Source organism: Synchiropus splendidus, chromosome 19 (genome assembly GCF_027744825.2).
Source record: "Synchiropus splendidus isolate RoL2022-P1 chromosome 19, RoL_Sspl_1.0, whole genome shotgun sequence".
Lineage (NCBI taxonomy): Eukaryota > Metazoa > Chordata > Actinopteri > Syngnathiformes > Callionymidae > Synchiropus > Synchiropus splendidus.
The window spans coordinates 7,097,082-7,169,170 of record NC_071352.1 but is presented as its reverse complement, the minus strand read 5'-3'; the positions used below and the strand labels follow the sequence as shown (position 1 = coordinate 7,169,170).

General features: G+C 43.0%; 1 long non-coding RNA gene across 1 annotated transcript; it reads right to left on the bottom strand.

Annotated features, from left to right (window-relative positions):
- Window positions 1-15,419: 15,419 nt before the first annotated feature.
- On the bottom strand, window positions 15,420-59,202 carry LOC128751536 (uncharacterized). The gene is made up of 4 exons (XR_008413263.1): window positions 58,726-59,202; window positions 29,114-29,168; window positions 17,131-17,188; window positions 15,420-16,021 (listed from the first exon to the last, which is right to left on the bottom strand). It is a non-coding gene; the product is annotated as an uncharacterized LOC128751536 (long non-coding RNA).
- Between the last annotated feature and the right edge of the window lie 12,887 nt (window positions 59,203-72,089).

The window sequence follows — 72,089 nt, the reverse complement described above, 5'->3', positions numbered from 1 at the left end:
AACTGTAAATCATAATGTATAAAGTGCATCAAGGTGGTTGGTATGTTTTTAGCAAAGGTCTTTTCTAAAATACACTGAGTTTTTCAGGTCTGTCCAGTTGACAGAAGAGTTATCTTGTCAATAGAGTACGTAAGAGAGTCTCAAAACATTTATGGAAGGAGCAGCCCAAAATTCATGCTGTGCTGAATAGAGCTGTTGTGGGATATGACGATGAGAATGTGAAGATGTATGACCATGATATAAACACCATATGTTCTAGCCAAAAGGAGGAGACATGCACAAACTTGTTGGATCCTCAACACTCAGACATATGGGTGATAGAGGACAATATAAAGAAGGAGAATGGCTGTACAGAAGGGTGCAGTGAGCGAGTCAAAGACAGTTCCCATGCACCATGCCAAGACTCAGGCTGGGCTATATAGTCAATGACCTCATAGCTATGTGGCTCGGCAGTGCTGCTTCGACAACCTCATCGCAGCCACCCCTCCAGTTTTGTGGTTTTTCTCGTGACGGATCAAGAAAGCCCAAATGGAGCACAGAACATAGAGGTGGGCTGGCAGCGCTGAAACAAGCTGGAGCCGGCCAAGTGCTTGTGGTCGTCTAGTCAGGTCACCCCTGGTCAGGGTGTAACATCACCCTATCCATCCAGCAAGGCGGGCTTACTCACTGGCATCTGCAGCGGCTGCATCATAGCAGAGAAACCCCTCTCTCTGACCCAAGACCACACCAGCCCGAAGTGAGGACGAGGCTGTACTGATGCAAACGTTGGAGCCCGAACAAAAATAACAGCCAATTGTGAGTGGATGTGTAATTACCACTGCAGTCCTGGGCTTTGTAAGAAAGAGGGAGGAAATGAAAAGTTACTCTATGAAAGTGCTTCTATTTTAGATGAGAATAATGTTTAAGCTGTTGCAGGCTTGTGCTGTTTGCCAAAAGTATAAGCCGTGTTTGATGTGATGCAAAGCAACCTAGCTCCTTACCAGTGTATACTCAGTGTATTAAGTTCAACGGCCATCCACTGTTTATTTTTAAAATGAGGCGAGTGCAGAAACCTGTTTCGTTCTGGACAGGAAGGTTACTAGCTCGTGGCACACACAAAATACAAGGAGCATGACCTGTTGTCAGACTAAAATCTACCCCAAACCATAATAACTCAAAAAGAAATCAGCTTTGCTTTAATAGTGGACAACAGATGTTACATTTGTAGCGCTGTTTGTAAGAACACGGCACAATTATTTACTCGATTTGGAGGTTAGAAAGATGAGTACGCTGTGCCGAGTTGTGCTCTTTTAGAACATTAAGACAGACACTGCCTCCCAGTTTAGTCTATTACACAGTTGATCTTCATTATTTGTGGCCGACACTCTTGACTGCTGTCAAGCGGGTGATGTAAACTCCCTACGTTATCTATTAGGCATGTGTGCAACTGACATCTTGTGAGTTTTCGAAGGGCGTGTGGCAGCATTTATGTCATGCTTACATTCGAAAGCTCTGTCTTTCTTTGTAACATTTCTTCCTCTCCCACTGCGCTGAACCCTGTCCAGCAGCTTTATCTAACTCCAGCCAGGATGCTAACCAGTCCCAGCTGCTCGCTCAGTGAGGCTAGCGCAGTAGGCCCACCTAGACACCCAGGCTTTGGGTTACACCTCAGACCACAACCCTCACCAAAGACTCCAAACTATACCATAAAAGTGTTGCGGTTAAATCTCGGTAACCCTTGTGTAAGCAGGTCCTGTCATGCATTCTGAATCTGTGGACGTTTCCATCGTGCGCGGTGAATCTCAGTCACAAGTTGAATGGACTGAGATTGTTTGCTCTAGTTAAGTCCTGAGTAAGCTTTGAACAAAAGGGATTGCTCAACATTCCATGCCAGCCAGCGGGGCAGTAAATACCAGATTAACATGACGAAGGGATGCCAAGCCAGAAACCCAACAGACACTTGCTAATCTAGATGTATATGCCAGCTTGTGAGAAACATGCTCTCACTGAACCAGTTCGAAAGGTTGAACTTTGCCTTATAAAAAGGCTGAGAGCGATACGTCCCACAGGTATCATGCGATCTGCACAAGCGCACCTCGTAATTGGCCTATTCAGTTCCAATGTGGGGAGCTCAAAACCTGACCAGGTAAGATACAACGCCGCCAGCCCGTTCTTCCTAGACTCCATCTCAAGCATGTGTTTAACTAAAGGCCTGTCTGTCCCGCCAAGTCATTTTATGCGGCCCATGAGCGCTTTATAAACACATTGTTGGATCAAAATTCAACTCAATATTGAAGTAAATCTCACCAAAAACAGGCTTACTGCTGATATATTGAACCAACAGGATTACAGGTCCCATGCTTCGCCGCGTTTTTCACAAGCAGAGCTCTTAAATTGATCTGCAAACCGGCACAAAAATGGTGTGGATGAAAGGGAGTGATATGGATGTTTGAGTGGTGAAGAAGCAGGATCTTTTTATATATGCTTCCAACTGGCTGCTATAGAATTACAATGCAACTTTGATTTCAAGGAACTTGGCTTCTTTATATGCCATGAAAAAGCGTCTTTTTCACAAACTTTTCTCTGTTGCTTCCCTCATCTTCATGAACAACACATTTTCTCAAGGGCCACTTATCCTTCTCGACTAGCCTAGGATAAGGGCTGTGGTCAGTTTCGTACAGTCCAGCCATATTCGCAGAGTCATGTTCTATGTAGGCAAAATCAAATGTGCATTTCAGAGTGAGACTAAAAAGCAGCTATAGTCGGCGAGTGATGCAAACTGAAGACAAGATACCGCTTCAACATATGGACACGCCTCGCAAAAGCCCTGGGCAAGAACAACACGTAATCCCTCAGTATCACTTTCATCGCGGCGCGTCCTGTCTGCTTCACTTTTATAAACTCCTTACAGCATCTTCATTCAAGCCCTTATCTCTTCCCCCATTTCTGTCTTGAAAATGCCGAGGTGACATCATTGTTTACAAAGCTATTATCGCTCCCGTTCTTCTTCAATTCTGCTCTGCTCCGTCGCTATCTTACCTGGCAACGGGCCGCAGATTCGCAGCCTTCTAGCCCCTCGCCCCGCCTCCTTTAAAAACCATCCAAGCGTCTTTAAGTGAACATGTCATACAGTGTCGCACATCTAACCTGGACCGTGAGCCAAAGCCTTTGAAGGCATTGGACCTGGTTTGCCTTTGCATGACGCCACATCAGCGACTGCATGCAAACCTATTGCACATGGAATGGTACGCATCCCCTCGCCTTTGGCGTTCAGACAGAAATCAAGTCACTGTGCCAAATGGATCCACCCTGCAGCTGCTCTGCCTCTAGCAGAGACGGCCGACGAATCTCTCCAAAAACATCGCTAAATAATAAGAGACATCCACTAGTTGCCACCACGCGCCCCCAAACTAACTCTTTGTCACCTTGTTCTATTGGATGAGCTCAGACGTGTGAGCGCAGCCACTAGATGACTGATCGGAAGCGGCACGTTTTCTCATAGTGTTTCCATCATTTTATTCAGCTACTGTTTGTTTTCACTCAGAGGCAAGATTCTTGTCAGCAGGCGTGAGATCATCGCTCGGGCATCTCTGAGCACCAGTAGGCAGCTTGTCGACGCAGGAGGAAGTAGAAAAGGAAGAAAACAGATCAGCAGGTGAAGGTGACAGTCACTGTCAGCAGCTTCATTGTCTGAAAGACATCGACTTTGTTGCTCAAAGCTACGAGCCAAACTCTTAAGGATAGAGGTCTGATCAGTCACATCTATTGCCACTTTATACCTGGCTCATATTCTGTTGCTTATTTCCATGGCGGAGGCTGACGCCTCTGTTGGAGGTGAGAAAGAAAAAATGAAATAAGGTAACAGGATTAAAGTACAGGACAGTTAAGCATTAAGAATCCCGGGGAATTTGAACAGCAAGTTCACTGCTGGGTTATATTTATATTGCGGGCATGAAGGAGTGAAAAAACAAGCCAAATAAATGACAAAATCTTCTGATTTACGAGGGCCGACGTGGCTGCAAGCAGACGGTTATCTGGACGTGTCAGTCTAACTTTACGTCTCATTGTGAAGGCTGTCGTTGATTAGCGGGTGATGAGTGACTGCGAGTGTGAGCAAGCTCCGAAGAATTAGACCCAACGTGAAAAACAGGTCAGGCTCCTTCGCCGTCACTGCCACTCACGCATTCAATACATGGACTGGAAGGTACTTCCATTCATGCTCCTTCAGCAAACACACAGGAAACGCACAAAAGCTTTGCGTCTACACGAGTTGCATTAGATGTGGCTCTATTTAAAAGGACACACTGAACTTCATCTTGTATTTTGTGGCTTGTTTGAGAAGTATTTGTCCCTACCTCTTTCCTCCTTGTGCCCTCTGTACATATTTTTTTTAAAGTTTTGAGTTATTATTTGAGGTTTGACATTATCAACTATAATATTGGAGGCAACAAAAAAAGCGCTCAAGTCTGACAAGAAATGTTATTAAGGACACAAGTTGGTGAACAGGGGTGAAATAAAATAATCATTCAAAAAACATTTAATAAACAAAAAAATAATACAGATACAGTACATTATTATAAGAAAATATTTCGTAAACGTATTGCAATGCAAAGAGGTGGTAATATATTAACTGATGGAGTGCAAAAAAAAACAAAAAAAGAAAAATTAAAGATTTTTGCATTATTATTTGTAATTTAGGTTATGTTTTTTTTAACAGTTTTTCAAAATAAAATGCAAAAGACTAGCGAAGTTCTAGCATGCATATCAGCTAAGCTCTCCAGTTGTGATCAGTGGTGTATTTTTGGGCACTTGTCCAACGTAAAATATCACTAGATGAAAGGTTTTGTGCCGATTGGAACCAAGAAATGCAACTTGCAAGGAAACCCGTGAATGACTTGCGCAGATGTAACCTGATGTGTTGCAGGTGCAGGGAATGAGAGAAGGAGGCGCAGCATTATGGAGTCTAACACGGCGGACGTGGGTGGTAGGGGTGGAAGTGCAGCAGAGATAATCCCCAGCTTTTGCGCTAAGTCCTGTGCACGCCGGGCAGATCAGGGACCGAGGGCGGAGTGGTGCTACCCCGTGGCAGTCACTGGGCCCACAACCTGATCCACCTGACCAGCCTGGTAGCCCGGCAGCGTGCGGGCCGGGAGACTCAGCTTTCAACTTCGATCAGCAGCTGCCAAATAGCTGCGGCTAAGTCTGCATGAGTGGACCTTAAGCCGGCCCTTGGCGTGACTGTGTCCTGAACTGCCCTTCGCATCTTCTTAAATTTTCAGAGCCTATTAAGGCGTCAGGAAGGTTTTACTGAAAATTATGTGAACATTAGTGGATGTTTTTCATAAAGAAGGATGGAGGAACTGGAGGTGTTCCCAAGTCAGATGGGAACTGATGACAACTTTATCAGGCAGGAGAAACAGAATTTATTTCAGGGGGAAACAAGATAAGAAAGTTGCGAACATTGACTGCAGACTTTGATGGTTACAACAGTGGGGTCAATGGGTTAATGTCTTCAACATGATGGGTAGTCACAGGAGACTGAGACGTTCGGCTCACCCTGAGGTGAAAAGGCCAAATAACCTCGGGACACTGTTACTGCCAGAACCCAACCGCGGCCGTGGACCTCAAAGAATGATCTTTAAACAACATGGAATGCTGTCGGAAGACCCAGCTGTGAAGATGAGCACCAGAGGGAGCGTGGGCGGACCGAACACCAGACATGTTCTCACTCCGCTTCTCCTTTCAGGGGTGGCCACAGTGGATCATCCTCCTCCATCTCACCCTGTCCTCTGCTTCCTCTTCTCTCAAACCTACAAACCTCATGTCCTCCTTCACCATCTCCATCAATCTCCTCTTTGGCCTTCCTCTCCACCTTCTGCCTGGCAGTTCCAACCTCAACATCTTCTTCTTCTTCTTCTTCTTCTTCTTCTTCTTCTTCTTCTCCTTCTTCTCCTCCTCCTTCTTCTTCTTCTCCTTCTTCTTCTTCTCCTCCTCCTCCTTTTTCTCCTCGTCCTTCTTCTTGGCCACAGTGGATCATCTTCCTCCATCTCACCCTGTCCTCTGCTTCCTCTGCTCTCAAACCTACACACCTCATGTCCTCCTTCACCACCTCCATCAATCTCCTCTTTGGCCTTCCTCTCCACCTTCTGCCTGGCAGTTCCAACCTCAACATCTTCCTACCCATGTAATGGCTCTCTCTCCTCTGTACATGTCCAAACCATCTCCATCTAGCCCCTCTGACTTTGTCTCCTGAACACCTGACATCTGCTGTCCCTCTGATCTACTGCTTCCTGATCCTATCCATCCTGATCACTCCCAGAGAGAACCTCAGCATCTTCATCTCTGCTACCTCCAGCTCTGCCTCCTGTCTTTTCCTCAGTGCCACTGTTTCCAAACCATACAACATTGCTGGCCTCACCACCCTTTTGGACACTTTCCCTTTCATCCTTTCCGACACCCTTTAGTCACACATCACACCTGACACTTTCCTCCAATGATTCCATCCTGCCTGCACCCGCTTCTTCACCTCTTTCTCACACTCTCCATCTTCTCACACATCTTTACATCCTCTAACTTCACCTGTCCACTTGGCTCCCTCTCATTCACACACATGTATTCCGTCTTACTGCGGCTAACCTTCATTCCTCTCCTTTCTAAGGCAAACCTCCACCTCTCTCGCTTATGTTCCACTTGCTCCCCGCTATCACCACAGATCACAACGTCATCTGCAAACATCATCATCCAAGAGGCTTCTTGTCTAACCTCATCTGTCAACCTGTCCATCACCATAGCAAACAAGACAGGGCTCAGAGCCGAGCCTTGGTGCAGTCCCACCTCCACCTTGTTACACTGTTACACTGACATGTTCTCACTCCTCCTTTACCAATTATATAGAAGTTTATATGAGAAAAAAAAACTTGGCCCCAAAGAAATAATAAAACCAATGTCTATCAAATGAAGAAGAGTCATTGGGAGCCAAGTTGCTAATATTTCGGCAGACGATGCAGCCTTCCAATGAACTCGTCTTCACTGTGTCAGAACAAGTGACGTAGAAGTTGGAGGCCAGAGACAGTTCAGTTTGACGCAGCACTTAACCATCCTGACACAGGCAAAAGTGCCTCAAATGAGCGTGAACTGTGAAACGCGAGACGCTTCTAAGAAAGCTCGCCCGAGTCAAAGGTTCATTTGTGGTTTGATTATCTCGCACGGTGCCAAAGGCGCGGTGATGTGATCAGATCAGCTCTGATTAAGGTGTCTCAGGGTGTGGCCGGGGGAAGGGGGGGGGGAGGTTTGATACAACTGTGGGAGGAGAGGTTGGTTCTCATGGCATGGGAAACCAGAAACATACGCCAATTGTCACTGGAAATTAGGTCTGAAATCATTGTCAAATGACACCTGCGAAAGTTGTGGAGTCATCGGGATGGGAGCGCTGAGCTGCGACAACTCTCAGGACGGTGCGGAAGGGAAAGGTGTGTAATCCACTCAGCTGGCTGAAACGTTAGACGTCTGCAATCAAGAGTTGAGTTATGGATTACAGAAACACACCCACGGACTCTGGCGTGCTCTCGGGCTGAGGAGAAATCCTCATCAGCTCCGCTCTTGGAAACCCACTCGGCAAACACACCCTTTCTGGGGTTGACGGACACCGTTTGTTGGCAGGGAAAAGGACATGACAAAAGCTAGTGTGCGTCTTAAACAAATGAATAAGGCAAGTTATTGTTCTCCGCGCTGAAGAAAATTAGCCGGCAATAAAGGACTTGAGTGTTTGGAGTCACCAGGCATGTTTTTGGACGGTGGGAGGAAACCGGAGCGCCACACCGGTTAGCTGCAAAACAGGAGTCGCCTCAAGCTGGATAGCTGACGCATTCTTGCTGTGAAGCAGCGCTAACCGCGACGCCACCGTGGTGTGATGCCAACTACAGAAAGATTTTTGATTGATGGATCACACGTTGATATTTTTTTTCTCCGCTGCAGCCATAACAATAAATGTTCACATAGAATGAGGAAGTGAGTTCAGTCACTGCTCCCTAAAACAGAAACAAAAAGTTACCTACCAAGTCTCCTCGTGGGCAAACTTTTGTTGGTTCAACGTCTATTTTAAGGATCAACAACAAGCACGTGCTGACCACATACTCACTTCTCCAAATATGTGTGGAGTATTGCGCACACACTTCTCTAACGCAAGAGACAAACTAGATTCAAACAGGAGTCAACTGCGGATTGAAGAGTTGTGTAACATTTCCAGTGATTTATAATCACAAACGACGGCGGCCTTAGTGGTCGCCGAGCAGACATTTTTGGCACTGGCAAGTTCCTGGGCTCAATTTCAAATGAAGAGGAAGACAAAGCCGCCTTTGAAATACAATTACCAGAACTGAGTGAGCAGGATTTGATCGTCCTCTGTTTCAAGATGAGGAGCAATTTTGGTCTTGTGTTTCTCAGTTTTCCACCTCCAGGTTGGATGCATGTTGCGACATCGACGCTCAAATGAAAACATTTATATATGAATTTTAATGGGGTGTTGCACAATGAGGATTGTGTTACATGTAGCTTGCAACATCAGTATTGTTAGAAATCAACTGATTTTTACACCGTTGTTTGAACAGAAAAGTCTAGTTTATCCCTATATATACTGTATATATTAGCTTAATACGAGTTATTTTATTCTTTTTTTTACATTTTAAATGCATTACATGTGGTGGTAATATCCATAACTTTCACTGACACAGTAAAATTAAATTCGCTTCAAAATACCTACCAATATTGTCATGTTAATAAATTATATTCCCTGTCAAAGTTTTACATCTATTGATTTTTACTGAAGAAGGAGGGCATTGGTCAAACGTCCCAACAAAGCAGCTGCATATGTGACAGACCAGCACCATCTTGTCGGCCCTTCTGATAGATGGCCGTGCGAGCTCTCGTTGTTCCTCACCCCTCTGTCAGCTCTACACATTGGGAAACGAAATTCAAGTGCTGCATGTAAAAAGGAACTTTGAGAGAGCAGGTCACGAGGTCGCCACTTTCCCTGACCATTGGGATTCTTTGTGTGAGAAAAGTAATGGCCTGGGGTCCACTGATGCCCGCTACAGTAACGCTACACAATGGCGTACAGTTGGTGCACGACGTGAGGGAAAATAACAAATGTTTTTACTATATCATGGGGAGCAGGTTTGTCGGGCAGCCTGGCTCTTGAATGTCAAAGGCGACAATGACAAAGCACACTCTAAAAAGAGTCAGTCAATCAGTCAATAAATATGCCAGATTCATTCATTAAGGTTTGACCACTCCTACAGTGGCGGGCTGAAGGATAAGCTAACCTTTAGCATATACAATAGTTAGATTTCAACATGTAAACTACTAGGAAAAAAAAGGAAGATGCACATAAAACCTGTTGCCTCTCTGTAAAGTTTGTGTTGATCACATATCTGACCAAAACGTGTCTTGCAGACTGGGAGGCATGTTAAAAAGCAAGAGTAGCGTAAACAGGTTAGCGCAGTGTGTCCCGTGCGTGGTATAAAGTTGTACTGCGGTAGAGATTTGGACACCAACGACACACCACGGTAATGATGATGGGTGAATAAATACCAAAACTTTCATTGTGTTGTGACTCTGTAACCCATAACACGTGGGAAATAAGAATTTCCTGCTGTCTGCTAATGGACAGGGATGTGCAAGCTCTCCAGTAGGTTTCCCTCAAAGCCAAACATCACAGCAGAAGTCTGTAGTTCTGAAACGCAGAATCTTCCTCATTAAATCAGTCAAATATCAGATGGTTGCTCCAAACTATTTTTTTGGCATCGTGCATACGTCCCCAGTCGCTCACATATTTGAAAGTGAAAGCAGAATTATATTTATACTGAGTAAAATACAGTTACCTCAAAGAGATTCAATTCGAGGCCAAATATTTCAATCCAGTCGTGGCATGGGCTAAAATTATAGCCGGGATACTACGCGGTACAGTACATTTTTACAGAGCTTACAGGTTCTGGTTCGTCCTGCAGGCTCATAGCAAAAAGGTATTGAATCCAGGTCCATTGTATAAAGCAGTGTTCAGAACTGTGTCTGACAAGTTGCCACCTTGATTCCAAATTCACCAGCTACCTCATGAGACATCTCATTCAGAAAGTGTAAACTTCAGAGAAATCCTTATGTGAGAGGGCTGCCCCGACCTTTGACTCGGCCTCTCTTTCACAGTCAGGAATTATCGCAAAAGCTGGGGAAAGAACTAGATTTTTATTGTGTTTCAAATAAATCCAATCCTTCCTTGTTGCCAATCAGCATACCGTTAAAAATGACTTAAAAAAAAAACACAGGCGGAAATTGTATTCTGGTGAAAATATAGGAGAAAAAAAAAAGGGGTTGTCATAATTCTCCCTGCGCTGGACAGATTTTGGCCTCACAGCCAGTCGGCAAAAGTTCAAATGTGGTGTTCAGCCTGCTGGGAGTGACGTTCTCACTGAGAGGGGGACAGCCCAGAGTGTTTGAGGTGGTCTCTCCGCTGAAATTCTGAACCCAGGAGTGAAATGGCCTGTCAGCTGTGATGTATGATGTCAAGGGTACAGAGGGCTGGCATTCCACGCACCGGTCCGTCTATCATACTACTCCAGTCCAGGCCAGCTGCCAGGGAGTACATTTTTATTCCCCCACACGTACACTGAATACATTGAAGAAGAATTTCTGTCCTTAAAACTTGCGCTACCGGAGCCATCAAATGATGAGTCAACACATTTTGCTCACCAACCCTCCTCACACCTCCCTTCCGTTCCTTTGGTTCCAAGCAATGAAGCCAAAGTTAAAACGCCTGTCAGTAACCGCGGCAGCTACATTTACAGACTTGCGACCGAAATCAAATTATTTTCACTTGTACAGCAAGTGACTTGGGTTGCATCCACTCTGTGAGTACATGGGTTTTAAAGACCTTGAAATGTGTCAAGGAAAGTGTCAGAAATCAGGATCAGTCATCAAGAAAGGCACTTATTACCAAGAAAGTATTTTTCTTATGTTGGCACTGGAAAACTGCTGAGGTGTGAGGAGCACTAGCAAGACCAAGGAGCAGATGGAGGACTTTGTGGAAATGGGGGATTTCCACCAATCTGCGTCTGAGAGCTGGGTATTTTAACGCCAAGCCAAGTACCACAACAACAAACCTGATGTATCACCACATTGTTGCAGGCCACCATTCGAATAGTGAAGTCCTCCTACCAAAGCAGCAGAGCTTTAAAATCTACAACAGTGGGAAAAAACCAGATAACTAAAGCTCAGTGGAGCAGGTGAGAGAGAGAGGGACCAAAATTGAAGCTTTAAAAACAAGCATGAAAACGGACCTTCGATTAGTCTCATTGTCTCCAAGCTCAGGACTGCAAACTTTACAGCTTCTAACCTTCACTCGACAAGCTCATACCTCCATGACAAACGTCTCAGCGAATCATCTCAGACTGTAAATTGATATTTGGAACTTTGAAACTTCTAGTTCTCCAAAGCCTCATTGACTGACTTTTCTCCAAGGATCTTGAAGATGAAATGGGCTGGTTCTACCAGATTCATCGAGCATCCAGGGTTGGCATGAAGCAGCTGAGTTGACCTTGTGGAGACTCATCTGTAATATTTGTGAGTCCTGCCAGAATATCCTGAATGAGATATGAAACACCCTGTGCACGGGCTCAACATTAACTTCCTCACGTGCCTCTATAAATCATGATATTCCCCTTGCACCATGTCTCCCCCTCTCATTACCACTGACATGATTCCCCCCCCATCCTGCATGATCCCTCCCTTCAAAACTCTCCCACACCCCCTTGTCCCAGCCCCACGCCTTGACACTGCCTCTCTGCATTGATGCTGATAATTACCAATGAATGGATCAGCAGATTCCCATGGATGTCAGCGGAGCCTTTGGCCTGTTCTCTCTCAGCCCCCCACCCCCCCCGCTCATCCTCTTCTGCTTACCGAGTCTGCCCATGCATTTCTCAATAGGGATTAAGAGTAGGGCAAAAGATGTGGAATCTGAGAGAGGGTACTTGCCCATTTCGAAGGAGGCCGTGCCATGCTGCTTCCTCATCGGTACCACCGTGCCAATCCTGCCCGTCTTCATGAATAAACCAGGAGCGAGAGTTTTCACAGAAGCTACAACCACAACTTCACTATGAATTTGTGTTGATAAAGTTCTCAGGTGGGAAAATATGTGTAAACCTGAAGGTAAATTCCATGAGGCATTAACAACACTGTGGAAAAATGGTTGAAAGGAAAGAACTATTTCGACTTTGAAAGCGGAGCTGAGTGGTTAGACGTCATGGTCACTGAAAGCCCACGCACCTTCAGCATGCCAGAGGTAACCGATACCTAGCGAGTGTTCATCCAAGCTTGCTTTCCGTGTAGCGAGTGGATGGAGGGGGCCGGGCCAGCTCACCACAGGGAACGGAATCAAGACAGGAATCAGACACTTTCAGATGGACAAGAAACAGACGTCTGAAATGCAACTGTCTGCTGAGCGAAGACACCAGCAGTCAGGACTTCTAAACGCAAAATGTTACATTCAACGTTGAACTCTTTTCCAAGGCCTTGCGGTGTGACTGTAATTTTTTCTTCCGACGCAACTTCAATTTGTGGACGTGGTTTTGGATGGCGCTTGAAAGGACTGTGTGTGGAACCAAAAGGTTTTTGGCACTGAGCAGCCTCACTTCCAATTCTCCTTATTAATGACAAATCCAAGGGGATATGGCCAATTGTGTTTGATATCCAAGCACACAGGTACCGTAATGGTCTTGAACATGCACCAACACGATGAGTGGCATTTATTAGACGTGGTCACAGGTGTTAATAGATGCAGTTCCACAGCCTTACTGGAACCAATACTCTTGAGTCAATGTCAATGTTTTGGAACGTCACATTTAAGAGAACAATGGGGAGTTCTCCCAAGTTCTGGTACAAGGGACCTACTCTGTTGTAGCTAGCTATTCTGGATATTAAAATAAATGATTGACTACTTTAACTACACATGGGTTAGGAAATAAACCCCGATAAAAGTGTTCCAGGAAGGATTCCAGTTGCGTGGAGACTCCATTCAAAGTCGCTGTAAAGTTAGAGGAGCCATGGCAACCAGCAAAACCGTACCAGCCATTTCTCCCTACTTTTGGAGAACGTTTTACTTAAAATAAGGTGCATCTACTAACATATCCAAAGAAAAATAGGTCATTCTACTCATCAAAACATCACCGTACAACAATGCCCTTTGTAGAAACAGGACATCTCTAGAACCACTTTTGGCATCTTTTAACGTACTGTTTTGTAGCGACATGTTCCGTAACACATCGCACCTAGCGAGTGGAAAGGGACACCCTGGAAAGGTTTTCAGTCCAAGGCATGACCCACATTGAGAGACAACCACTTACACATTTTAGGGTCACAATTAACCTGTGTATGTTCTTGAACTGAGTAGTTGTTAGGAGACTTGATGCACAAAAAGGAAAAGCAAAGAACAAGAAAGATTTCTTGAAACAGTTTTACACTGAATGTTTGCGGCTTGACAGATCTTGTAAAAACTTTCACTGCGAAACCAAAAGTGACTGCGTCGTAAAAGCGACTGTAGATGCAAGACGCCATGACCGTCCGCTGCGACAATGTCCGTCCCCGTTTCCTTCTATCATTTCTCATTATCATTTACCACAACCACAACACTGCCCAAGCTCATTATGAACAGCCAAGCCGCAGTCCAGTGCCAAGTCCTGCCCCACCGCCTGGGTCCAATTCTTGTTGTCTGGGCAACACAGCATCCAGGAACAGTGACAGGGGTGGGGGGGGGGGCTTGCTTGTGGTGTCAGTGATGTGTTGCAGGGGGGTGCTTATGATGTCATCCCGTGGCACGGAGGGGGCCAATCAAACCCTGAGAAAATTATGTCACCTTTTGTTAAGCCGCTCCATTCACCGCTATAGAAGTGCAGTGAATTGAGAGCTGCGGAGAGGTCATTTTCCCCGGCGCTGTGGATGTGTGTGAGAAAAAGCAGCAGAGAAAAAAAAAGGGGGAGGCAGGCAAGCGGGGAAGAGCATTGTGGCCATGCTAATGTTTTTGACCGTAAGTAAAGCCATAAAGATGTCATGAGGCTCAACTTCCAAAACATCAGCGGCGGGGCCTTTCCGCCCCTGATTCTTTTACAGATTGAGATGACTTTATCCCCCCTCTGTCCCCCCCCCCCACCCTATCAAAATTTGATTCCAAGTATGTGCCGCTTTTAACGGCTTGTCAGGAGATTGTCAAGCTTGAGAATAAAGGGCTGAACGTGCAGCAAAGACGCCCAGCTTGGCAGTGTTTTGTTTTACCCCATGAAAAAAGGAAAGCTAAAGAAAACAATAAAAAATACTGCTTGTGCAATAATCACCCCCCGAGGAGGCTCCACTACCCACAATCCTTCTCACGTATCCACACCCTCACTGGGTAGCTGCTTTTTCCTACTGAATGAAAGGCGGCTGAATCACAGCTGAAACTGACAGAGACATAAGTCATAGCTGAATTATTGCACCTAAAGCCTCCATTTCATATGGAAGAGTTCATAAAATACAGATTTCTTGAGGGGTAATTGAGAAATCTAGTTGGAGACTAACACAGCTAAATTTGCCATCAAACAAGGACCATCCAAGTTTAACAGAGCGTAACAGTAACGCGCTTCCATTCCAAACTTTTATGCCTTCACTCAAACGGAGGTCACGACTCTGTTGACAGATATTGAATTTTGCATTAAAACGTCAACTGCTTTATTGTCTGTAATTACCATTTGACAAAATGTGTTTGTTGTTCGGTTGCCACGGCAACCAAAATGAATCACAATGCGTCTGCAGTAGCTGCTTGGTTGGCCAAACTATTTGGGACTTGGCAATGCAGCTGGCGTGGAGCAGCACACTCACGTTCAGGAGTTTCCTTTGGGTAACAAAAATTATATTCATATCTTTCAAATTCTTTTTTTCAATACTTTCACTCATTCATTTATTCCTGCCCCCCCAATCCCAGCTGCACGGGCTAACAGATACCCAGTTGGTAGTGTGGACCCCCCCCCCACAACTGAATTACTCCCTGAGCTGAAACCATACATACAGTAGGGTGAGAGGCATGGGACCCCCTTAAGGACCATTATAAAGGCAGCATGAATGGGGCTAAAGGGCTTAAGATGAGAAGAAGAGAGTGATGTTTTGTGAATTAGATCACACAGTGGACAATGTTAGTTCCCAGGGCAAGAGGTGGGGGACACCCTGGACAGGTAGGTCATGACTTTGTTGGACTAAAAATACAAACCAAGCATCAGAAAAACATAAACATCTGGCAGTATTATAATCACTGAGCAGTTTATATGTGAGAAAATAAAAGTCTTTGGTATGAAGAAACAAAATCAAAACAAAATTGCTTCACCATGAACACAAGATACTTTGTGACAGCAAGTTTCAGTCATGTTTTTAATCTTGTTTTAATCCCTGCCGTACTGTCACGTGCAAAACATAGTACAACTCTGAATACTCATCACATTTAATAAGCAGAGGAGTCTACACAGCCAGCCATTGTTTCAGAGACACGTTGACAATGAGTGTGTCACATTCGCTTCATGTTGTTCTGCCCGTCTATCAGACGCCGCTTTAGCGGCGGCTAAATGATAATAGCATCTGATTATTTTCCATCAACATTTACAACAGTTGTACATCTACAGCCAATGAGCAACAGCGAGAAGAAACATGGACGATCAAAAGCAGATGTCAAATAGGAAAATACCAATCCAGTTTTAAATAAGACAAAGTAAACAACACACAAATTCATTTGGACGGCGTAGGAGCTTTCTTCGTGCAGCGGCAGCGATGGGGACAGCTGATGAATCGGTTTCACAATGTCGGTGAAAGAGAATACCCTCCGATGTCACGATGGATGTTCATCACGCCGTCGTCCAAGTGACTGGAGCTGGGTCTCCAGAACTGTCAGCCATGCAGTTAGCCCTGTCAGCGGCTCACGGTGGAACAAACTGCTCGTACAGGATGCATTTCCAAGATCCAAGGCTTTAGGACTACTCTACAAAACAAACAAAAAAAAACAACATGACAGTATTAAAAGACTGACCCGAACTAGAACGGCAGAACTAGATTACATCATTAGAAATTATTGCTTCTGTATTGACCACAGCAGTTTGATACTCCCTCTTGAATAAGAAATCAAATCACATTTAATACATCAAACTGCTAGAACACTTGCTGCCACAACATCCTGCAGTGAGGTAATGCAGGTAGGTGGTATTCCAAGTCACTCAGACACAATGGTTGCCATAGCGGCCATGTGGGGAGACAGGCCTATCTCCACGGCTGTGTGCCTCAGGACAAGAACGACATGTCAGCAAACGGGTAGTCATCCATCAAGGTATCTCATCTTTTTCTTCACTCTGACGCAGGGTTACCTGCCATTAGTCACGTTCAACCTGAGAGCCGAGGCGTCCAGTTCAGCCCCCAGCCGCGCTGGGTTTTTAGCTGGTGGCTACATTGTTCATTGTCGGCATTTTAATTATAAGGCTTTTATTTCTCTACCTCTGCCCTTGACTTTGGGTTTTTCCTTCCCACGTTTCTCGTCTGGCTTGGAGGAGAGCCAGCGGAGCAACATCAACATACGGACCCAGGTTCCAACCTGCCTCTCGGCCTCAGCCTGCCCACGTATGCCTGTCAGGGCCTGAGGCTGCCGCTGAGGACGGCCCATATCGTCCTCCCTCATCAGCACATCTACTGTACCTGTCTGCTGGCAGCCTGCCACATACGCAGAAGAAGACCACTCATGCAGGGGTCAAACATAGTCGACCCCCTCCAGAACACCCATGTACACTACGCCTATACAGTAGTGCCCATTCAGAGAACCGGCCGCCCTGCAGGATCCAGTCATCGGCTCGCTTTAATCGACTCTGTGGTGGGCCATCAAAGCATATCTCCGTTCAGACCCACTGAAAGGATGTGAAAGGAGCAGTGTTTGAAGTGATATCTCTGTGCCACTGCATTCTTCACCGTGCTGTCATGACTTGAGTTACAAGCACATTAAAAGTGAAGCCGCCCCGATCGCCCCACATGTGGATGCTGATATCAGTGCCACAACTGAACGCAACACACTCCTGTTGTTAGAGTACAAAACAATATAATCCTCACCGACTTGATGTCTTGAGAGGATCGAGTTACCATGGTAGAGTCCGGGGCTGGTGAGCATCTGGAAAACAAGAAGTTCAAGTACTTTAAAGGGCTTATTTCAAGGTTAATGCTGAACAGATTTTTCTCCACATTTTGTAAAAGTGAAACCACAAATTATCATCATGTTAACTGTCAAACATTCCCAAGTCAGAGTGTGTTCTAGAGCTACTGCCAAGTGTTTGTGTGCCACTAACATTCTTCTTCCTTAAATTCAACCTCCAGATTTTTTATTTTTTTTTAACAAGCATAAGGTTTCTGGGCAGTTAATGTTCGAGGTCGTCAGGTGCAAATCGATACTGGACGGAGGCGGTGGCGGCTACTCCTTTTATACAGCCTTATTTAATACCAAAGTTATGAGCACTGGATCAGGGACAGCTCAGATCTGTCTTCATTCATTTAAGAAGAAAGTTGCTTCGGAGTCTCACTGTCCCAGACCTGTTGCCTTGGCAACCAACGCACTGTTTCCGAGTAACACAGGCTGAATTTAAGAACTTTGTTTCGGGTTGAAAGGCTCCAAGAATCGAGGGGAAAACAGCAATAACAAGACGACGGAGAGAGAAACCGAATACCAGTAAACTGCTTCCCAGAGTTTCTGAAGGGCTCTGAAAAATGATTCTTTCTTTCCTTTCCCTTTTAAAATACCTTCACCTGGCACGACGCACCTCTGCTGGCCAGCTGAATCCCGTCTTATAATTCAGCCCTTTCCTCTGCTGAGTGAGTTATCATGGACCTCGGCATCAGACTTTGAGCAGCCTGCGGCGGTGCAAAGCCACCGGATGAGGTCATGTTTACGGGCCGTGGAGTCAAGATGAAGGTTGGTCCGGTCTTCATTAGCTCAGAGGTAGGGGCTCTGTCTAATATAGGACACCCCTTTGTGTCCTGAGATTACTACTTTATGAAATACTGCCCCTGCTGACAAGCCTGATGGGATCAGAGCATTCTGGCCGCTGCATCTTCCTGCTTATGAGTTCTACTGGGAAGGAACTAGATACGTGAGAATACAAAGGTTGTACACGCTGTACGTTTTACTGATTTTGATGAAGTCGGTTTTAGCTTTGAAACATCAATTGTTGGAATAGTTTGTGTACTGGAGCAGTGGTTCACACGACATGACAATAAAAAAAGCAGAAAAGAACAAAAAACATACAACAAAACAATGGACTAAGAATAGCACAGAAAGCAAAGCACAGAAACTAGGAGAGGACCAGAGTGTTCTGTTCCTCTTTCAAAACAAGACTCACTATTAGACAAGATCCCTGAGTCAACTGAGCAAGCCGTATAGAACAGGTGCTACGCATGATGCTAAGTGGACAGTACACTTGCACACCATCATCACATGACTTTTATCCCACTTATTACTTAGTTATTTTATTCCGGTAGGTGGTTGTATTTATTGCTGGATTCAGTAGTTTAGTCGTGAAAACAAAAAGCTGAATCATACACAAAATTGTCTAGAAAACCTTGCGCTGTCGAGACTGGAAAAATAAGTAAACGATATCTTTACGTGTCCACAAGTAGATCTATAGTCTGAACTACACCAAAACAAATGGTGGTCCACAGAAATGCACACATTGTTATATGTCTGTCGCAGAAATCTTACCAGAGCCAGATAATGGTTGGGAAGCCATTAACCAGTTCCGAGAGACAGAAGGAGATAGAATGTTTTAGAAAGTGTTCTAGTATAAATATCAAGGAGGACACAAAAACACAAAGAAATAATCGGTGAGTGCAGGCGGATCGAAAGGTAGTGGTTTTAAGGGCAACTTTTCTGCTGTGATGATTATCAGTGAGGACAAATGGAAGACAAGATGTTGCAACACACACTGCTTACTCATGCTTGTGTTGTGGTTATCTCCTCTGGCCAGTGAAAATCACATCATAAACCACATCCAGCTTAAAATAAGCAACCGAGGTCTCCACCCCGGAGGGGAAAAAAACCCAAAATCTGTTCTTAAAGGACTCGGAGGCAAAGCTTACAGGGAGCATGTTTGCAGTGGCTTTTGGATGATTTCAATTATTTGATATAACTTCTGATGGTCCATTAGTTGGAAATAAAGCTCTGATTATGTGAAATGTGTAAACAGAGAGATGCAAACAAAAACCTGTAACACAGCCGGACCCTTTCCCAGATGTGTAATCCGCCCTCAAAAGGCAGAGGCTTCACGTTCACGTAGCGTCCCCCTCGCACAACCAAAGGTGCGATCAGTAGCATACATGCCGTATTCCGCCTTGTTTAACCACGCTGTGATTTCAACACCTCTCTGCTTGGACTGTTTAGTCATCTACGGCTAACAAAAGCCATGGTCTCTGCAGTGCTGCGAGTGAAAGCAAATAATTACTGGTTATAAACACACATGCATCCTGTCATGGACGCGGAGACACACACACACATATACACACACATACCAGTCCGGGACACTGGCACAAGCTTGCGCAAGTGGCTCAGTCATGTGAAACGACTCATTTCTTTCAGCAAATCAGATTACATCTCCAAGCTGAGGTCTACGAGTGCACACACACACACACACACACACACACACACATTTAAATCTCAGGGCTCAGATCCATTCAACACACACACACGCCTAATCAGATTTTACCTAAAATGATCCTTGTCTTCATAAAAGTGCGCCTCAGATACAACCCTCCAGTTTGGTTTAAGAAGCCACAAAACACAACCTGTGCGTACTGCATAATAAAAATGAATCTAACTTGCAGTGACTGCGCTTAATAAGTGGAAAACAAAATGATTTCTTTGTCAAAGTGAATTACAGAAAGCTGTGATAAGCCTTCTTTGGCTGCTGTTTGGCAGCTCCCATGGAATGAGCGCATGTGGAAACATGCTTTTAGTGCGTCTGGCAGGAATGCAAATGATAAATCATTCGCAATTTATTCTGGTTACCATGCGCTGATGTGTGTGTGTGTGTTGGGACCAATTATCTTGTTGCTTCTTAATTGTTGTGCGGAGTAGCTGCAGCATCAACACGTGAGCGCACTTCAGATGAAAAAAGAACGGTTTTTAGCTAGCTAAAGACGGATGTGCTTCCAGTATCACCAGCAGGTATTTTACCAGGACTCTGATTTGATTCAAGCTACAATGTAAATGAAGCTTGTTGTCTCCTGCTGCAGGACTTGTGGTTTTAATCAGATCCAGAAAATTGGAGGAAGTACAAGTCCGCAAGTCTACAAGATCTACTTGAGGCTCCACGCTGCTAATCAGAAAAGCTTTCAATTACATCAACATGTCCCTCTGGCGCAATCAACAAGCCAGTATTATTTATCTTTAGAGCTTTAGGAAGAAGTTTAAATTAATTCTCTTAAGTTCTGAAAAACAAATATTCTCAAAGCCACTTGTTGCCCTGGAGGTCAGAGCATGGAAACGTGTGGGTGGCAGGAAGAGGAGAGGGTCGTGCCAACAATGGAGCGCCAGGACTCTTTCAGCCAACCCAACTCTGGTTCAACTCAAGCGGGACAGTCTTTCTGCGCGGCGACATGTGAGAGGACGAGCGATGGCATCGGGGGGGAACAGAGAGGCAGACGCGCCACACCCCGGGGTTGGGTTGCACTCCACATTCTGATAAGAGGGAACTCGCTGGGGCTCTTGTTTCGTTCAGGAAGAGCTCACTCATCCCTCAGATCAACTGCCACACCTGTGAAGGTCAGTGAAGAATCTAGGAACCAGGGAAGATGAGAAGGGGCCCAAAACTTGATTTACTGGCCACTGATTTGCTAGGCACATGTCATGCAAGGCTTGGAACAGACCCACTTCTATTCGACCTCATCAGAAAATATGTTGCACATTATGGAGAGTGGCTCCAAGCAGCATCCACATAGATGAGTAAGTCAACACTGTTCAAAAAAATGTACGTTTTCAGGGCTAATTTCAGGTTGTTTTGCGGTTGCCACGCTGCTTTCCATTTACTTCGAAAGTGAAAAGTCGGTAGGGAATTGCGTCACAGCAGAATTCAGTGCGTTCCGGTTATCGAATACGCACAGCAAGATTGCGACACCCATGAACGCAACTAGAAAACCCAAATGATGATGAGGAAATATACATTTTCATTTCATTGTTTCAAAATGTTTGTGACTGTTGGATCGACGTTCTGGCATGGAAATATTACATCAGGTAACCTGGGGGTGTAACTGGGAACTACAGAGTTCCGAGCACAACTGGAATGGACCCCAGAACAGGTCCGCTAACCTTCCGTTGAATCCATGGATGCCTGGGATCCTTTTATCCTCTATCAGCAGGAGTTTCTGCAGACGGAATCTGTGATCTTTTGTAGGGACCCCTCGAATGTCCCTTGCTAAACAACTGTACAGCCCATGCTGAACTTCCATTGCCAAAATGCAAACTTGCCGATTCATACATCATCACTGAACAGGTCTATAGACAAGGACTGGATACGTTGAAAGTAAGAGTGGCTCCAAACAAGTGTGTTCTCAGTGGGAGGAAGCTTGGAGGTGAGTGGGAGGAAAGTGGAGTGCTATCTGCAACCCCTATAAGGCATAGGATGAACATTTTAACGGCACATACAATTTACTCCCTGTTGCAAGACGATGATGCCAAAGCAGACTAGATTCACAATGATACTTGGATTTAACTACACGGTTGTAAACCACACACCCACATTGCATATAGTAACCCACTATACAATATAGTGTCTTTATGTGAAGTGCATTTCCTGTCCTCAGGCCTAGCATGCGACTACAACACCATCCAATTGAAAATCGAACACAACTTTAAGGACTCTTGTCTCCTGTTACAGACAGTGAGAAAGTGAGGAGAAGTAATATCCTATGCACATCTGGAAACGTCCCTCATGGTGGATTATGCTGATTTAAGCTTAAGGTTTTGCACCAACGCGTCCCTGCTTGCTCTGATATGAAATTCAATTTAGAATGGAAAGTAACTCGATATCTTGCAGCACTCTGAAAGACACAAGTTGGCTGGTTTACACAGGAAATAATGGGCTTCATCAACGGAGGATAAAGACTTATAAGATCAGAAATTTAATGAGTATAAGATTTTATATGACTCAAGTCCAATCAAAGTAACCAGGAGCAGTGAAATGCTAAGTTTAGTGTGAAGGTAAACAGCTTCTCCCATGGTGGGCCTGTACCCTACACAGAGTAAGCACATGTTTCCCATTGTGGTTAAAAGGGAAGGGGATTAAAGCGCAGTGCAGCTCGAGCTGCAGTCATACACCCCATGGTGGGATCAGAGTACTCCCAGGTCTTTCAATAGTGCTGATGCAGCCCAGTTGGATGTGGCTGGTGCAAAGGGAGAAGCCCAGGCCAGATCTAACAGATGGGTCCTCGGCAGTCTGGGCATGCTGCTATGATGACAGGGTAGTGCGACTCACTCAGAAGTCCAGAGGTAAGGATTATGAAAAGGTGTTGAAAAAGGTGTTTCTTTTGCCGAGGCGTATATATTTCTGCCTGCAAAACAGAACTTCAGATGGAGAAAAGCAGTCGACTGCAGACTAAATGTAGAGGTCAAAATGGGGCACATTTAGGTACCACAGGGGACAGAAGTGTAAAAGGAGGTGAAGCAAGAAACTGTGACTGTGCAGCCAATTAAAGGGCATTTTGAAAAGGCAAATAATTAAAGGACATTGGGGCAGATATGCATAGTGGAGCATATCTGAACTAACCAAGAAACCTGCCAATTAACCAGCACCCCATGAAGCCAGCTGTGACTGACACAACTGAACAGTTTCCATGTGCAGGCAGGAAAAAGAATCCTGCTGAAGTGGGTAAAAAAAGCACGTTGGTACATCACACAGCAACGTTGCCAGCGAAGGATTTTGTGCATAAACTCTGTGGCTGTGATCTAAAACCATATTTAGATTGTGTTTTTTTCGAAGAAAAAAATTTAAACTCAATCCAAACCCTCTGGAATAAACTGTTATATTGAAGCAGAAAGCGTGTTGATTGGGAAATGAAGGCTAGATCAATAACCAAGTTACTGAAGAATATGATACACTTTTCAAGCCAGTGTGGACCAAATTAAACGAAGTGGCACATCTGGACTGTAGCCCTCAAGGTTGTCATACTAGCTTGCTGTTTTCCATTTCTGGCTAACAAGTGCTACTACTGCAACTCCACAACAGTGGCGACTTGCGGAATGGACATCAGAGCAAACAACAGCATGGTAAATGTTCTAACTCTGTCACTGTGGAATATGGAATAGTTTCATTTTAGCAATCTAAAAGGTAATACATAAGTCATAACTCACTTATACCCAAGCTCCCCCCCAAACTGTCTTCAAACTAAACTGTGTTTTAAAGGTCTTAAACTACTACGGTGTTTGCAAGACTAATCCCCTGCTCAACCATTTATTTAAATACAATATATTACACATCTTATTTGCTTCTTGTGACCTTTAAGGATCACAAACACGTGCAAGTGTACATAAATGCACACAGACAAACATACTTTTTTTTTTTTTTTTTTTTTTTTTTTTTTTTTTTAAATAAAACCAATCTATAAATGTCAAGGTTGGAACCAGTGGAAAAGTTTCGGGTAACAAAAGTACGGACGCTAAGCCGGTCAAGGATTAAGAGTGGGCAAATATCATCAGTAATAAACAAATGACTAAGATTCTAGGTCTACACAGCCTGAGGGCCTTGTGTGACTGGGTCTGGATCTAATCCCGCTGTTTATCAGCCACCACTTAGAATAATACAGTATAAAGCACTGGTCGTTCATGTGGGCTGGCTCTGGTACGACCTTCCTTTACTCTAATTTACAGCATGACACAGACATGGCTTATAATACACAATAGCGATAATATGATAGAAGCTTTTCTGTGTGTGATGACTGCAGTCTTTTTGAAAAGATAAGTTAGCACTTACGTGTGGAGGTGTGACATTGATAAATATTTAAAAAGTGAAAGGACTTCCACCTCAGATACAATGCTTCACTAACTTCCCCCAGGTCAGTCAAGAACATGGGTGTCTGTTTCTGTTTGTTAGAGACTTCCCTCGGCCCTAATCCACCTATTTTGTTCTGGTCGACTGTTCATATTCAAGGTGGTAAAAAGGGCGAGACGGTAATGTTTTGCCTTCTTAGTCCGTCTGGTTCATATTGTTTTGCCTGCTGAGCACGGAGATTCACCGAGCTTGAAGGGCTGTTGCTTTAACCCAGTCCCACAGATTGTCTCGGACTGCCACAAAGCCATCTGGGGGTGCAGCTGAGAGCTTTAGCAACAAAATAACTCTTTCAATGTGAGCTCTGCATGGTCCTGACTGCAGGGTCGCCAACTCCAAGACACGGACCGGACCCTCCTTCGCCTCCTAAATCCTGGCCTACATGAGTGACTCCATCTGAAAGACCCCCACACGCCAGAGGTGAGAGCCAGAAAGACTCAAAAAAAAAAAAAAAAAAAAAAAAAAGACCACCTGCTCATCCAACTAAATTGCACTCGCGGAAGCCACTGGAGAGCGTAAAAAGGAGGGGGAAAAATGGAGGAATAATAACAATGACAAGTCAGTGTTCTCCTACTGTGATTTCCGCAGACAAAAGAACAAATTGCATTTCTGCCTGATGGCACCCAAACGTCAGAATTGGCCCACTCAGAGGTGTTTGTTTGTGCGAGGACGGCGGCATGGGTTACATCCGTTCCCACACTGCACCTCTCTGCCTTTCATCTTGCTTTCTTTTGTCCACCCTCCACTCAGGTCTCTCGTCGCTCCTTCTATTTGGCAGAATTGACCGTTATTATTCCAAACAGCATTATCTTTATTAATGCCACAGGTCTCCGGACGGCGCACTCCCCAGGAGTCGGGTCTGGACAGCGTTGCGACCAATCTCTGGAGATAAAAGCTCAGTGGAGTGCTGAATTCAAGCCAGACCGTTGGGACCGCCCTTCATCCTCTCCTGTAGCTTTAATCTTCGCACTTTGAGCGCGAGCTTTCCCCACGGCCATCAACAGTCACTTCAGGATTTACCAATAAAACACCCATATCAAACATTCAAAACCAAACACTTCTAACGAAAACAAATCCAAGAGTGGACGTCTTGTTTTTCTACAGTCGGCCTTATTGTGCGTCTCGGAGCCAAGGCCATTTCCCGAAGCCAGTGGTGCGTGACGAGTTATTTTAAAGATGGTGTGGAGAGCTGACGTGTGGCCAGGCCAGGCCGGGGCGGCCGCTGGGGTCTCGGCTTAGTGCCTCAAGCCGCTCGCTCCAGTGGTCACACAGCATCAGCTCCTGGCCCGAGCCCGGACACTGATTTATGGGACAGGAGGATTACCGTCAAACCAGCCGTGAGGACCACCCAGTCAGTGGCACAGGAAGACGGCCACATGAAAATACCTCGTGCACAAACGCATTCAAATATCGCCGCTTATTAATCCACACACTCCCTTTACAAGTCAAAACACATTTTAAACTCTAATATTAAACATTCCATTAATAATAAAATGAGTCCGCGGCGATTTGCTTTTTTGCTTTAATGACACAAAGTGTCCAGTTTATTATGTATTTTGCACCTCTTTTTTTTACTGTAATGACTGTTCAGGGACGTTATTATTAGATCCACTCTGGCATGGGAAACTACAGGGATTCCACATTGCTGGCTGAAGTCATAAAGAATGTTTTCAAATGTCAATCACCCTTTTATTTTTGACACTGTCATTAGCTCTGATGGCATCCATGCTGTACTTCCATAATCATATGACTGGAATGAAGCACTTTTATTGCACATTACAAGTATATTAAAGTACAGTTATTTTTAAAAAGAACTAAGCCACCTCTTCAGGACCTGTGTGTCTCCAGGATCCAGAGACGTGCAGGTGGGATCAGAGCCGACCCTTCTCACCCTGGACATGGACTGTTTGTTCCTCTTCCCTCTGGCAGGAGGCTACGGTCCATCCAGACCAGAACCTCCCGTCACAGGAACAGCTTCTTCCCCTTGGCCGTCAAACTGTTGAATACGTGAACAGCCTTGTTGTTATTCTATTTTTTTTTTTGTCAGCACTTTATTCCAAAACACTTTCCGAGTTGGTGGGCTCCCCACTGACCATGGCAATAAATTTGATAGTGATTCTGAATTTGATTCTGACAGGTAAAACCAGTGTGTTGCCTTGAGTTAGCCAGTGAAATAACTAACGAAAATATTGAAGGAAATAAATAATCAAATATAAACGGAAATGTTTTCACATAGACAATGAATAACTAAGAAAATATTTATTTAAATTCCAGAGGAGGGACAAGCTAAATTTTATAAGCTTTAACCAGAGTTTTGTTTAATTTTTATTTAATTTTTATTTTTGGCAATAAAATAAGCATCAGCAATCTTAAAAAAAAAAAGTGGAAAGTTTTGGAGGGTTTTTGGAGGTTGGAAGGTGAAACTTTTTTAGTCCACAACTCCGTTTGTCGAGGGTTTGATTGAACAGGAAGCCTTGGGTAATAGCACTATAATAGCATCGAATGAGAATGTCGCACAAACAAACAATAGCGGCCTCATGTCATGTTGAAAGAGCTCTGCGATTCATGTGTTGCGGCAAAGACCCGTTCACAGAGTCGTCCTCATTACCACAAGAGCAGCGCGCCAGCTCCGCTCATCAGAGTCGCAGATCTTCACAATCGGCTGGTTAGAAAAGCGCTTCCACTCAATCACGTCATGCTGACTCCTCTTTTTTACTCCTCACTTAACTTTACATAATGCATGATTAAAGACCCACGGCTTGTGCAATTATCTATCTCTGCTTATTCGAATCAAAACAAAACCTTTCCATGTCGTTACATGAAAACCAGAAGTCAGCCACTGGAGCTCTGGCTCCCATCAGGGCCGGCTGATTTTCTCAAACAACATTCAACTGAATCACAATGTTTAATAATTTCCACTGTTCTTGCTTCGCTTCTGGCCGGGCCGTTTCCAAAATACACACTCCTCAAAAAAAAAAAAAAAGAGGAAAAAAAAGAAAGGAAAATATGGATTAAAATCAGACATTTGCCACTGAAGGGAAACAATAAGAGTCAGTGACAAATCGGACACGCTGCATTCCTTTGACAAACACTCGCCTCATAAAGAAAGACAGGTAGGCAAACACTCACCTGCCCTGAGCTAATAATGTGTGTGGAGGCAAACACACAAGCACACACTCGCCTCTTGATATGTTGAGACGACGTTGGGAATTAAACCACATAAAATCTCACACTGGAAAAGAATACAGGGTTTGATGGCAAAAAAGTGACATCAAAAAACAACAGTTTTACACACTTGTGAGCTCTTGTAACAACAGTGCTTGAAGCTTCCTGACCATGTGACTCTCCCCAGCTGCCCATGGATTGGACGCCGAGAAAAAAAAAAAAAAAAAAAAAAAGAGGTAGAAGTCCTGGCAGCGGACACATGAGGGAAAACAAATTCTTGCCCTAAAACCATGGAGATGAGTCAACAGCCTGCCGGGGAAAGGCTCGGGCAGAGTCTGACATGCTGTAGTTAACAATTCATGGCTGTATCCGGCTCCCAAATGATTGGGCAAACACAGGGTTGTGTGGAGTCAAAAGGACCCTGAGGGTCTGAGAGGGGGGCATCACCCTGGGGTGACATCCTGTCAGAGGCACACTGGTCGATAAACCAACAACAGAAGTGAAGACTGTATTTACTTTCCAAGGTAAAGGAAGTGTCTCAGCAGATCTATTGGAATGGAAACTGAATTTACTAATAAATAAAAAGATTAAAATCCTGGGGTCTGACCAAAGTGGGGGCTGGGGGCCAATGAGTTAGTTAGAATATGGGACTGACTGCATTTTTTGTTGATCACTAACTACATTTAGATGCATTTTCAGTATTCACAATGTCTGTATTTTTGCCTATTTTAATTCATATTAATTCTCCATTTTCTTTCCTTTAACCGTGTTTCTTTTTTATAGTTCTTTTGACACTGTCTACCAACATGCGGAATTACAATAAGTGAGTATGCTTTCTTGAATATTCGTATTTGTTTTATAACATTTGTGAACATGCTAATTCATTTTCAATACTCAATACAGTAAAAGCTCATTTTACTTTTAAGACTGCAATGCTGTCTTTACATTTGTAATAGACAAAAGGTGAACTCAGGAGAACTGCGATCGAGTGCCAAGAAATTTCAAAGCAGAGCATGATGTCAATGTAAGGTATTTACAACTAGAAAGCTTTGACATAGCAATTGAAATTCATAAACAATGAAGTACAATCACAGACCAATGATACTGCATGTACCAGAAAGTATGTCACGTTATAACAGAATTGTAATGAACAAAAGGCAAAAGTGGCACATGAACTCGATTGCGGAAGCTTGGGTGCTACAACAAAGTGGATGTTAGGAGTGGAAAAAATGCTATTTAAATGTTGTGGTTACACCCACAGTGCTCATTAAATTATTTTTATGTTTAATACGCATGATTGTGCTTGACATACACAGTAGGATAGACTGGATTTCCGTCTTTTATTGTGAATAGCTACTATTCTAACACCTTTTTCCAGCTCACTTTCCAGGTCAGGATAATTCAGAAAAAAATTAATGGCTTTTTCAAAGATGAAAATCTCACGTGATCAAACGTATTAAAGTGAAGTGGAAACATCGAAAAAAAAAAAATCTTCCTAGTAGCAAGGTTCATTCTGTAAATAGAGTACTTTCCTCTTTTCTATCAAAAGTTAAAGGGGATACAAAAATAGTTGAAGACACCACCCCACCTCCAGGCAGCGAATGAATCGGCATGTACATTTCCAAATATGCAAATTGGACCATGATGTCATTGACAACTGCTGAAGACGTCGGTTGAACACATACTGTTGAGAATATTTGACAGAGTAAGATTTGGTAGCAAGTTTGAGCAAGTTTTCGAGGAGCACCAGGTGAGAATGAGGACACTTGGTTGTCCATCAAAAGGGTATACAACAGCCATGAGAAGTAACTGAAAAAATAAGTACTCCAGCTGCAGATACTCACAGTCAGGGCAGCGAGAAGTTGGTCACTGACATCTCCAGGAATTAAGGTTCCATCACTGTGAAGAAAAAGAGACCAAACATCACTTCACACGCTGACTACTGTATATATTATTATATTTCTGTCTGCTTAACTTTTCACTTTGCATTTGTTCAGCTGGGTTCATTTAGTAAAACAGAGTAAGACGATGTAACACAAATGGAAAATGGATCAAACCCTCAACCCACAAGACCCAGTTCCAAAACACTGACCACTTAACTGTGGAGCACAGCGGCGCTTGAGAATAATGGGTCAGAGACAGAAATAACAGCGGAGCGCCGGGTGGATTTCATCAATGTCACGTAACGCAAGAGAAGAACCGCAACAGTGTATTTAGAACTTGGAAGTGTGAGGGTTCTGTCTCAGTCAGCAGAAGTCGTCACAACATGCACTGTCACTTCTCAGTGATCCAGTTGGGAATGCTGCTTTGAAGGTAAGAAAATCCAACAACGCAGCGCGCCAGCTTAGCACAGAGGGCGTGTTTGCAGAAGTGTCCTGCTACTGGTTGTCTCGCGCCACTAACGTCAGAGCGGAGTGTGGAGAGCGAAGCACTGAATAATGTTCTTTCTTTATTGGGAATGAGAAGCGTCTCTGAAGTAATCCACCCAACAAAAAAAGTAGAAAGTGTTAGAGAAATGAGAGAGAAAACATCAGTGGAACATTAGTCCTGGGACCAAAATAGCCGACGCTGAGAGTCATTTCTCGAAAGGTGTGTCATTCGGGGAGTTCAGAACAAACTCTTGGCTCCGGATTTGTTCTAAATTTAGATATTTTACCAAAATAAAAAAGGCACTGCAAGCGTCTCCTCCCCATTTATGACCTCAGCGTTGTAGCCGGCGTCACTCGTGACGAAATGCAAACCATACAACAGGAAAACAACTCTTGAAATACTCTCAGTATATAAGGACACGAGCCGAGCGCTGCCAAAACACGATTTGGTTTCGACAGACAGCAGTCAACAGATGATTATGGCTTCCACTGTTTGAATTTAGAAAGTAAATAACTTCATAAATAGATTAGAACTTTTCAGCCGTGGAAATTGACTGCTGTTGAAATGCATGTTTATACAGTAGTAATGTGTATATGTCTGTGTGTGGTATTACAGAAGCCCCCCCCCCCAGGCTGATGACGCCCCATCTCAGCTCAAAAGCATGCGGTACGAAGGCCTGTAACTAACACAAACACAGGCGCTGTCAGGGATTACACCACGCGCACACCGCCGCAGGAAGTGGCAGACACAATGTTGGGACGCTTCTTGTCATGGAGGTCTGAGTGACAGCCCGTCATCCAGCCTGGCTGGCAACGTCGAACTTGTCTAAACATCTGGGAGGCTTTTGTGTGTAGCAGGAGCCACAGGTGAGCAGGACACACACACGTAGAGGGATTACAAGGACCGAATGTCATTTATCTGAAGACGCCTCGCAGCACAATACCACACATTCTCTCACAAGGCAGTTCTTGGCATCCATCTCTGCGCAAAACGTCTCTGGCAATAATAAAATACAGAACAAATGACGGAGAAAAATGATAAAAGAAGAGGGGCTATACCAGCGAACAGCTCCCTCTAGAGCGCTGCCCTGCTTCCTAACATGAGAGATCACATCAGTAAAGAATAAAAGTTTATTGAGGCATTCACTCTAAAGTACAAAACAGCAATTAAGGCAGTGCATTATACAATTATATACTAAATTAATATGATAAAGACTAGATTTACTTACTTAAACATCGATTATTTGAGCTGAAATGCAAGAACGTTTGCACACTTCACACATGCTTACACAAGCTAAATCAACCGAGAAGCTGCTGTCCTCCGCACCAGCCAGGGAGCACTACATTTCCTCCATATTTTTCCACGACAAAAATAGGCTTTGTACTGTTTCAACACGCTTTGTCGGAATTCGGGGAGCACTTGGAAATCATTCACTTTTCCCACAGAATTCCCCACCGAATTCCCCACCGCTTCTTTTCCATGCGTACATTAAAGTAGCACTCAATAAAGTGAACCTGAACAGTTACACCCAAGTCCATATATTTCCGTAAATTATATAGTTTTTTTGGTTAAAATGAGCTTGGGTTATGTCATTTTTATTTGAGCAAATTGAAGGAATCCAACTTCCTGTAACTGGCAAAGCAAAGGGTGTGTGTGTGTGTGTGTGTGTGTGTGTGTGTGTGTGTGTGTTTGTACATCAAGTTAGCAGAAGGTCAGAGTGGTGAAGTATTAGAAGAGTGTTTGCTCTCTTCCATGTACTCTTGGGGACCAGCCTGTTTGAGAGTTTGAACAGTGACGTGTGAAACCCGTAAAAACAGGACATAATGCCGCTTTGTTTGCTCACATATACCCAAAGAATCGAGTGCCATTACAAAACAAATCTCTCAAGCTGCATTCCTCCTGTCTGTCAAACGCTACCTGTTCCACCAGAACTGACAGAGAGGAAGCGATCATTACAGGAAGACTCCAGTGCATGCTGGGAAGACTCACGCCTGCAGACGTGAAAGAAAATTTCAAAAAGTTCAGCAAATCTGTATGTGTTGCTTTGTGGTTTCTGTTGTAATAAACAGTCTAGGGTCATTTTTGTTACCATTTTTTTTACATTATATACATCCAACATTTAGTACATTTTTATGATATATATATTAATAATAATTATATATTTGTATTACTTATTTTCACGAGTTATTGAATTTGTATCATCTTATTTACTCATCTATATTGGATCACAAAGATTTTTTTTTTCAAATACATAGTTCTAGTAGGTAAATCTATGATTTTTCTGGTGATAACAGTTCCTCTTCAAACTTGCCATTTATTTTAAAGATCTTAACATAATCTGCAAATACAACGATATTTCTTGACCGAATACGAGGTAATTCTTTGTTTCAAAGTTATGCCCAGAACAATAAAAACACACTTTCAGCAATGAAAATAGATGAATAAATTAAAATGTATAAGTGTTATTAATATAAAATATAATGGATATGATATCCGTTACACAATACAAATACATAAAAAATATATAATATAAAGCATGTAAAATATAATGAATATGAAATTCAGCATTATTATATTTATTAATTTTCCCATCAAACACTTCTTTCTACTAAAAATTAATAGATAATTTAATAAATAGTAAACATACAAGCTAAAAACTATTTAAAAACGAAAAACAATCAGATGACCCATCAATGTAGCACCAGTATTTACTACTACTACTACTTCTTTTATGCTGCTGAGATCTTTAAGATTTGAAATAAGATTTGAAAAGATTAAAGTATTGTGATCATACATTATCAATCTCAGAAACTCATTCAAACCATCAGAAAAGAACACTACGAGGCTTTTACAGGATTTTTCTGGAGTCCAAATATTTTTTTCGTTTTTCAACTCAAAGTCGAATTTGTGCGTTAATGACATCATCATCCTCGGCCCAACTAGATTTAATGATGTTGTTGACAGCTTCCACTTATGTAACCTGCACTTTCCAAACAAACTGATGAATCCAGAAGCAATGCTGCGGCGTGGAAATCCATCAACCGGGACAGATGAAAAGGAAGAGGGGCACCGCAAGGCCTCAGCCCTCCCCGCCGTGCCATCATCCTCATATCAGCGTATCCTTTGGGAGAACTGGATGTGATTTGTATGTGTGTTTTTGAAGAGGGGTGCTCATAAACAGGCATGAAAGGGGCCCCTCTCTTCAGCCCACCAGCCGAGATGCGCTTCATTGGGCCGGCTTTTGTTTTCTCCAGTGCACAAAAACCTTAAGCGGCGGAAAAAAAAAAAAAAAAGATGGGCTCTCTTGATGTGGCCTGGCCGAAAGATGCTATTAAATTGCTGGACGCTTCGCGGGTGAAAAAGGCTTCAGTAGCGATTGAAGTGATTTAGTAGGGAGCCGCCTGCAAATCCTGTTTGGGAATAACGCTGGGAGAGAATAGGGAGGCAACATGCCAAGAGAGCGATCATTCTATAGTATGCAAAGTTGCTCTCCACTGGATGAGGGCCGTGGATGTTAAAACAAAAGATGCGCGGCATTCCTTTGTCACGTGACGAGGGTCAATGTGTTGCGGTTGCGTGGGGTCGGGAAGTTCACCAAACTTCCCACGATGCCACAGGAACTCGCTTCAAACTGGAGAGCACTTTCCACAATAGGCAGGTGTTCAGGAGTGAAAGCAGAGTGCCAGGAGAGCAAACTTCCATGGCCAGCAGGGAAACACACACTCGAGCGAAGAAGAGAGAGACATATTTAAAAGATATTTCTGATAAAGCATTCCAATTATAAAAAGAGTGTGTTATTATAAATATATAAGATGTATGATATATATACGATGACCCGAAGTCGGTCCCACATGGAGGCGAGCAGGTGATAACTGGACAATGACACAGTGCCCGGCAGTGACATTGTGCTTGGTCCGTCATGCTGTTGCCCCTCCGTTTGTTTGCAACCTAATAGGCATGAGAAACACAGCAGTGTCAACAAAGGGACACAGCCGAACAAAACCACTTGTTGTGAGTGGGAACAGGCTGATTCTGGTTCGAGTCGACGCCGCTTCGACCTACCAGTGAGAATATTTTGAGTGTTGCACCAGTTTGCTGGATAAATCAAAAGAAGCAATGACAAGCCTTTTGACTAAATCTCAGTTGTGAGTATAACTGTTAAGCAAATGTCATTCAGTTACTGGAAACAACAAAAAAACTTGAGGACTGAATCAAAACTAGTTGTGGACTAGTTACTAGTTAGACAGATGAGCAAGACAGCTCAGAAAGCATGTTATCGAATGAAGGTTGATGAGGTAATTTGAGATTTTAAGTCTATCAGATTTGACAGACAGACCTTTGAGATGCAGCCGCGGTTTGGTTCCGTCCGGATATTTGCTTGTTGCAGATGATGTGGTGCACATTGTGTGGTCAAGAAGACAATCGGCTCCTCTAAACTCTCAGTCGAGAAAGGGCGGGACATCCTAAGGAAATTTAAGTGTCTCAGGGTCTTGTTTTCAAGTGAGACAGACGTGTAACAAGAGCTTTTAAAGTAAATGAACCACAAATTCCTGTTGAATATTTGCACAGGACTAATGATCGTGACGTAACAATGTGAGTGTGTGGAGGAACGGCAGTTCATTTGACTCATCATTAACAGATTCATCACTCTCACTTCACTCTCCTGCTGCTGAAGGCTGTGATGCCTGAACCAATGCCACTCACTTTCAGAAACCCATTCCAACTCATGATCCACTAACCTTAGAATTTGGCCAAAACTAGTTGAAAAAAAATGCAAAGGTGCTGCCTGTGATCGACTGATGTTTGGTCACGAATAAATATTAACTAAAGGTGGAACTTAAATAGAAAAAAAAAATAGGGGGTTATAAATAAATAGCCTGAAACATCTGAATGGGAGTGCACCAGTGATGTGCAAACTCTCTGCAGCATCAACTGCACAGAACAACATAAATAAGCTTCAATCCTGACGTTTTTTTTTAAGACTCAAGTTTTCCTTCCATCAGTACAAGCTCATTTATTCTCCTTCACCATTGATGTTCGGGTTATGACATCACATTGTGTAGCTTGTGCACTTAAAAATGTTCGATGACTTAATGTTATTAGCATCAATTGAAAGTTTTTTTTTTGTTATTCATTCATTCATGAACATGTTTCAGCCCTAGCATTAGTACAAGCAGGTGAAGACGTTGCTAAAAGCAATGTATTCAAAGTGTTCAAGTGTTCAATAGAACCTCAGAACCAGGATCAAAGAAGAGATTGGTACAGTAAGATGAAACTGGGGCAGTCCCACAGGGCCATGATGTCACGGGAAGCCGTCCCCAGGTCAGCTGATAGGGTTCCAGTGATCTTGAGGAGTGGATCATACAGACATCTCCAGCTTGGTTGCGGTCCAAAGAGGCTCTAGTCTTGGCTATGAAGTCGTCTCACCGCAGAGCACATGTGGGCAGGTTGGACACAGTTAGGGCTGGAGTCTCTGCAACCAGATCCTGTTCTACTACAAACATCCAGTTGCAGTAATACCGTTTCGGCTGACTGGCGGGGAACTTTTTCTGCACCGGTTTCTGAAGTGACCCTCCTTATACAAGCACTGCGGAACACTCTCTGTCGAACCGGTTGGTGGCGAAATCACTGCTCATTGTGGTGGCTGTTGCCATGGATACACCCAGGTGTTGCTCACGAGCCAATGCTGAAGAATTAGAAAGCTGAGGCGCTGGCTAATCCTTCTTCATACCACTGTGTGTCAATAATCAGGAATGCACTGTCTAAACTAAAGCATTGTTACCCTGCCAACAAAATCACATATCAGAACTAACACCGCCTCTGGACACGGCTGTCTCCGCGATGTGCAATCAAGAGGAACAACAAGTGGTGGGAAATTGATGCTTTGATATCCCTACAAGCTGCTTCACATTGTCGAAATTAGAAAGCTCTTCTCTCCGCAGCAGGTGAGCGTCAAAGAGGTCCTGGGCGCTTTGAACTCCCACTAAGTCGGCGCTCAAAGGTAAATCGAACGTTGAAGTGGATGATTCGGGGAATAAAAGTTCCCAAAAGAGCCACCTTTTTATGTTTTTTGTTGCCGTTTCTGACGACAACAAAGCTTTACTTCTTTCTTTTTGTGACAAATTCCAACTGAAGGACCGAAATAATATTTAAGGCCAATTTTAAACACCATTATTTCTTTCATGAACAGAAAACAAATAGGGTTTGATGGCTGTTGAATCAATAAAAATAAAAAAATCATTCAAACATGAGACACCATTCGGGTAAATAAGCATTTAAACAAAAAATAAATAAATTCATGGTGAAGACTTTCAGTAATTCAAAATAAATAATGATTAAATAAACACTAGTTACAATAATACATCAAAGACATTAAAGCCATCACGCTTCCAATCTGCACACACAGTAACCCAAAGTTCATATCGTTCCAACAGAACGCAGTCGACTGCATCTGAGAATTAGCTTCCTAATAGTCCATCTGCAATTCCACAGTCATCCAGCACAGAGCACCAGCACCTGGGCATTCTTACCCCGACCGCAGTTGATCGTTTAAAACGAGACGCACAGACATGACTAGTCAGCGCACGGCGAGACAATAGCTCGACTGTTTTCATCCCCCGACTCGCTCATCTTTTCATGCTGCGGTACCGAGCAAAGTGAGCGAGCGGATGTGGCCGCAGCGGCAAGAACAATGTGGAACTATCTGTTGTTCAAAAGTCCTCCGGAGAAGTCAACTGCGCGGGGAGCCTTCCCGCAGCCTGTTCCATTTCCTTCAGCGTCCTTGTTGCCAGCCGCAACAATAAGAATCTTTGTCGAGCAGTTCGATTATCTTTAAACCTTATTGTCGATGACAGAAGAGGCTCTTGGGCTCGAACCCTTTAATAAACTCCAGGTATGTGGCTGATGGCAATGGGAAGCTGTTCAACCTTGTTCTTAGAACTTTTCTTTGCCATCTGGTGACTTTGGGATCCAGTCTCAAATCAAAACCTTATAGTCTGGTTGGTTCACCGAGAGTGTTACTCAGAAACTACAGACAGACTTATAAGAGCTTACATTGCTGCAGTGTATTATGGACTTGGAAGACGGTATCAAGAGCAACTATTTCACAAAAGCCTGTCTTGAATTTAGGCTCTCACCTGGAAGCGTGGTGGACTCAGAAAACATGGGGTGAACCAGGTCACTTGGGCAGACAGCCGCACTTGACCCTCAACTTGATCACACTCAATCCGAACTTGACCTCCAAGTCACCTCACTCATGCGCCTGCGTCGACGCCTCGGAGCTGATGATTTGACCCCAGACTTGAAGAACTTGCCTCTTGTTACTTGGCAAGTGCTCACTCGTCTTCATGTCATGGGTCTAATTGCTCGCGCTGCGTGGGTTGGGAGTCTGCAGTTCATTGTTGGCCTTGTGCGCCGGCTTGCTTGTGTGTGTGTGTGTGTGTGTGTCATCGTGAGCCTGCAGCAATAACAACAACACACAGACACACACACACACACACACACACACTCATGTCTTTACTCGCCACAACCTATCATTATCGCTGTCACGTAGCCACCTCCGAATCAGGCCTCACAAGCCCCAACAACCATCGGCACACACACCTGGAGGGCTAAACACTTAGTTCCCAGTATTGTGCTGTGTAAACACAGGTTTAACAAGCACACACACACACATATATATGATGAAGCTTCTGCTTCCATCATTCTGTAAAAGTCTATCACACTTTTCCGTCTCTCAAATGTTTCATTAATTTCCAATACTCAATTAATATGCAGATTTAAAGCGCTTGAGCGCCTCAACTCACCCCAGGGGGATCAGTAAAGTTTGATCTTATCTGTCCTCCAGAGAAACCCGGTGAGAGACAACCTCAGGCTGGGCTACTCAATAATAACAAGAGAAAGCTATTCCTCACTCACTGCTTCCTAAAACCGCACATCCTCATCTATATTTACTCCAGCTAAGGCTGCTGGAGTGCGGTACATGCTTGACGGAACACAGAAGAACACTGAATAAACAGCAGTCAGCACTGAACACCTGAGTCCAGTCTGCTCGACCTTTACAGAAGCTCTCACTGTGACAAATTAGACAAAAGGAAAACTTGCAGGGAAGCCTTGCTCATTGAGCAGCGCTAAGCTGGACGACAATAGAAGACGTTTCTAACGTGGCGCACACACAAGGAAGAGACAAGAATCACTGTTGAGTTTTTCTTCTTCAGTCGCGTAACAAGGTTGTCTTGGTTCGCCCTGGTATTCAGCAGGAGGCTTAGTGTTGAGCAGGTCGGGCTGATAGGTGTGCGAAATCTGAAACCCACAGGCTTAAGAGGCAAACAGTGAAGTGGAAAATCTTGAAAAACGGTGCGTCACACTTTCTTGCTAAAATTAAAAGGTAGATTATGGAGGATGTAAGTGCATTGACAGTAACATAGGGACTAAATACCTTTACACAAGAAGCCCCTTGTGCTTTATTATTTGCTAAGTGGCCTGTATGAACAAGGAGACAGGAGACATCAATATCACCGCGAGGGAGCGCTGACAATGAAGAGCTGCAACATACAGTTTGGTCAGTAGGAAGAATGTATAGACTAATGACAGAAACAATGTTCAGACTTTAAACAGTGGTGGTTGCAGCCACACGACCTTCAGGAACATTTAATGTAGCAACGAAAAGCAGAGGACAGAAAGTCACTAGTAAAAGTAGAGAGTTTACACACCCATCTACTTCGACGTCGTCTCTGAGGTCCGTCGAAAAACAAAAGCATTCAGCGCAAAATAAGTCTGGTTGCTGTGTGGTGGGTTGCCAGAATTATCAACTGAAGTTCTACTGCCCCTCATTGTGAGTTTTTGCTGATAAAATAAACCGTATTTTGCAGGTAACCCTCTCACATACTGTGACAAACGACTGTACTGCACTATATCTAAGTTGTCGTTACAAAGTCTGAGTGTGGTTTACCTCATAAAACGTACAAAAAATAAGAAGAAGAAAGAACTCATTTTGGCCCCCCATCTTGTTTTCACTAAAGCGGGTTAGACCACTGCACAATCATACGAGTCGTGTCTCTAAATATGGCCAAGAAACAAAAAATGTTATTGGGATTTAAGGTACCAACATTTCTCCACCATTAAAAAGTTATATAACTATTAACTACTTTTTTCAACTCATCGTCAACAACTTATTCTAGATGAGTTTCTCAGCCAATTCTATGTTTACTTTAGATATTTTACACTCATATATGAGATACAATAGGTCCACAAGTATGACTGAATTTTGTTTAGGGCTTCGATCGATACTCATTCCTATGACATATCTATATGAGCATTTGTCATCTCGCATGTACAAACACAGGTCTTGTTCTAAAAGGACTAGCTCAAGTATAGAGCGATGGCTTTAAACAATCACTTTAAGGTGTGTCAGTTTCATGCAATAAGGCTGAAAGAAAAACAAAATATTCAAACATAAACAGTGTTTGAGGTTAATGTGCTGTTTAAATCAACAAGGCTGCAGTGTGTCACAATCTTGGTTGAATTTCTCCGCACTACACCAACATGAACAGCCACTCCGAAGTCTTTTCAAGTTAAACAAGTATCCACAACAATTTCACAGCAAATACAGTTATATATATCTTGACTTGTTTATGTTCTCTTTCCGAGAGAAGTTTCACAATATACACATGTTCCACAAGCTTGACCCACTGATTCATCCGTTGTTTACGTCCTACGATTATTATGTGTTACATGTTCCTGCAACTTTTATAAATGATCTCATCAAACACCATCATAAACAACAGAGGGGTCTGGGCAACATCACAGCGCAGAAACTCGTCTCCCCGCTTCATTAACATACGACAATAAACAAGTCGACGGCCCACTCCCAAACACACACATACGCAAGCCATTCACGACTTGCTAAACTCAATCTCAGTCACAGCAGGAGTGGATTTATTTTCTTTATCTGTCCTTCCAAACCTGTTGCTCTCAGCGCAAAAGCGGGACACTATATGAGTGGTGTGAGAAATATGCAGAGCCATTTCCACTGAGAACCGGGGGAAGAGCTCGCCTGGGGATGTAAGTGTTAGAGGCATGATCAAACAAGGCACATGCAGGTACAGTATGCCATCTGGGCTTGCTTCAGCCCCCGAAAAATGCACTCTCACCCACCCTCTCCATCTTCACGCAGGGTATTTGTGGTGCATGGAGTGTCAGAATGAAAGAGGCCTTGTCTGAGAGCCTAATCCTTGGACGATTAGTCAACGCGTCTCGATTAATAGCTGACATGGCCACGCCCCCTCCAGAGGGGGAACGCCGTCGCACAGGTGTCCGTTTGGTCCAAGTGATGAGGGACTTAACAGTTTAGAACATGGTAGTAGGACGTCTCTCACAGAACTTCACTGTAGTTGGTGGTTCAGCTACTTTTTTTGGCTTTATTTCGCAACGCCATTTTGGCAAAGTAGCGAGCCGTTGAAATGATGTAAGAGCTAAAGAGCAGCGCCAAGGCTTTTGGTTTGGAGCATAAGGCAGTAAAACCTGATAACAATTAGATAATATGTCTGGCTGAAAATGAGAGGATTTTAAATATTAAAAGTTGAAAGCAAAACTCAAGCCTTACTGTTTTTCGATGATCTGAGAACCACATGCTCTGTTGTCAATGTTATTTTGTCTCTCAGATTCCAACCTGCAGCAGATAGAGTGTCAGGAAGTCACCTCTGACCCAGGAGTCGGCCTACTGTACTTCCTCAGTCCCATCCATCGTGCCTCAACTTGTCAGGAGCTTAGCAGAGGAAGAGCGTCTTTTGAGACCGGACATGGAGCGGAATCACTTGGCACTCGCTCAGGGACCCCAGTGGCTTCACATGGAATCAGGGATTCGAATAACAATAGCATGAGGGGGGAACGAATCTTGCCAGCCTGGTGGCTAGGGAGCCAGACCGGCTGTATGTGACGGTCCACAGGGTGAGAACACATGGTTTGAGTTTGGGTCTGTGTAGCACTGGGAGGAAGGAGAGGCCTGGTAGCAGGAACCCTCCAATTCTCACTTCCTGCTTCTGCTAGAAACACGATCTTCATGCCCACCGTCCTCGACAGCACAGAGTGTTCTGTGTTCACAGGGTGGCAGAGGGGATTGCATGTTCGCGCACTGGGCACCCGACCTGTCAGCACCACCAGGCTGCTGCTTCAGCAGATTGAACTGTTGAGAGACTGTTTATAGTGGCTGATCTGCTCATCGGTTTGGAAGGGATGTACACAACAGTAGGGCCCTGGGGCCAAATGTGGCCGTCAGAGTCTGGACTACAGACATGTAAGTATTTTGGATGACTTTTTTTTTTTTTTACAGCAAAAAACATTTTAAAGCTATTTGAATACTCCAGAAACTACTTGAACTGCAGTATGTCCTTTCCTTTAGCTTGATTTTATTTTGAAAAGCTATGCATGCATGACATTATAAATCCCTCAAAAATACTGAATCATGACCTAAAAATTGTGTTCAATATATGCAATATATTTTTCCACCACATCCAAGACATTACCAAGTCTTCCTTCATCAACAGCAATATTCAAAAACATGCGGCTCCTGAGGAAATGATGCGAGAAATTAAATATATTTGCTATTGATAAGAGGTACAGACAGTACACAGGTGACACACAGGGTGAGGCCTCAATTACAGGATTAAGCAACCTCTTAATTATCTTGGGAGTCAAATCAATGTCACATCCTAGAGGTTAGAGAACTCCAGTTGGCCTCGCCTCCTCGTGCTTGAGAGCGGAAGATGACTCATTTGGTAATGACAAGTTACCGTCTGTAGGTAAACATTTTCACAACACAACAACATTTCAAATCCGACAGCGCACTACTGTACACGGGCGCATTTGTTTACTCTCCGCTGTGTCTGGGTCAGCCGGGCTCTTCACTGAGTTCTTGTCCCAGCATGCAGTGGGACTGTTATTCCAGAAGTAAAGAACAAATCCATTATAAAAATACACACCATATGCCTTCACAAGCTCGCAAACCGGTGAGAACAAAGTCAGTGTGCGGTGATATGAGACTTCCACATGCGAGTATGAATGTCTGCAGCAGTCTGTCAAACATTAATAAGTGCACAAGTAGATCAAGGGACGGCACGACTCATGTATCAGTCCATAACCTTTTTACAGTTAAGATAAATACAGTTGAGGCGTCAATATGCCTTGCTGGCTCAAATGAGGTAACAGTTTGTGGATGAAGACACCAGGAAACCCAAGCTCAACGTCAGGATCCAGTCCAGCAGCAGTCCTGACCTCGCAAGCTGACCAGTGCAGAACACAAGCCACAAGAGCGCCCCCATTTCCATGTCATTAGTACAAATATTTACATTAATATAAAAAAATACAGGATAAAAACTTAGTATTTAAGGCTTTAAGGAAGTCAAATTTGCACTTTGCTTGGATTGATCCAAGTTTTTCTTCTGAGCACGGCATGTATTTGATCAGTGGGCACTCTTCGATGGACCTGCCCAGTGCCAAGTGTAATGTCTGACTGAACAAACATCCCACTTCCCGCTACAAGTTAAGTTCTTTTGAAACACTTGAGTCAAGACCTTTCGGAGAAAATGCTTTCTGCGCGATCAAACGTCCCTCCGCCAGCATGAAAACATGAGGAAGACTAATTTGAAGATGGGTACTAATCCTCAGCAAACACATCAGCCATTTCTGCGCGCACCTTCCCACACCGGTTCTGGTCGGCAGCCAGTCGGTTACCGCGAGCAGAACCTCGCCCTCCTTCTCCTCGTCTTGATTTCACCCTGACTGTACTCTCCTTGTGTCTCCAAACAAGACGGAGCATGTTTACTGTAAAACTCCTGGGGGGTGAAAGGGATTGGAAGATTAAATTTATTTTGAATTCCTTCACCTTAATGTGGTAATTACCCCCCCTTCCCTCCTTGCAGAACATCTGAAAGCGGATCTTTAACTCTCTCAACTGACATTCTGTGACAGTCATTCCAGTGCACTTACGTTAATGTGGGTATTAAAAAGCAACAAAATATAATGGACATCCTTATACAAAGTTTTCTGTATTATTAAAATGCAATCACTGCAGCTGGAAAATGAACTTCAAATGTGCGTCTGTGAATAAAGAGGAAATGGCTAGGGCTTAATTCCATCTCTTCTTTAATGCTGTGAGTCATAATCGCCTCATTTGGCGTCGTCATAAGCCAGTTTCTTTTGTGCCTAATCATAGTAAGTAGATCAGAAACTGCAAGACGGACTTATAGGCAGTTTTTTCCCTCCTTCGTCCAAAACAAAGGTCAGCACTGGCAAGTTCAGCAGCAAAACTCTTAGAAAACACGAGGATCTGATTGTGAAGAGAAAATCTGCGGCCTAAGTTGTTTGTGTAATACAACCGCCAAGAACACATTCCCTAACTTGGAGTCGTCTCACCCTCATGCAAGGTGTTGTTTTACTCTTGTTCAATGGACCAAACATCCATAGAGAGACAGAAAAATATCTGGATTGTACTATGTACATATCATGAAAAACTTAAAATGTTAAATGCAGAAAGAAGCATTTTGTGTTGCTTATTTGTTGGTAGTTTCCTATGGTTGATAGTTAAATTCCCCAAAATGCCTTCTGCGTTATCTCGGATTTGTGCTGCAGACCTCTGTGAAGGACAAATATATGTTTACCAGAAACTATACATCACTCTTTCAATCTACCTTTCTCACTCCACTCATCCTTCAAAGGGTCAAAAGGTCTTGCCATTTCCAGGATAGAAAGCATATTCTCTGGTGCTTTGCTTCAGTCAGCTGTTACCCACTCGGCCACAGGTGAGTTGCCTTAAGTCACAAGTTCACAATTACATGCAATTCCTTTGCTTAATTTCGTGACAAATGTGTCACTCGCTTGCTTAGTTCATTGGAAAGTTTGTAGAAATATATCATTTTCAAGAACAAACTGTCACTTTGTGACACTTCCAAGAATGTGGGTCAACAGGAATCTTTCACCACATGACAACAAAGGATGGCAGCGTGCCGCAAACAAACTTTCCGATCAGTAAAGACTGATGAGAGAGATAAAAAGTAAAGTATAATCCCTTTAAAAAACAATTCTCGAGATTCCAAAGCCTTTAAGGATTCAATTATAAGATAAATAAAGGCAGTAACTTTACTGAGAACAATGGGGTTCAAGGTTTCCAGCATGGGCAGAAAGTCCCAGTTTTAAAATAAACCACAGAAGGGTCCTAAAAAAATAAGACATAATAAATGTTTACCGAATTGTATGACCATGTTTTCATTACAATATAGGCTTTAAATCTGTGTCTCACAACTGTTGCAGTGCAGCATGGGACTTGCAGTACGATTGGTGGGAGTGCATTTTACGGGTGGTCCATTGATAAGACATTTTCAATGTATGTTGCAGGCTGTATTCATTCATATAGTGGGTCAGCTGTGGCCCACAGACCTACAGTTCCAGGCTGAGATGCAGCTGCACCAGGTGAGCATGCAGTAACTAGCTTGACCAAAAATATGTTTTTGGTTTGCAGTACAAAAGCACAGACATATTTATCTAGAATATTAATGATTGTTACGACATTTCATCCGATGGATGGAGCTATCTATATTGTATTGTTGATGAAATTAACATGCTGTTTTCTATTATCAAAAGCAAGAAGAAAGCTTGAGTAACAAAATTTATGTAAAATAAACAGAATAACAACATGAAAAATAAAGGAGTGTGCAGGGATCATGACCACATGAAAGACAGTTGAGTGAAAAATGGAGACAATCGGGGAAAATCACATTAAAGCATGTTAAAATCAATAGGCACCAACTTGAAACAAGGCTATCAGGGCAGAGTCCTTGTCGCTAATTTTTCAGCAGCAATAAATCTATATTTGTAGCCACATCTCAAGGAATATTAAAGTGGCCATATCATATCAGTATGACGTGAGCAGATGTGTTTGCCAGACACTGCTTGTCGACCAGTTCTTTACAATTAGAAAGTATAGTTGGAGTGATAAAAATCTTTCCACTGGCATTTCCCATTTTCTTTAAGCACTGTAGCACAAGTGCCCAGGGCCTGTTCATGCTGCAATGTTCTAATCTTTTCTTTCCATTGTTTTCTTGGCGGCCTCTGTATGAAATGATTTTCAGGCTGAAAAGGCTGTTAAAGAAGGTTCCATGCTGCGGTGAGATCACCAAACTCTTAAGACTGCAGGATGACTAAGCACAAGAGGGACTGGTATAACATATAACCTTACACACGCAGATATAAACGCGGTGCCAGCCGAGCCATTGGCCAGAGCATCAGGCCCAAACAGACTTTTATAATTAGGCTGGATTTATAGGTGTGGCGGCTGGTGTTCAATATCTTGTTACACTTTTTTTTTTTTTAACAATGATAGCATGGTAAGGAAACGCGATATAATGGTGTAGGAGACGCTGCTTTGGCCGAGCCTGCAAACACCTCCGATTTAATTTGGAGCTATAGGGTTTCACCGAAAAAGCTGATATGCTTCCTTTTCAGGGAGCAGGAGTTCGTGTCACTGACAGAGAAGGAGACTGTCTGTCTTTCTCTCAATCTGCCTCTAATTTCCAGGCTTATCGCTCCTTTCTGTCTGAGCTCTCTGTTGCGCTCGCCGCTGACTCCTCCGACAGCCTTCTTTTATCTTGTATTTAATAAACAAAAAGGTGCAATTAAGCCGCATTCTTTCGGCTGTTTTAATTTGGTTAAACAAGACGGAATAGCCTCCACTCTTGACTTGAGGGAAATTCCAGTTGGGGATGACAGGCGCTGCGAGGGATCGGGGGGGATGGGCGCAGTAGGGGGATGAAAGTTGAGCTTTTTTTGACAGATTGGTGCAGACATGGGGAAACTCTACACACTGTTTATTTGACCACTTTTTCCGTACGTATGTATCATATTAGAAACCACAAGTGTCAGGAGAGGAGTCAGAATAGAGGACTCATTCCTGCCCTCAACAATAGTCAAGCTGTTCGGGCTGATTTATGCAGTTTCATCCAGGGGAAATACGTACTCACCGACAGTCGCCGTGTTGCCACTGGTGAGCTGCGGTAACACATGGACGCTGTTGTGTATATAAACCAACACAACTGACATGTGGACGGATACACACACCGAGAAACATTAGTCAGTTGTCACCTTCTTAACCAGCGGCGTGACAGCGCACACATGAAACCCAAAGAGGAGCTAAATAAAGGGGCAACACATACATGTAGCTATAAACCTTAACTCCAGCAGTGCAAAACAAGCATAAGCACAGCATAAGAGACAAATTCCAATGTCCAGATACAGACTGATGTCAATTGCCTGCATGTGTACGGCCGTCTGAATGTAAATGCTTGCCAGTTAATATTTATCATCATCTATATAAACTACTACAGTTGAGTTCATTTGTATCCTTTATCATTTTACAGTGTGTGATTTGATTTTGCATAAAATTAGATACATTTAAAAGATGAAATTATATTTTAAAAAAGTATAAACATATACAATATAAGAATAAAAACATGTAAATACTATTAATTAAAATGTGGATGAAAAAATATAAATTTTATTTTCAATTTCTGATCCTAATTTCAGTAAAAACAAAATAATGAAATCAAATTATTTTTAATTAAAACACAATACATTTCAGTTTCAGAAAAAGTAACCTATTTTTATTAGCTTTTGCCTGTTAAATCAATTAAATCTGTAAATCTATGTGCACAATTTAGTTACATTACTTTTTGTTTAATATTCCACATAAAAAAACACTTGTTTTCAAATACAACATAATCAATATTGAATTTACAAGAAAAGAAAAAAATCCTAAGAAGCTGCATATATGTAAAAAAAAGAGGGTTCCTGTAGATTTTTCGGAAACCCTCACATTTGGAACACAGATGTCATGATTATAGCGCGAAACATCTCTCTCCCAAACTCAAAGAGACGTGTAATTAATGAGTGTCGGGGTCATGAAAACAGTAAGAAGGTTTTGTTTTCTAAATATTATACAGCATAGGTATGCACAGGCGAATGATTGACACAGGTTTATAGAAATAAATGTATCAAAGAATGCTGGATTCAGTGTGAGATGATGTTAAGAAAAGTGAAGACCACCCATGTTTGCTCATATAAAAAGTGTGGCTCTCAGGTCCAATCACATATCATAGATCAGACTGTTTATGAGACAACCTGTAAAGACCAGAGGCTCGACCACATGTTTTACTGCTCTGCTTGAATAATCACGTACAAGTAAAACAAACAGCTACAGAAGGGATGTTTAGCAAAGAGCGCAGGATCCAACTCGCGGTAATAAGTGTTCATTAGTTTTAATGGCCAGGCTCCTGCAGCAAATGCAATGAAGACCAGGAGACCACATCCAGCTAAGGTAAATAAACCCAAACCTGCTCCACTGTCTGCGTTGCAAAGGTTCTTTCGGGGTGCACAGGTAAGACGGGGGAAGCCTGTTATTTGGGGGGTTGTCAAAAGGAATGAGGCAGGCGTTTGTGAAGGGGGCTAAGTGGAGTCATATTTGCATACAGACGGGCACACAGTCAGATAAGGCGAGATATGGGCGAGACATGCAGGGACAGGATGTCACGTGTGAGAATGACACGGCGCTAGATTCCACGCCATTTAATAGGTGACTTGGGGCACAAAAGCGGGTTCATTACAGACCTCCTTATTACCGTATACAATGGGAAATTAGTTCTGTAATTCATACAATATTCATACAGCATTAAGACGTAACTGCTGTCACATAAATGTTTACAAGACAGCTGACTTCACTGACAAACAGTCTTCTACACGGAACACTATGTTGCCTGACAAAATTGACAGATAGCTGAAGCTACAGTTGCCAAGCATCGCAAGTCATGTCTCGCACTGAGTTTATTTCATTCCTTTATTCATTTTTATTGGTACTGTGCGTTTGTTTTCAAGGCCAGTCGAAGGGATTGTTTGAGGTGATGTTGAGTAAGGCTGGGGCGCCTCAGGGAACTGTTCTCGTACCACTGTTGTTTACTGTATACACCTGATTCAGTCAGGGGTTTGTGGGGAAATAAGTGATGAAGAGATACTGTGGAGGTGGAAAACGCAGCCACTGGGAGTCGTCTATCACCCTATGAGCACGGAAGATGAAGCAGCTTCTCCAAGAGGTGGGAAAAGTTGCGCAAACAACACCACATTGAGTAGAGTTATCATGGTTCAAGATCATCACAGTGGTCAGAGGTGCACCAAGTAGTGGAGTCATGACCCTGGCCATACTGTGGTCATGGTGGAGTTTACAGACCACAAGTCAGACTCACATGCATTGTAAAAAAGACCCAGAAACTGAGGTACTTTCTGTACATTCTTGTACTTCGTGCCTCAGTTGGGGGCATCTTCACCTTTAACATCCTTGATCACCTCCTTAATCACTGTATGGTATGAGGCTGCAACTGTCAGAGGCTGGGACAGAATTCTGAGGAGAAATTGACTGGCTGTCCATCACCCCCTCGGCCAGTAGATCTCCATGAATTTCATATAGCTTCATATCTTCCTCCACAAAGTGAGACTCAGAGTTAGCAATCAAAATGGGGATTGAGAAGCTGCTCCCAGCAACACTGGGAGAGAGTTATAGACTTTTAATGTCCACTGAGGAATGCGTGGATTCCTTGAGGTTGGTCAACTGTTAGATTTCATCAATTTATATAGCATCTCTAATGGGCCAGAAGTTCTGTTTTTGGAGTCTTTTGCTCCATTAGGCAGCTGCTGGGCTTTCTGGCACTCATTTGGTGGCACATCTTGAGTCCACCTGAGGTCTGAGAACGGCAGCGAGGCAGCAGGCCCAGTGGTCCAGATGGCCCCCCGACACAGGCCTGAACATAAACACTGCTCAGGTCTGGTTGAGAAAAAGGAGCCCCCGTTTATTTATGGACATGTCTGGGTCTGGGACACAATTATAGAAAGATAGATAGAGGAGGTGAGGGACAAAAGAGAAGTCCGGAATGGTCAGACTGTTGCAGGCTCCAACAAGGGAATAGCTGGGAGTCAGATCGTGTCTGAATTATTAAAAGAGAAATTGGTGTGACGACTTAGGGACAATGTGAATGGCACATGACGTCAAACGCACAGCAAACAAACTCAAGTGTCCAAGCGGCGCTGACTGCAGGGCGGCAAAAGTCGAGTGAGGGTGTGAGGCCAGGGAATTTAAAGAATTTTCCCTGTGCCCTCCCCGGTAAAAAACAAGTTCATGACAGTATGGCCGGAGCAAAGTTCTCTTCATCTCTGCTGCACTTTCCTCAACCATATCGGCTCGATCTAGACTTTTACAGCTTAATAGCTGTACGACAGAAACCCAGACATCGTAAGGTACTTTTATTACCCTCTGCTTTATCACCTGGGCAAATGTCAAACGCAGGTGCAGCAAGTGGCTCTAAAGATGGTCCGTTTTGTTTATGTAATTGTTGGAGTATCCATGAGAGCCAGAACATATCAGATTAGTGGGAAATGATTTGATCACAGATTTAAGAGGAAATTCAGAGCTTGACTTGTGGGACACCCTGGAAAGCTGGCTGAAGTGTGTCACGTTGTAAGATGGGTTGGAGAGAAAGCAACGCCAGAGAATCCTGAATCGAAGAAGTCCAGGACGAACGACGAATAACAAGGTCTATCATGAATATGTCAATGAGAAACGTACAATACAGGACATAAAACTTGAAATTTGTATGATTTGAAAAACCGAACTTGAAAGAATTATGGGTCTCATTTGGCAATGATTCAGGATGCTGTGGGAACAGCGCTAGCATGTTGTGTACATTAGTTAAAACATACTTTTAAGTGAGAAACATCATTTTTAACCTTAGCCAACCATCATTACAGGGTAATTATATGGGAATAATACATTTTATTTGATATGAAAGGGTGTTTTGTAACAAAATATTTTATTTTACCTACTTTAGATAACTTTTTTTCTAATTATAAATCAATACACGCGCAGGAGTGAAAATATTTGAAATGAAAGGTGACATTCTTCTGAAGAAAAAGTTTTGTTAGTATTACTACTACTATGCCTGCTAATAATAATAATACAATTATTATTATATTATAAATAATTATTAATATATTGTCAGTAATTATTGTAGAATAGTTACTATTATTACTATTTTATTATCATTATAAGAAAAAGAATTTAAAAAATGCATTCGACAATTCAAAAATTGCATCAAAATAATTTCAATGAATTGTAAAAAAATATATATAGATTAAATTTTTGTAGTAAGATTATTAATTATAATAGTGTGTCACTCTCAGCTCAGGAAGACCAGAAAGATAGTAGCAAAGGGCCTGAAGTGGCCCCTGTGCCTCACTTTGCTGAGGTCTACTCTACAACTTTGTATCTCTCCTCTGACTTTGGCGTCATGACAACATTACGGTGAGGCATACAAAGAGGCCTGATACAGCACACACACACACTGCGGTATAAACATTGCACAATCGCACTAAACACATGAGCAGCTTCAGCTAATTAAGACCATGCTGCCTTTTAATGCCTGTTTATATCTGACTCTTAAATGAATGCTGGCCCCGCAGCTCCTTCCACAACAGCTCAGTCAAGCAGCAGCGAGGAAGGTGATGGAAGTGGGTGGCTTTGGAAATAACAGGAGGAAGGAGGACGTGGTGATTATCTGAGGTCCCTCAGCAAAGGTTATAGATTGAAAACAAATCAACTGAGTGAAGAAAAGTTCATTGTTGTGTTCAGAGAACAAATTTGAACAAGCAGCTTCGCCTTAGGATAATGTTTATATTATTTGAGCAAACCTGTTCTTTAGGTAATCAAACCTACACCCGGGCGGTTGGAGGTATAAAGATAATCAAACGTGCTCGGCGGCTTTCATGTATCTGTGAATGAGTGATCTGCTTCTCAATCAGACCCATGTGGAGGTTTTATGGAGCTTGATGGCGGGTGGAAGGACGAAGCGGCACGGGAGGGGGAGAGGAGGGCGGCACAGCCTCACGTCATTGTGAGTTGATAACCTGGCAAGTGTTGCCATCTAAACCAGGACCACCTCAGTCAGTCTTGCGAAAGCCTCCTGCAGCATTCATGCAAAGCTCTTCAACACTGGAGACAACAACAATGCAACTGCTTCCATCCTGATAAAGGTTGTAGTTTGTCACTTCCAGGTGTTAAATATGAGCCATAAAGAATTGGAAGATACTACATCCTCCAGGTGTGCAGTGTTCACACACACACACACGACAGTTGAAGCATGTGGAGCTCATAAAAAAAGACAAAAAATCTAACTTTTATTCCTGATAAAAAAAATGTAACTAGGAAAACACGACAGTTAGCTTTACAGTGTGTTACAAAAAAAAGATCTTCCTTTTTGTGATGGTGGTCTGCTCCTAACTCGAGCCGAGTATCGGGTTGAGTGAGATGTCAGTGAGAAGGTGGCAGAGGCAGATGTGTATCTATGAGAAGGAGAGACAGATGTCTGGAAGAGGAAACTCTGGCAGCGTCGGCCATCCAGAAAGGTTCTGTAAACAAAAACGGAACACACAGGAGTATCTTTACACACCACACAGACACCCCCCCCCCGCCTCATTTGGGCTGAGGTGAAACCCATCCGCACCAGGCGTCACTGCCAACATCATACGGGTGTGTCTGGGCTGGTGTCAGCACGGAAACATCCTTAAAACTGAGGGTTCGTTTGGTCAAACTTGAAGCGCCAACTGGGTCATCTCAGATTCATACACAGATCACAATGATTTAGCAACTATTATGCAACTACTAACGCACTTTTTAACAATAAAAATAATAGTAATTTCTGTATTAAATATTTAAATATAGATATTTTTTCTTTCCTTAATACATCATTTCCTTGTCTTTTCACATATATTTTTTGGATATTCATTCTTCCTGTTTGAGATGAAAACAAGTGAAAAACTTGAGATCTTTCACTACATGTTTTGAGTCATTTTCAACCCAAAAAATAATGAGGTTTGGATTCTTAGACAGCTTGTAAGTTCTACTCAATAACATTATCCATAATATACATGAGTCTCAAAGTTGTGTGTCTAAAAGCTGGACTCCTTCAAAGTTCACCCAGACGGTGGGTATCAATGATTAACAGGAACAGTAGGAATAAGTTAAAGAGTCAATGAGACGCCGAGATAGAGACAGACTTCTGGCTGCTCCACCTTCACTGACTCACTGGCTCTACCTGCCCCGCCGTTCCTTCCCAGATTGCAGCAATAAAAGCAGCTGGGAGAAAAACATGAATCCAGTTCCTCTTGAGAAACACGGCAACTTTCGTCCTCGACTTTCCCAAGTTCATAAAAAAGTAGTGAAGTATTAATGATATAGTGGGTGAGGAACGGTGCAGTTTGTGCTGCTTAGGCATAAAAGGCTCTGAAAAAGAAACCGGAGATGGGATCCTGAAGATACATGAGACAAAAAGTATAATTCATTTCATAATTACATGAGTGAGCATGCGAATTGAGGCTGCAGTTTCAATGGTCTCATGTAGAATTTTTCTCCTGAAAATACTACTCATAAAAGAGAAGGTTTTCCACCTCACAAGGTCTTGAAAAGTGACTGCTTTAATCAACATTTGCCTTAAGTATTGGTCACTACCGAGGAGGACAAGATGTGCAGCGAAGATTGATGTATATTAAAAGCGTTTTTTTTTTTTTTGCCCAGTGCAGTGCAAGAATGCAGTCGATATGCCCATCCCATAATCTCTAGCTGACAGGATGAACAGAGGGGAAGGCATTCGCTGAAAGAAAATTGGCCGACAGTCAACTATGCAATCCTGTGTACACACACCGGAGGAAGCAGAGCCTTTCAAACAGAACCTTCAAAGAAACATTGAACTTAAATTTGTTGCTTCAATGAGATATATAGGAATTAGGGGTCCTGATGAAATGTGTTTCTGAGGTCAGATTATCAACTGTGGGAATTAGTGGCGCGATACTCGCTCCATTACAGGCGGCCCCACCTGTTCTTTCACCTGTACCTCTTGTCTCAAGTTCACAAAAGGAGGAGCCAGAGGACAGATGACAAATGTGTTTCATTATGGAGCAACCGGACTGGTGTCTCTTTCCTTCAAGTCGATACCATGCGGTTGATCTTACTTTCATATTGTTGAATGAGATTTCTGTGCATCATGCTGACTGGCAGCACAGACAGATGCAGCAGGCGAGCGGTTGGCTTTATGGAAGTTCAGTGAGAGTTTATCAGCACATGTACACACACACACACACACACGCACGCGGGACCTTTGATCTTCAAAGACAGAAGAGATGGAATGAGGGCCAATAAGAAGATAATAATCTCAATTCACATCCATTACCCCGCAGATCAGGAGAGTGACCTCCACATGCAAAGCAGCTTCAGCTGCACAGCCAGCCCGCTTTGACGACACCACAGTGCCATCTAGTGGAGAGCAATAGTAACGTTTCACTAAACGTTAATTCGACCAACCACGAGGCTTCAATTGCAAACTCATCAAAAAAAGTCAACAACATGAGCGACTATCCGTTTTTGTCTTTCGATTTCGTTTAGTTCATTTTATCATCCACGTCTGGAAAATCCAATGGAATTCCAAAAGCGTATTTTAGTAATGTTTTCTGTTTCTGTATTTATTTCCCCCAATAAAACAGCTGTGTTGTGTGTTTTGCGGTATGGTTTACTACACAGTACATTAATTTAGACATGTATTTAGATCGTATTAGTTTAATTACAATAGATTTTTACATATTAATCTCAATAATTGTAATGTTCTTTACTCATGTGTTACTTGTATAGTACCACTAGCCTTGTAAAAGGCCACGTGTCAATTGTTCTTTTTAATTCACATAATCATATTCAACATTTTCAATCATTCATTTAGCAACTTTGTCTTCAAATCCTAGAAAAATAAAAGGCGATATAATAAAGGAGCAAGAGGCTGTATCCTTAATTGGTTTATATTTAAGCATTAGTGACTGCAAACTTCAGATAATATTACTATTTCAATTAACCAATGTGCACAAATACAAGCACCACTTTCGCTCAATAAATAAAGCCACATAAAGACATGGGATAGATTGGTTTAGCAACGGAAAAGAACACTCAACAAGCACGCTGAGATGGTTGATGCCTGAAGTTGCACCTTATTCCATTACTGACCAAATGGCGGCCTCTAGTGGTGCGCTGAGGACATCACACATCGCTAAACTGGATGGGCTCACATGCAGCTACATGCCATTTAAAAAAAATCACCAAGTCTAATGGACCGGCAACATCCACACGACCTTCCCAAGAAGTAGACTTCAATTCCTATCATTGTTACGATGATGTAAGCAGGAACACACAGCAAAACCTCTTGTAAAAATATGGACATTAACATGGAATAATGTAAAACGTCTTAGTGCTCAGAAATTCTGGTTAGAACTAGTCTCAAATTATAAAGCAAGCGGCTCGTGCAAAACCAGACACTAGATCTAATAAAGTTAAACACATTCATGCAAAACCTGTCAACTTAATGTTGACAGGTTTCAGAATATTGATTAACAATAAATAAAACATTTAAATAATCTCGAGTCTTCATCGACAGAAATAGAAAGTGAACATTGCACCACCATTAATAAAAAAAAATGTATTGCTGTGATATGAAGTTGTGCATTGTTTAAAGCAAGCTTCCATGTCGCTAGTTTCATAATTTAAATCTCACACTATCCACCAACAAAATGCCATCCTGGTACAGTGTTCAATTAATATAGAGTATAGAGATAAATATTGGTAAACGTCCGCCAAACTATTCGTAAAGATATACGGGATGTGAATATTGCTAAACAGCGCTATAAGCGCTTTTGCGGCCAAACGAGTAACTGCAAGAAATATAATATATGGGCAATTGGTTGTTTCAACCACTAGATGGAAGTAGAGCATTAAAAAGCGCCTCGACTAAACGGGGTTTTTTCAGGTTTATATCTGAGATTATTTCTTTTGCATTTTTACACCCTCATAGGGTGGTGGATCGGAGACTGTCAGAATGAAGTGTTAAATCTCAAACTTGAAAAGTTTGAAAACAAGCCAGTGGAAAGCTTGTGAATGAGGTACTGATGATCAAAATATGAACTTCCGCTAACCTGTATTTCCCAGATTTATGACACTTTGCGAGGAAACTGGAAACATCTTAAGCACCATCGATTGCTTTTCTCACACCCCCCTAAAACTCTCTTGCATAGCTCAGTATCAGAAGCCTGGTGGTCTGGCGTGTCCTGGGGAAGTCACACAGGAAATTTCATGCTCCTCTTCACACCAAAAATGTCTCTTTTATCCTACTTGCTAAGAAGGAAAGAGAAGCAAAGAGGCGTGAAAGAGCGGATCGCAGGAGAAAAGCCCGGATTCTGAATGAGGATGGCTTACTTGCGGAGGTGTGACAGGCAGAGAAGGCATCAGCGTCTCCATGGGGACCCACACCCTGATATTAAGAGAGCAGTCACAGGTTCAGAGGAATGTGACGTTTGAGAGAACAAAAAGGCTGGAATTTACCCTTCAACTTCTGATGAGTGGAAAGAGAAGTCAATTACCTCTTAAGTTTACATCAACCATTCTTCACCACTTGACGTGTGCGACACACAAATAAACAAAGACAAAATCAGCTAAAAATAAGAAGAAAGTAGCGTTCAACGCTACTCTGACACTACCACCAAGAGAAACATTTCAATAAATGATTTGATAAAAGAAGAGAAAGACTTGGACTCAGATGGACAAATTTACCCTACTAGAACCCATGCAACCCCGAAAAGAACACATGGTTCTACAGACATTTGTTGACTAAGCAGTAATCAAACACACACCATGCATTTTAAGACAGTGATAACAACCCAAAACACAGCTTCAGGGGCCAATTGAGGGAAGCGAACAACAAAATACAAAATGGTGGTTGAAACCAGACAGAAAAAAATCAGTAAATTGGCACTGAAATAAATATTATAATTAAATTCACTGATAAGCAAGTACCAACATGGCAGTTAAAGAAGTAAAAACAACTCATGAACTCAAACATAATGGAAAAACAAACGCTCCTGTTTGAAGTCCCACCCCCTCCTAAAGAGCATCATTCACGAATAGACACAGCTATTGCATGCCTCTTGAAGAAAAAAAAATAGCCCACATAGTCCGTGGCAAGAAGCCAGGAGAAAAAAAAAAAACTTGTCTGGTGTAGAGATTGTGCATCACCTACTGTTATATTTTTTGGGGGGAACTGTGGGAACCGATGGAGAAAATTGAGAATTGGAATGAAAATCACAATTCACTTGAAGAAAAAAACCAAAGTCTTGAAGCTTTTCAAAACCTCTCCTTTCTCACACACACATAAACACATAGGCACAAACACATACACCTCGAAACAAAGGTGCCATTTTACTCAGGAAGGGTCAGCAGTTCTCTCCATCAGACAGAGGCTTGTTCTTGGTCAGAGGCTGCTGCCCAATCTCAGCACACCCTCCCCTGGCTCCACCGGCCCCCTCTGGCCCCCGTCAGGCCCCCACCACCCCGGAGACAAGCTCCCCATTGTTCCTGCACTACTAATAAATGACAGTTCTCCTGTTCAGACAAACTTTAGAGCCCTTTCTGAACACACACACACACACTCAGTTAGCCGCGTATGAATGCAGCAGCTTCTTTCCAGCGACTTGTCTCAGAGCTCATTATGCAAGCATCTGACACTAATGACGGAAAGGGGCTTTTCCTTCAAGTGAACTTTGCAGGTCATCATCCATCAGGTGCATTTGCAAATGAATTCAGAATTTAAATTCCCACTGGGGTGACATCCAGACAGGGGTCAGCGGCAGGTCATATGGGCAGTGGTGTGAATCTCGCACCAGAATCGAGCGCCGATCCAGGCGCACAGGGAAGTTGAGACAGGATAAATCACCACTCAGCTTAAGCTCATAAACACACCATTAACACGCTCGACCGCAGCAACACGATCTGTTTACCTTAACCACCACGGCTGCTCCCTGGCAGGTATTAGCATGCCACAGCGCTCCACTCCAGTGTCCACCCGGAAAACATCATTTTCCCATAATCTACCAGGAATTTCCTGGAATTCCTCTTGTCACCATTTATAAAATAATTCAATACAACATAAAAAAAAGAAAAATTCAAATAAGTCGTATTACCAGCAAGTAACTTCAAGTAAATTCATTGTTATCAATTTAAATAGCAGATAACTTGGATAAATTGTCTGTTAATAATTTGTTTGCTTGATGTATTTGTATTTATGCTATTTTTATCTATTTATTTCATGTATTTGACCTATTTTTACTCTACTATTGCTTAAGTATTTTGTTACTATATTATATAATGATGAATCTTACAAACCTGGCGATTTTCAAGAATTATTTGTTGAATTTACGCTGTTGATTAATATGCATTTATTTATTTATTTATTCATAATACTCTTATTATCAACCAACTTTAAGACTTTTTAGAGACAAAACTTGGACAAATAAAAAAAAAATAACTCAACTACAAATACCAATCGAAACAACCAAGAGGCATGCTCAAACAAACCCAAGGTCAAAGTGAATATGAACAAAAAAAAGTAATTCAGAAACTGTGAAAACTGAGGACATATCCAACATGAACACCAGCAGAGGGTTATGGGGGCACAATGACACAAGAAACTAGCCAAACCAAACCGGGAACATGACTTAAGTCCAAGCCTAGAGACACTGAATACCTGAAGCCATTGGAATGGCCACCCTTGAAAAGGGTAGTAGTTGGTATCTAAAGCCTGATTTTACAACAGAAAAACAAGGACACAGGTCGGCTACTAAAAGCTAAATAGGTTGTCGCCATTGAAATAGATTGGGTAGCCTTCAAGGAAGACTTTAAGAACTGACAGATCCTACAGCTCCAGTCACCTGAAGACAGACTGATGACTATGATAGTGTAGATAAGCACAGAAATCTTCAAACTTTCGGGAGGGATCGAACTGCGATAAATACAGCATGAGAAAAAGACAGGATGGATAAGTAAGGAGAAGGAATTTAAACTACAGTGGTTAGTCTCGTAAATTGCCACTCATGAGAAAGTTTCGAGGCGGCGAGTCAACAAAGAGTGAGGTGACCCCGGTGTGTAAATGTCTCTCTGCTGTGGTTAACCACAAGCGTATCATATGACAGCCCAGCCAACAGACTCCAATCTGCCAGAGAGCAAATTCCTGCATCGACCCTCGTCCCAGACGTCAACAGAAAAACACAAAAATGAACGGCGTGATGGCTTTGATGTCTCCCTGAAGTGGCAGGGGTGGGTGTGTGCGTGGGTGGGCGTGCGTCGTTGCTGGAGCTGACGCAGCACAGTGCTGATGTTGCCCGTGTGTGGGACAGATGCTGCGGCGAGAGAAGGTCACCGCAACAGACATGCTCCCGCTCCGCCACTCACATGACAATGGCGGGAGGAAGAAGACGAGGCAGAAGTTGTGAGACGGAGAAGAAAATAGCCTCAGTGTTTAGTCAAGGCCCGCTCGCTGACACAAAGTCCGTCTTTGTCTGCCTCCCGGGGTGCCAGATAAAGGAATTCTTGTGTGTCGGGGGCTCTGACCGAGTTTATTTGACACTTCAGCTCCTTTTGTCGAGCAAGTGTCCCACCGTCAATGCTGGCCATGAGAGTCACTTGGCATTAGACAGAGGGTTCCTCTTCAGTGGAGAAAGGGGGTCTTGTTTGGAGATGGGTCTTAATGGTGGGGGTGTGCGTGAGGAGGGGGTGCGTGCTGTATATGAACTTATACTGGGGCTCTCTGTCCTCCACAATGAGGGATTTATTTATCCAAATTGGGGACAACAACGGCCACTAAATAAAGGATGATCCAGACAATAGAGGAGCAGTCATAGATCCTAATCCAGCATTATGAATATGATGGATTATGAGTGGCGCTTCGTAAACTGCACCTCACCTGAACTGTGAAAGCTGTCTGGACTCAATGTTTACATTCGTCTGTGTAGGCACCAGCAGGTGTAACGAGACATCTAGAAGAGGACCGTGGAGAGAGCGAACATAAAACAACAGGTGTGCTCTGGTAATAACTGAGCTGGTGAACTATCACATCAGAACCAATTAAATAATTACACATACCTGCTCAGCGAGGCGATCACAGGTGTTGCCGCGTAAATAGTGATCCTCCAGACGTGCAAGGTATCCCATAGTATTCCATGTGGCAATCCGTTACAGGATCACAGCGGTCTGCGTGACCAGTTTTGACCCACGCGCGAAGTTCCCTTCGGGATTCCTGTGTCCAGAAAAGAAACTTGTCCCCCCCGGAGCCCACATTCCCAAAACATGCACCGGGGCAAAACTGGTAAATCCATCAGCCACCTTCATCGTTATAATCATAGTTAAAAAGCAGAGATGAAATAAACTCCTCCACGTGCGTTCATCCACCTGAGACGGTTCTGATATTGCGCGCTCGCGTTTCGATGAATCGATTAAATCCGAGTTCAAAAGTAGGTCCGAAGTGGCTTTAAAAGTGTAATCCAGGCGATTCGGAGCAAAGATGTTTCGGGCTTCAGGCTTCCGGTGTCTGCTGAGCAGCAGCGATGCTCCTCCGTGGAGCGCAGGAGCCGCACTGAGCCATAGTTGAAATTTCAGAGCAGCTCATGCGGCGTTCAAGCGACTTTGAGCGCGCGGTGCATTCTGGGCGCTGTAGTCAATCACTTACATTAGGTTTTAAACCAATTTCCATGTTCAAAAACGACAAAAATAAAGCCAAGTCAACGACAATGATTTTAACTACAATGTTAATTAAACAAAACTTAATTGGATGGAAAATAGTAAATCTGAAAGCACCAAATACTTTTCAGTTCTGAATAATTTACAAATAAATCTAATATATAATTCTAAAACTTTTCTTTTTCATTGGATGTAGTGCATTTTACTTACATTTTAATGTCAGTGTCATTGATTCATTTATTGTCAGAGAAACTACAATTACGACCGAGTTATATTTCAAAATAAGCAACATTAACATCCACATTGAATCATAAATAAAGGCACAACGAGAATCAGAATAATATTAATAATATTCACATAAATAAGAAATGTCTGTCACATGAAGTTGCATGATAAACAACATCACAATAGTGGTATGGTTTGCTTGTATGCGTGTGGCATTATGTCACAAACCTTGCATGTTATGAATTGGTTACAATCACTCGTCAAGTGTCAGCTCGCTCCCAGGTTGCGTGTGAGCTGGGTGCATGCAGTGCGAGTGAGTAATAATGATCATCTGTCTCTGCGCACAGATACAGAGAAGTCGGTGCCTTGAATCACCTTCCCATGAATGAATCTCTTGTCTGTCTTACCTCACTTTCATGTTCTAACCACCTCCAGGCTTGCTTGTATTTCTGGAATCATACCTTCCGTGGGGCAACTGCAAAACCAGGGCTGGATTAACTGAAAAAAGACAACAGCCACTGAAAACTTAAATAACAGAGAATAAAAAAGGTTTAAAACTAATATTTTAGTAGGGGACAGCTTAAACAAATATGAACAAAATTACATTTTACTTCTGAATTAAAGTGAGCAAACTTTATCAGCTAATGTCACCAACTAATAGTGAAATTTATAATTATAAATAATAGAAAAATGAAAAATGTTATAGGGAAAGGACAAACATTTTTAAAATAACATAATCTATTGGAGAGAACCTGTCAACACACCACTTCTCCGTCTATTCTCAGTGATGATCCAGTCCAGGTTTCACTTGCTGCGCCTTCTGGCCGATCTCCAGCACAATCCCAGAGTACCTGAATTGCACGCGATTCTGTCAATTGCAGGTACTTGACGGCTTTCTTGTGTGCCGGGTTGAAAAGTTGCTGGAGGTTTGAGCACACAGCGTTGCGTGACTAGAGCTGAGGAAGAAAACACAAAGACATTGTTTTGGGTGATCAGTAACCCCTTTAAAGTAACTCCGCAGCATTCCTCTCACACATTCCTCAGCCACCGCAGCATGTGAAGACATTTTTTCTTCCTTTATGAGAAAAAAGAAAGGGGATAAAATACTGTACATTTCTGCTTTGTAGTTGTCCACTGCGACACATTCAACTTTCTCTAACCCACCAGTCCTGAACTTTGGGTTCCACACGACTGGAAGTATATGTGATAAGCAAGAAAAAAGACAGTGAATAACTAGACACGTATAAGTCTTCAGATGATGAGAAAAAAATGAAAAGGAGAGAAGGAAAAATACACAGTCACTAAAGCTACTGATTCGATTGTATTCTACAACATATTCATGAACAGTTTTGAGCGTTATATATCAAAGCAACAAAGACGTTTGAAAAGGGATAGACTGAAAGAGAAGTATAACTTATAATACAATGAACATAAAAAAAGAAATACCCCTCAAGTAAAAACCAACTATGATTAATAAGCTGAAACATCACAATGGAAACTGTGTGGAACCGAGACGCCACTGTTCAGTTCTGTTCAAGAAGAAATCCACAGGAAAGTTGCATCACTTCCAGTGTCCGTTGGCTGACTGAGCGCCTAGCATTAATGTATCTTTGACTGTTAATGGTGACTCATTTAAATCTCCAAAACCACAAGCAAAAACCTGGTGTGGTGTCTCAAATGGACTGGCTTGTGGGAAAACCACTTGGCTGCTCAGACAGGGGGGATCTGGATCAGACGGGGGCCCCCGTCAGCTTCAATAGCTATACTGTAGGAGTTCTCAACATCCATTTTTTGAAGTTTTACTTGTTACAAAAACTTACAAAACCTTTCATTTCCCCCTAATTTCCTTCATTTTACATTATAAAAATACATTTATACGGCATTTCTACGTGGTTTTGGCAGTTCATATATTTCTCCTAATAGAATGAAATAATTATTTCAAAATATTTACCCCCATAATTCTCAATGGAAATTCTGCTCAAAATTATATTTCATTTTCAGCCATGTCTGTCCTTGTAAATCAAAGCCAACCCAAGAAAATTGATCTGCCAAAAATATCAAAACTACCTCACACAAGGCAAGATCTCACAATAAAAGGGAGGTAGTTGGCATCTGAGAGTGTATCTTCATGAAGATGAAAATCCACTTTGCAAGTGGAGGCCATACGGCCTGGTTGTTTGCCATCCAAATCTAATATTTACTGGCAGTGACCTCTACAGCTCCTTCTTTCAAAATACATAACATAGACAGGAGGACAATGGAGTCAGTCATATCTCCAGTGTGTACTGAGAGCGCGATTAAGACTAAAGGACGTTCATTACCGGTTGCGCTGACACAGAGGAGCTTCAGAGCTCTTGTGTTTGGACTGTTTGTATGTCCTCTCCTCTTCTATCTCTCCGACGACCTTCAGCACAAGGCTCCATTCAACAAGACCGAGAACAAATGTTTCCTTATGTGCCGCTGAGTGCTCCAGCTCCGGCAAAGACAGATGAGACTGAGAGAGACGCTTACAACATTGCTATTGAAAAACATGGCATTTCTTATGTGGTGGAGAATGTGACAGGTGTGTGGGGAAGAGGGGGGGCAATGACATCATGGAAGCGAGGGAAAAGAAAATAATGTTTGAGTGGCAATGATCGCTTATTGGCTTGACCCCCGCTTTAAGAACACTGGCCTGCCACACTTGGTTTCCTCTTCTCGTTTTCCCACCTTTCATGAGTGTTATTACTTTGGCTCTGAGCTCAGGCAGCTCATGCTCATTGGCAAGACTTCCATCTGCTCATTTGTGAGAAAAAAAAACTGCTGCAAAACATGTAAAGGTACGACAAAAGTAAATACAGCTTGAAATATCATGACTCCTTCAGCACTAGTTTCATTGATGATTTAGTGATCAATTTACAATTTTCTCTACAGGGAAATACTGATGTAATCTGAGGTCAAAAAGGCAAAAAAGTGCCTGAATATCTCAGGAATTTATGTCACACAATTAACAAGCAACACTGTTATTGCTTTCTTAAGCGCTTAGGTGTCATATTCTCTTTATCTTATCAGGTTAATCTTCTGGATTGAGTGTCACTGTCGCCGAGAAACGGCTGTGTCCCTCTCTCACCCTGCTCTCATGTCAAACTGTGTCAAGGATTCGACTGTTTACTTAAACACGCTTTCCCACTCAAGCAGAATATCTGAACTCTCAGCTTGAACTCATGACTCATTCCACACACACTCTTCCACGGAGCAAGAAGGAAATTTACTTGGACAGACGCACACCCTTGTTCTGGCCATGTTCACTGCGAGATACCTGAGCGTCCTTCAGGAGAAAACAATGCAGAGATAGAGCAGCTGTGAAAACAGGTAAAAAAAATGGGTTAGATTCCTGAGCCAAAAGTACACTCTAAGCTTTACTTCTCCAATCAATCTACATCTGGTCAAACGAATGGCTTGTGGGCCACATCCACACCACGCGACTGCTTTCTTGGCGAGCAGCATAACTTCCAAATGTCTACTATAAACAATGCCCCCACTTGAATACAGGCCGCTATAGTGATGCAACAGTTACACGAGCCAAAAGAATTAATCAATATCGCTGATCAAAACTTAACCAAAGGTGGAAAGTTTTGAGATGGGACTGGAAATCGAGACATTTTGGATGAGCTTGGTTGACTTTTAACCCTGAGTAGCTAGGGTCAGACACATACACCATCATATCCAATGAAGGTGAAACTGACATTGCAGTGGATTCACTTCACTCTGGTGAAGGAGAGGGTCTCCACCAGGTGCAAACCATACCATCGGATGACATCTCACTCGATGAAGAAAGTGACCAAAGGTCAGTGTTGAGGTTAAGCCATGGGGTGGCAAACTACTCGCCCTGAATTACTTGTGTCGTTTGGTATGCAATGCAAATTAAATGACCATGCATTATTGCACTATTTAACACCATGGGAGTGACAATGTGTTGGGCACTTGGGCACTTAAGGAGTGCCTTGTGTGTTCGTGTGTGCACTGTCACACACTTCAACAGGATATTCCCACAAAGCCGGTTTATTGTTCCCTTTCAATGCCCATAGCACAGTAAACATCAATGTGAATGTTGCGATGAACCAGAGAAGTCTCTATGGGGCAGATTGCCAGGCAGAAATCTCAGCGGCACATATGGGAATAGAGAGCTCATTTCATTGTCGAGTTAAGTTAATAAACAAGTGTAATTGGTCTCTAAAAAATATACTGCCTGGTAACACACATTCCAAGAAGCGACATTGCTGCTGCCACATTGAAATCCTCGTAATGAGATGTGACACAAACCCATCCCGAAAAACACAAACAGAAGTCTAGTGCAAGAATGTGGACTGAGGAATGGAAGGGCAACAAGCTCATCTGCGTTTCAGATTCACCACTGTGTGTGCGTGTGTGTCATCCAAGCGGCAGGCTGCGTCGGCAGCTGGGAGTGTGGAAGGGCTATGCGTGACTAGGAGAAATACACCTGTCTCTGCGCTCAGGTAGCGAGGGGGAGCCGGCACGCAGGGGCCTGCCAGCTGAACAATGATCTCTATTGTACCTGCGCTCCGACTGTCGACGCTCACAAGGGAGGAAGCCCAGTGTGTGCAGAGCTCCCTCGCCCACACTCTCTCTCGCGCTCTCTCTGCTCACACATCACACACCGTCAAATTATTTATAGTACACATATCGTGCTGACCGCAGGCGCCCTGGGCTAAATCCCGATAACTCTGCCTTTGACACGCAAGCTGCCAATCGGAGGGCTGACTGACAGATTTGACAGCCAATCAGAAAGTGTGCAGACATTGCTGTCTAAAAGCTGCTTCACGAAAAAGATGATGAATAATCTGCATAATATGTAGCCAAACTGCATCAGACTCTTGAGTTTAAATTTCTGAACTACAATACAGTCCCAATGAGAGTGGAAAGTTAAACTTATCCGGCATTTTCAGAAGCTAAATTAGTGAGTGAAAATGTGTGAAGAAGAAAAACTGCATGGCTGGAAAGCTCACTCGACGATGGGGTGAGAAGTCACGGTTTTGAACCCCAGTAATGAAAGCAGTGCGAGTCTGTAGGCTAGGACTTCAGCGCAAATGCTGATCCATTTTGGATGTAACATATCATCAGATATGATAATCCTCCATCCCTGTGCCTCTGTGTTTCCATAATAAAGTTGACTTTACACTGAGGTCTTGAAAAGTGTTCCTTCTATGATAGAATAGTGTCACTACTCACTCTCCCTTGGGAACACACACAGATCCCTCAGACATAGCTGGTCAAAGCTGCTTGGAAGAGGTCCTGAATCACTTGTTCTTCTGGTATAGTTACAGAGGAGTCAGTCAGAGTATAGTTGATGGCATGGAGCATATTGAGAAACAACTACTCACTTCTGTGTGTTTTGGGAGGAAATCAGAGCTCAAAGGGAGCACAGGAAACTCCACACAAAAGGGAAATGGGTTCGCTTCAAACCCAGAGCTGTCTGAAATCTGGAATCGAAACCGGCAACCTTCTACTGTAGCTGAGCTTGGAATTAATATATATACCACTCTGACAAAGGAACACAAGGGAATCCTGCATCCAGTGCTGGGGACAAGTTATGACAATAGTTCTAACAATGAAGTTGCATTTATAATGGACCTATAATGTTGGAAGAATTACAGTCAGCAATCTGACATGGGAGCTTATTGGAATCCCACACAAGTTAGAATCCACGAAGACAAAGAATCTTTCTTCAGGGAATGAAAGAAATGTGTTATGAAAGTCCACACGATTACATGAGATTTTCTCAGTCTTTTTTTCTTCCAGCTCTGATAAAGCAGACCTTCAGATTGGCAGCCAAAAACGGCAGATGAAGGGAAAGAAAGCCGGTCAGTAAAATCACAGATCCTCTCTGCGGTTTCCACAACGAAGCCAGACTCTCATTTTCTCCTGATTTGTTGAGCAATTACGCCAAAATATGTCGACCTTTGGCATGAGTGAGAGCAGCAACATCTGCTTTCAGAGATTTTTTTCCTCAGTTCTGGGCTTAATAAAGATCAAGTACCCCCCTTCGTGTTACAAAAACCCCAGCTGTTTCGCAGATGGTAATATTTTGTAGCCATGAAAACATTATTCAAGCTTCCTTGAGCCAACTATCTAAAAGTTTTGGCAGCTTTCTGACACGGTTTCACATGAATAGCAGCAATGTGAGTGCCATCGTTTGGTTATCTATCCCTGATAAATTCCTCCAGTGTGTGTGTATGTGTGTGCTCGCTGACTAACGCAATAGAGTCTTCATAAAGGTAGTATTGTTAAGTTGCGTGCGAAGCTCATGCTTTCGGCTTTAGGTCCCCACCCACTCTTGTAAACCACGGCCTTTTTTTTTCCTCTCTATTTTTCCCTTCTACACCTTCCCCTTTCTTTTTGTTACAGGTAAACATTTGATGTCCGCACGCAATCCCCAGAGAGTCTCCTCCCCTTGTTCTCTCCTCGCTTCTCTGGCTGCTATTCAGAGTTACTCACACTCACAGACTTGACACACACACACACACACACACACACACACCTCCCTTTCTCTCTTGCTCACTCACACACTCACGCTGCCTATCCCTCCTCATTCTTCTGACATTCCAGTCCTGACTGACTCAGCACCTGTTTCCTTCTGAACTTAAGAGGTTCCTTTGTTATGAGTTAATATCTTCGACTTATTTGTTGAACTTCTGAGCAAAGACATTGATTGATTGCCTATAATTGTTAAACACCTTCAATTCCAATTGTAGAAAGTGTTAGCAAACACAAGAACAATGTCGCGATCACGCGAGGTTGACAGAAAGAATGCCCTTTAACATTAATTCTTCACACGTGTCATCTAGCATTTACACTAGCTCAAGTATGAGCCATGAATTAAGAAGTTGCATGGCACAATCTTATCGAAACCGTGGCTGGTTTGGAGAGTCGCCAACACGAAACACGGGACCTTTTTAATGCACCTCTGCACCACCACCAGGTTGCCAATGAAACTGTCCATCCAGGGGGCAGATGTCCCACTCTCTGGGGAATACTGAAGCCTTCCAACAATGGTGGTTATGTCAACAAATACAAGACCATTGACTGGCACATATATCATTACAGAAAACATGCGACTTATTCATGGAGTGAAATAGAACTCAGAGCTAAGGTGGGAATTCTGGCACCCAAAGTAGCTTTCAACTCATGAAGCTTAAATTAAATAAAGAGCAGAAACTAGTAAGCTACTGGTATTTTTAATGCGGATCAGCTAATTCTAATGGATGTAAACAAAACAACAGTAAAGAAATGGAGTTGGCACACGCTGAAAATGAGCAGAACCTGTCGACTGTCGATGTTTATGAGGTGTGATTGACATTCTGTATTATTTACTTTTGTCAGACATGTAATGACGCGCGTCTAATTCCTTAGACAAACATTGAAATGCGCTCTCTTTTTTCATCTGTTCCAAAATATATTTGACTAAAGGCAGATGATCTGATAAGCTTGGTGTGAAAATGTCATTTTCGTGTATGCACGTTAAATAGCCACAAATCTATCCACACAACAAGCTCCTGGTCTCATTTCACAACACCAGAAACATCCAGCCATCCACAACACAAGTGGTGACCCCACAAAGAATGTATTTGTTTGGATATGTTGCAATAACACACAGGCAGGTAAGCACTCAGTCAGTAAGACATTATTAATAAATGAGTCACCTGGAACTTGAACAACAAAAATGTTTCCACAGAACGTCTCTCATTGACATGGAGATGGACGGATAAAATGTCAATCTGGCGTCAGCCCTCCACGTTCAAGTTAAAGGTGAACCAGTTAAAGCCGCTGTTTATCATCGGATTCTTATGAGTCTGCACTGTTTAAATAACTACTTTGCAATACATGAACGATTGACATCTTGCGGGGCACCGTCCATTAAAATAGCAGAGATCCTTGCAGGAATTATTTCAATACCTACATTGTTGTGTCTCTTGGGATAATTATGACCACGACTCACTTTCATCTGAGGCTTTTGGCTCCGGGCGAACAGCCCAATTAGTCGCAGTGAAGCGCTTTATGCAAATACAGGCTGCTACTGTACCAGCAGGAGCAGCCTGTGTGCGGGGCTATGTTAAATGAATATTAGAGTTGTTGTCCCTACAACAAGTTACCTATTGTTGTGCTGCCCTTTCTGCTGCTCTGGAAAAGCCATTCAAACAAGATAATCTGTCTGTGTCCCGTCAATGCACTGCACTGTTTCCGCCTGCACTCGGACTCTACGCTGAGACAAAGGGGCTGTTTGATAGGGAACATGAAGCAATTGGTCATTGTGAATTCAAGGGATCCATCTTACGGCCCGCTCCGTTCGACACTGATCTCCGTTAAGGTCACGATAATACTGTTCTCTGCTGTCAGCTCTAACCGTGCGTCCTCTCAGCGAGGCTTAGTTGGGATCATCTGGCTCCCCTGTCGTCAGGGACAATCGCTTTTGTCGTTAAAGCCAGAGGATGTCCTGGATAGAAGGTGTGACAGTTGGGTCAGCGCTATGAATGAGCCGCATTGTCCTCGCTCACACTGATAGGTGTGCTTGGAAACACATTTACAACCTGGTGATAGAATCCTGAGACATATCTCCCAACTACAAGCATACAGATGGAGTCAGGTTCACGTTTGAACTGCGTACTGACTCACAGAAGTCGGAATTCCCAGATGAATTCATAACCACCACTGTATGTCTTGGACTACTTGGATGTTCGCAAATTTGGACTGTCAAAAAATTGAATTTAATTAATTAAAGAATAAATACAATTTTTTAAAAAAATGATGGTTTTATTTATGTATATGCTTAAGTTAAATAATTTCTATAAAATAGGAAATGCATTTTTAAATGTAAATATGTATCTTGTATCAGTACATTAAAAGAACATTAATACTTAAACGCAAATCATTGCCAACACGGCCATTTCACAACACAAAACAACAGTAAATTACAAAAAAGCAACAAACTGTAAGAGACTTTTTTGATCTCATAATACGATACATTTTCTTCTATGATAGAGTAGCTGGTGTGCATGATCATTACATCTTTATTACCGCATCAATTCTCAATGTGAACCCAGGACAGTCCCAACTGCCAGCACTTCAAATTCTTGATGGAAACTTGGCAACAATTTATGTTGTACAAGTCATAGAGGAAGTACTTGTTCATAAAGTTCCCTTGTGTTTTCAGCTGCTGCTGTGTGGTTTCAGACATACTTCACGTACAGACAAGAGGTGTTGACAAGGTCCATATATTTCACTGCTAAGCAATCGACTACAATCCACCGGTTTTTAAATCACCCTCATCCAGATTAGCCCGACTACTCTTGAGTGTCAGTTACTCTGTGATCGTGTCAAGAAGTTATTTGTAGATGGCAGCTAATGACATGGTTGGAATACAAGAGTAGCAGCTTGACATGCTCGCTCACAAAGAGGAATGGGGATGACACAGCAGCTGAAGTTGCTTTGTGGGGACTTTTGGGCCGGTCCCCACAAGTTTAAGCCTCAATTTAAGGATTAAAACTTCCAAATATCTAGGTCATTCTAATTGGTTTTGGTAAAGAGTCCTGGTTAAGCTAAGCCAATTGTTTCGCGTGGCTAGGTGTGGGCTGCAATATGTCAATGAGAGGTCCTCACAGAATAGCACAACTTCTTCTAAATCAATGTAGACCTTTGCTCAGAATGTTGTCATAAAACCTTCAAAAGATTAGAACCATTACCTCCATTATTGTATTAAAAAATGAAAAAAATAACTCAATAATTTGGAAAAAAGATGGGCTCAAAACTCAAAAGTGTGATGGTCTGGAAAGGTAAAGAAATCAAACAATGCGTACTCATTTTTATGCACGCAATAAATGTTCCCTTCACTTTGTGTTTATATGAAAGCGTGACCCATAAAGCTGAAAGCACAGCTTTCATCTTTGAACAGTGTGAATGGTATGTTGAGGTAACAGGGAGTTAGCGTGACAACAGAGGCAGGTTAATGTGTTTCCCCTCCAGACATAGTGGGTGAAATACGACTGACTGACTGCTGCCTGCAGGCCGAGGGCATCAACATGAGTCTCTGCTCAAGCGTTGAGTTGGTTTTCTTTAGAAAGTCCTCCCCTGAAAAGATCATTTGGCAGGGATTATCTGGTCTTTGTCTCTAAGAGGTTGGAGCTTCGAGTCTGATATGACACACTTGTGCGTGCGTGTCATCGCACATATTAAGAGAAGATCAGTGCGAATTTGTATCAATCAACAAGTACATGTAAGTCCTGAAAGACAACGACCTGCTTTTAGGAATTTTGATGGACAGTCCTATGAGCATGTTGGCTATTGCAGGTTCTTATCCGGCTACATAGCATGAGCTAATCAATAGAATAAACTAAACCTTCACAATTAGATCATAGATTGCTGCAACACAATACACAAAGTAGCTTTTTAGAAGGTAAAACAAGGAGTGAGGATGAGCAGTGGCTTAAAATCCTCCTTTTTGCAGCCTTCATGTACTCAAAATGTGGGGGGTGGGCTTGAAAATGAACGGAATAAACTAGATTAAAACCAACATTGACAAAAAAAAACGAGATTTTCTATTGCATTTTGAATTCTTCCCCAGCGAAGTGAAGGCCTCCCACCACTCGAGTGCAGAATGACATATTAACTTACTATGAGACATTCTTGTAGTGCCTCTGAATCAGTGTTCTAAAAATACTCATCTTTATAGCAGCAACTTGATGCTGTTAACACTTTATTTTATGGTCAGGTTGTGGAAAACTCCGCTGTCCTCTTCATCTGATACGTGACTCCGTGACCTGCGACACAAAGTCCAGAGTCTGCTGCCAACACTCAGAGGATGACTCACGGTGCGTGTTCACCTACTCTGCGTACGTCAGGGGAAATGGCTGGGACGCAGACAGCAGTGACCCTGGAGTTTTCAGGTCAAAGAGCTGCAGAGGAGATTGACAGGAGGAAAAACAACACTGAAATTGATTTATTTTAACAGTGTTTATTAGCCAAGTCAGGAAATTCTAATGCAATACTTTACCTCAGCTCTGTCCTACTGTATAAGTGCTTATGTTGTGTAACATTAGAAAAATAATTTAAGTTGTAGTTATGATTTGACGGCGCTACAATGGTTCACAGTGAACTCATCAGACAAACTTTAACTGAAGGCCGCATTTGGCCCCCGGGCCGCACATTCTCCTGTTCAACTTAAAGCTTCTTTAAGTACGCTTCATTACATCCGCACAATACATTGTCGAATGTGCACTGGACCGTGGAGCTGTTCGCAGTTTCTTACATACTGCAGATAAACGGTTACGAGTGTAGGTGCGATGTGATCGCCCCATTCAGACTCAGCCCTTTGTTCTGTGCAGCAACGTCGCCCCGAGGCTGCGGCAGTGTGAGATACCTGCCGCTCTGAAAACAAGAAAAGCCGCTCTGTTTTTTTGGATTGCCGTCTTGGCTTTGTGCGAGTTGGCACTGGGTCAAGATCCTGCCCCCAGAGAGCCAAGATTAATGACAGCTAGTCACGGAAGGGTTTTACGGGACAGGAGAGGAAATGGGAAGAGCTCGGGGATGAGGAGATGGAAGGTTTGATCATATTTCTGAATCTACACAACAGCTATGACAATATCTGACAGAGCCCCTTCTCCGTGGTTGCATCACAAACTCTGCCAAATTCTGGCTGAAGGAGGAGGCGGGGGGTAGACGGCTAATTACACAGATTATGTTTAGCTAAGGTCTAGACGTCAACTCCCTGCACTGTATTGACATCTCTACTAAAGTAAATAAAATCCGCCAAATTGCCACTTGAACTTGCAGCCACAAACTAAGTAATTTTGTCTCAGCGTGGCTGCATAAACTGTTGCTAAGTTGGGGAAATACCCTTCAACAAGTTCAAAGGTCGGAGGTGAACAAGGGTCAGCCTGAGTTCCCTCGCTGGTCAGCAGAAGCAAACCCTCTCTGGTGCATTGACTTAGGGTTCGACAACATTTAGCTGAACTTAACATCGATTCACATCTTCCCATCCAAACCGAAAACACTCCGCTCCAGGGCAGACTTAGGTCACTGTGAACTCATACTCTTGTTGCCTGACCACGGAGTAGATGACTTCATTGCTTCAAAAGTCCCCCAGAAACCCAAGTCTTTGTAAGCAGACGAAAAAAGGATGATGAGCCAAATTGAGCCGACAGAACCAGAGAAAATTCGGAGAGAAGAAAAGGGCAATGTGTGTGTCGAAGCAGTTACAAGCCGAATTTTCCATAAAAAGGCAAAGTTTAAAATTCTTCTGCGTAGAGTGCCAGATTATTATGACCACAGGGATGAAGGAAAGGTCAGCTCAACCTCACAGGGTGCAATTGGAAGGTTGACTGTTACTCTGTGTATGTATTATATTTGTACACTTCTAGTGGGCTACCAACTTGTCTGCAAACATCTCTTGATAAAATGTATTTTGAGACCTGAATATCTCCACTTTTTCAGCGGAGTTCAGGATCCCAAATCCAACTCTCTCTCCTCTGATCCTGCGTTCACCCACACACCTG